Genomic DNA, 60,948 nt, shown 5'->3' on the forward strand with positions numbered 1-60,948 from the left:
AAGGCTTTTAAAAGGGAATTGTTTCAAAGCGTAAAGTTTCCTCCGAGTTTCTCGCGACGCGTGTCACGCTCGTTCACCCAAATCCGGACTTCAGGAACGGGAAACAAATCTGCGTTTGGACTCGAATCCCGTCTCCCCCAAATCTTTGGGGATGGAGAATAAAGCCTTATCGGGAACGCCGTTATTTCACCCAGCCTAGGAAGACGCTCGGGACGGCCGACAAAACCCCAACCAACGGATTCAAAAAAAACCCACGGCCGGCCCGAGGAGAACTCGCCCTCCCAAAACCCGAAAAGTGATGCAACGGAAGTGTAAAGGAAGAGAAATCACATGCCGGGTGGTGAAAGGCCTTCCTCTAAAACTCTCTGAGGAAGAAGGGTTTTCTCCAGAATCTGGATGAACATTTCCCCGACCGTCTAGATCCCGGAATATCTTGGGGGAAGGGGGAGGATCGTCTCCAATGGTCCGGGAAGTTCTTCCCGGAATGGCATCTGATTCATTCGTTCAATCGTATTTATTGAGCGATAACTGGGTGCAGAGCACTGTACTAAGCGCTTGGGAAGTCCAAGTCGGCGACGTATAGAGCCAGTCCCTACCCGACAACGGGCTCACGGTCTAGAAGGGGGAGACGGACGACGAAACAAAACATGGAGACACCTATCAGAATCGTCAGAACAAACAGAATTCAAGCTGGATGCACATCATTAACAAAAGAAATAGAATAGTAAATATGGACAAGGAAAATAAAAAGAGTAATAAATCTGTACAAATATATTCATTCACTCATTCAATCATATTTATTGAGCGCTTTCTGGGTGAAGAGCACTGTACTAAGCGCTTGGGAAGTACAAGTCGGCGACGTATAGAGCCGGTCCCTACCCGACAACGGGCTCACGGTCTAGAAGGGGGAGACGGACGACGAAACAAAACATGGAGACACGTATCAAAATCGTCAGAACAAACAGAATTCAAGCTAGATGCACATCATTAACAAAAAAAAATAGAATAGTAAATATGGACAAGGAAAATAAAAAGAGTAATAAATCTGTACAAATATATTCATTCATTCAATCATATTTATTGAGCGCTTTCTGGGTGCAGAGCACTGTACTAAGCGCTTGGGAAGTCCAAGTCGGCGACGTATAGAGCCGGTCCCTACCCGACAACGGGCTCACGGTCTAGAAGGGGGAGACAGACGACGAAACAAAACATGGAGACACCTATCAAAATCGTCAGAACAAACAGAATTCAAGCTGGATGCACATAAGGAATAAAAGAAACAGAATAGTAAATATGGACAAGGAAAATAAAAAGTAATAAATCTGTACAAATATATTCATTCACTCAATCATATTTATTGAGCGCTTTCTGGGTGAAGAGCACTGTACTAAGCGCTTGGGAAGTACAAGTCGGCGACGTATAGAGCCAGTCCCTACCCGACAACGGGCTCACGGTCTAGAAGGGGGAGACGGATGACGAAACAAAACATGCAGACACGTATCAAAATCGTCAGAACAAATAGAATTCAAGCTGGATGCACATAAGGAACAAAAGAAATAGAATAGTAAATATGGACAAGGAAAATAAAAAGAGTAATAAATCTGTACAAATATATTCATTCATTCAATCATATTTATTGAGCGCTTTCTGGGTGAAGAGCACTGTACTAAGCGCTTGGGAAGTCCAAGTCGGCGACATATAGAGCCGGTCCCTACCCGACAACGGGCTCACGGTCTAGAAGGGGGAGACGGACGACGAAACAAAACATGGAGACACGTATCAAAATCGTCAGAACAAACAGAATTCAAGCTAGATGTACATCATTAACAAAAGAAACAGAATAGTAAATATGGACAAGGAAAATAAAAAGAGTAATAAATCTGTACAAATATATTCATTCATTCAATCATATTTATTGAGCGCTTTCTGGGTGAAGAGCACTGTACTAAGCGCTTGGGAAGTACAAGTCGGCGACGTATAGAGACGGTCCCTACCCGACAACGGGCTCACGGTCTAGAAGGGGGAGACGGACGACGAAACAAAACATGGAGACACCTATCAAAATCGTCAGAACAAACAGAATTCAAGCTGGATGCACATCATTAGCAAAAGAAATAGAATAGTAAATATGGACAAGGAAAATAAAAAGAGTAATAAATCTGTACAAATATATTCATTCATTCACTCAATCATATAAAAAGAGTAATAAATCTGTACAAATATATTCATTCATTCACTCAATCATATAAAAAGAGTAATAAATCTGTACAAATATATTCATTCATTCATTCAATCATATAAAAAGAGTAATAAATCTGTACAAATAGATTCATTCATTCAATCACATTGAGCGCTTACTGGGTGCAGAGCACTGTAGCGCTTGGGAAGTACAAGGTGGCAACATCTAGAAACGGTCCCTACCCAACAGTGGGCTCACAGTCTAGAAGGGGGAGACGGACAACAAAACATACTAACAAAATAAAATATATAGAATAAATATGTACCCATAAAATAAATAGAGTAATAAGTATGTAAAACATATATACAGGTGCTGTGGGGAGGGGAAGGAGGTAAGGCGAGGGGATGGGGAGGGGGAGGAGGGGGAGAAGAAGGAAGGGGCTCAGTCTGGGAAGGCCTCCTGGAGGAGGTGAGTTCTCAGTAGGGCTTTGAAGGGAGGAAGAGAGCGAGCTTGGCGGATTTTATTATTATTATTATTACGGTATTTATTAAGTGCTTACTATGTGCAAGGCACTGTTCTAAGCACTGGGGAGGATACAGGGTGATCAGGTTGTCCCACGGCGGACTCCCAGTCTTCATCCCCATTTTACAGATGAGGGAACTGAGGCCCGGAGAAGTTAAGTGACTTGCCCAAAGTCACCCAGCTGACAAGTGGCGGAGCCGGGATTTGAACCCATGACCTCTGACTCCAAAGCCCATGTTCTTTCCACTGAGCCACGCTGCTTCTCTGAGCCACACTGCTTCTCTCTGTGCATGTGCGGAGGGAGGATGCGCGGAGGGAGGGCGTTCCGGGCCGGGGGAAGGACGCGGGCCGGGGGTCGACGGCGGGACGGGTGGGAACGAGGCCCGGAGAGGAGATTAGCGGCGGAGGAGCGGAGGGTGCGGGCTGGGCTGGAGAAGGACAGAAGGGAGGTGAGGGAGGAGGGGGCCAGGGGATGGACGGCCTTGAAGCCGAGAGTGAGGAATTTTTGCAAGATCCGTAGGTTGACGGGCAGCCATCGGAGATTTTTGAGGAGGGGAGTGACGTGCCCAGGGAGTTTCTGCACAAAGACGATCCGGGCAGAAGCGTGAAGTGGGGAGAGACAAGAGGATGGGAGATCGGGGAGGAGGCTGATGCGGTCATCCAGTCCCGATAGGATGAGCCCAATGTTGGGTAGGGACTGTCTCTATATGTTGCCAATTTGTACTTCCCAAGCGCTTAGTACAGTGCTCTGCACATAGTAAGCGCTCAATAAATACGATTGATGATGATGATGATGATGATGAGAGATTGAACCAGAATGGTGGCGGTTTGGATGGAGAGGAAGGGGCGGATCTTGGAGATGCTGCGGAGGTGAGACCGGCAGGTTTTGGTGATTCCCAGGCCGAACAGGAAAAGTAACTCGCGGTTGGGCAAACCTCGCCTCCGGCCTGTCGGCAAAAGGGCGGGCAGGAAACCGCACAGGGTTCCCCTCCCAGGCTGGCACGGGGGGAGACGGAAAAGTCGCCAGTTTCGGGAACGGCCTTCCGAGCGCTCAGTACGGCGATCAATCAATCAATCGTATTTATTGAGCACTTACTGTGTGCAGAGCACTGGACTAAGCGCTTGGGAAGTCCAAGTTGGCAACAAGTTGGCCCCGCGCCGCACAGATACGGCCGACGGGATGAACGGAGCGGACTGGAGGAGACCACAACGAGCTTACGGTCTAGACGGGGGAGATCGACACGGGGGAAATAAATACGAGGACCTAAGTGCTGCGGGCGGGGGGAACGAACGAAGGGAGAGACTCAGAGGTCGCGGGTTCCGATCCCGGCTCCGCCGTGAATCTCCAGTGTGACCTTGGGCCGGTCACTTCTCCGGGCCTCGGTTCCCACACCCGTAGCGTGGGGACTACGCTGTGACTGTGAGCCCACTGTTGGGTGGGGACTGTCTCTATGTGTTGCCAATCTGTACTTCCCAAGCGCTTAGTACAGTGCTCTGCACATAGTAAGCGCTCAATAAATATGATTGATTGATTGATTGACTACGACCGCAAGCCCCGTGGGGGACAGGGACCGTGGCCAACCAGTTCATCTCCTAGCGACCCCGGCGCTTAGAACCACGCTTGGAACGGAAAAAGCACTTTACCAAATACCACAACGCGCTGAGAACTGTGCTTGGCATTTAGTAAGCACTTCACAAATGCCATTTATTATTATTATTAGCGCCCTAAAAAATGAAATGAAATAAAAAAGGGTGGTGGGAAGGGGATTTCGGGCCTTCACTCACTGCTGCTTTGGGGTTCTTCTCACGGATTGGTTGTAAATGGGGGTGAGGGAAGGAAAGAAATGGCAGAAAGGAGAGGAGGAAAGACGGGAAGAAGGTTCGCTTGCACAATGGCTCCATTCAATCGCATTTACTGAGCGCATACGGTGTGCAGAGCACTGTACTAAGCGCTTGAAAGCGTACAAAAGAACAAATCCCCGGGTAGAGACCACCTGAATCTTTGACTCGCTCTGACACGTGACCCGTTCCCAACACACGTGCTTCGTCGGGCAATTAAAAAATGAGTCCTTGATTTCGCTATTGCCCTTGGAGACGTGCTGGCCCGGTCGCGAAGATCTGAACTAGGGCGCGGCGACCGGAATAACGGAGCCGACTACAATGCCACCAGAGGACACCGAAACCGCCCCTAATTAACCTAGATTCGGGCCCTCGTGAGGGACGCTAAAAAGGACACGGGTGACGTTCAAATCGAATCAACTGAGGTTAATGGAGACTTTCCCTAAATTAAATCCAATTAGGCCGCCGGCTGAAATGAAGGGCGAAACGCGATCTTAACGGGGAGGGGACGGGGCGACCGGAACCGAACGCGGCCGGGATTCGACGTGGAAAAATCTAGAGCGGTCCAAAGGCGGTGGTCGTCTTTAAAAGACAAAGAACGGCGGTCGCCGGGGGTGTTTAGCCTGTAGCCGGAGTCGCTGGGTTTAACGACCCAGCCTCGCGGAGTGGGCGCTTAATAAATACCACGGATCCGTTGGCCACCACGGAGACCCTGCAGCTCTCGACGCAGAGCTAAACACCCCGCTAGTATCCATTCTTGCAAAATGACCCCAAAAAAAGGGGCAGGGGGCAAACCGCCGCCTCCCTCCAAGGCCACCTTTGACTCCCGGGCTGGAGGACCCAATTTTCCTTTCGGAGCTGACTTTTCCCGTTTCCTGCCCCCTTGTTGGTCCTCTGTTTTAGAAGTAAGCCTCGGTATCGGGGAGAAAGCGACCAGCAAGGCCGGGCGGAGAGCGTTGGGAATAGAGTATGCTTGAACAATTAACTGAAATTAGAGAAGCACTAAATCCCCCCGCGCCCCCCGCAACAAGGAAATTTACTTTATTAATGGAGGGCATTATGGGCTTCCAAAGGAAAACTCTCTTCCAAGGCTGATGGGGTTTCTTCGTGGAATTTTTTCGACTCAAATGCTTGTTCTCTTATGGCCATGTCCGAACTGATTACTCCTGACAGCGAGTGGAAAGAGCACAGGCCTGGGACTCAGGATTCTTTCCCAGCATTTAGTACAGTGCTCTGCAGACAGTAAGTGCTTAATAAATACTATTATCACTACTACCACTACCCCTGGGTTAAATAATAATAATGATAATGGCATTTGTTAAGCGCTTACTAGGTGAAAAGCACTGTTTTAAGCGCTCGGGGGGGGATACAAGGTGATCAGGTTGTCCCACGCGGGGCTCACAGTCGTCATCCCCGTTTTACAGATGAGGGGACTGAGGCACAGAGAAGTTAAGAGAAGCAGCGTGGCTCAGTGGAAAGAGCCCGGGCTTTGGAGTCAGTGGTCAGAGGTTCAAATCCCGGCTCCGCCAGTTGTCAGCTGGGTGACTTTGGGCGAGTCACTTCACTTCTCTGGGCCTCAGTTCCCTCATCTGGAAAATGGGGATGAAGACTGTGAGCTCCTCGAGGGACAACCTGATCACCTTGTAACCCCCCCAGCGCTTAAACGGGGCTTTGCACATAGTAAGCGCTTAATAAATGCCATCATTATTATTATTATTATTTCCCAAGCGCTCATTACAGTGCTCTGCCCACTATAAGCGCTCAATAAATACGATTGATTGATTGATTGATCTGGAAAATGGGGATTAAAGACTGTGAGCTCCTCGTGGGACAACCTGATCACCTTGTAACCTCCCCAGTGCTTAGAACGGGGCTTTGCACATAGTAAGCGCTTAATAAATGCCATCATCATTATTATTATTAAGTCACACAGCTGACAGTTGGCCGAGCTGGGATTTGAACCCATGACCTCTGACTCCAAAGCCCGGGCTCTTTCCACTGAGCCACGCTGCTTCTCATTACAATAACAATAATTATTGTTGTTATTATGGATTGATCACCCCAGCGAAGGATTCTCTTAGCCCCTTACGTCTGATTGTTACATGACTATGAACGCCGATACACATGACAATGATTACAATAACAATAATTCTTGTTGTTATTATGGATTGATCACCCCAGCGAAGGATTCTCTTAACCGCCTATGTTTGATTGTTACATGACTATGAATGCCGATACACATGACAATAATTACAATAACAATAATTATTGTTGTTATGGATTGATCACCCCAGCGAAGGATTCCCTTAACCCCCTACGTCTGATTGTTACATGCCTATGAATGCTGATACACCTGACAATAATTACAATAACAGTAATTATTGTTGTTATTATGGATTGATCGCCCCAGCGAAGGATTCTCTTAACCCCCTACGTCTGATTGTTACATGACTATGAATGCCGATACACATGACAATAATTACAATAACAATAATTCTTGTTGTTATTATGGATTGATCACCCCAGCGAAGGATTCTCTTAACCGCCTACGTCTGATTGTTACATGACTATGAATGCCGATACCCATGACAAAAATTACAATAACAATAATTATTGTTGTTATTATGGATTGATCACCCCAGCAAAGGATTCTCTTAACCCCCTACGCTTGATTGTTACATGACTGTGAATGCCGATACACATGACAATAATTACAATAACAATAATTCTTGTTATTATGGATCGATCACCCCAGCGAAGGATTCTCTTAACCGCCTATGTTTGTTACATGACTATGAATGCCGATACACATGACAATTACAATAACAGTAATTATTGTTGTTATTATGGATTGATCGCCCCAGCGAAGGATTCTCTTAACCCCCTATGCTTGATTGTTACATGGCGATGAGTGCGGAATAAAAACTGAACCCCCCCCAAAAAAATAAAATATAATCAAGACTCATCTTATCAAACTGTGACTTGCGGGCAAACACAGCTTTTGAGGGTTTTTAGAAGACCACATCCTGTGCTCTAGATTTCTGCCCCGCTTCAGCACAATCATTTCCCTACTGGTTTCGCCTTCGCCTCGGTGGCGAAGAAACAGTCCCTCTTCACCTCAATTAATAATCATGCCAGGAATCGTGGTCTCTGTCATTCATTCATTCATTCAATCATATTTATTGAGCGCTTACTGCGTGCAGAGCACTGGACTAAGCGCTTGGGAAGGAAAAGTTGGCAACATCGAGAGACGGTCCCTACCCAACAGCGGGCTCACAGTCTAGAAGGGGGAGACAATCAATCAATCAATCGTATTTATTGAGCACTTACTGTGTGCACAGCACTGTACTAAGCACTTGGGAAGTACAAGTCAGCAACATATAGAGACGGTCCCTACCCAACAGGGGGCTCACAGTCTAGAAGGGTGAGACAATCAATCAATCAATCGTATTTATTGAGCGCTTATGTGTGCACAGCACTGTACTAAGCGCTTGGGAAGTCCAAGTCGGCAACATCTAGAGACAGTCCCTACCCAACAGCGGGCTCACAGTCTAGGAGGGGGAGACAGACAACAAAACATATTTTGTTATATATTAACAAAATAAAATAGACTAGATATGTACAGTAAAATAGAGTAATAAATACGTACAAACATATATCATTCATTCATTCAATCGCATTTATTGAGCGCTTACTGTGTGCAGAGCACTGTACTAAGCGCTTGGGAAGTCCAAGTGGGCAACATCTAGAGACGGTCCCTACCCAACAGCGGGCTCACAGTCTAGAAGGGGGAGACAGACAACAAAACATATTTTGTTATATATTAACAAAATAAAATAAATAGAACAGATATGTACAAGTAAAATATAGTAATAAATACGTACAAACATATATCATTCATTCATTCAATCGTATTTATTGAGAGCTGTGTGCAGAGCACTGTACTAAGCGCTTGGGAAGTCCAAGTCGGCAACATATAAAGACGGTCCCTACCCAACAGCGGGCTCACAGTCTAGAAGGGGGAGACAGACAACAAAACATATTTTGTTATCTATTAACAAAATAAAATAAATAGAATAGATATGTACAAGTAAAATAAGTAGAGTAATAAATACGTACAAACAGATATCATTCATTCAATCGTATTTATTGAGTGCTTACTGTGTGCAGAGCACTGTACTAAGCACTTGGGAAGTCCAAGTCGGCAACATATAAAGACGGTCCCTACCCAACAGTGGGCTCACAGTCTAGAAGGGGGAGCCAGACAACAAAACATATTTTGTTATATATTAACCAAATAAAATCAATATAAAGACGGTCCCTACCCAACAGCGGGCTCACGGTCTAGAAGGGGGAGCCAGACAACAAAACATATTTTGTTATATATTAACCAAATAAAATAAATAGAATAGATATGTACAAGTAAAATAGAGTAATAAATACACACAAACATATATACGGGTATATATAGAAACAGAGAACAAAACGAAACATATTAACAGAATAAAATATATAGAATAAAATAAATAAATAGAATAAATATGTACAAGTAAAATAGAGTAATAAATAGACAAACATATATACAGGTATATATAGAAACAGAGAACAAAACGAAACATATTAACAGAATTAAATATATAGAATAAAATAAATAAATAGAATAAATATGTACAAGTAAAATAAATAACGTCGAGCGCTTTCCACACGCCACAAGCCCCCGAACCAAGCGCCGGGGTGGCCCACCGCGGTCCCTCTTCGCCAGGGAGCTCTCGGCCTAAGAGGGAGGAAGGTTTAATTCCCTTTTTACGGATGGGGAAACCGAACCACAGGGAAGTGACTCGTCCAAGGTCACGGAGCAGGCCCGGGCGAGGATTGCATATATGTTTGTACGTATTTTTTACTCTATTTATTTATTTATTCTATTTGTACATATCTATTCTATTTATTTTATTTTGTTAGTATGTTTGGTTTTGTTCTCTGTCTCCCCCTTTTAGACTGTGAGCCCACTGTTGGGTAGGGACTGTCTCTATATGTTGCCAACTTGGACTTCCCAAGCGCTTAGTACAGTGCTCTGCACATAGTCAGCGCTCAATAAATACGATTGATGATGATGATGATGATGATTGGAAGCCGGGTCCTCTGGCTCTCAGGGCCGGGCCTTTCCTACGAGGCCTCGCTGCTCCTGTCGGAGAAGCGGCGTGGCTCGGTGGAAAAGAGCCCGGGCTTTGGAGTCCGGGGTGGTGGGTTCAAATCCCGGCTCCGCCACTTGTCAGCTGGGGGACTTAGGGCAAGTCACTTCACTTCTCTGGGCCTCAGTTCCCTCATCTATAAAATGGGGATGAAGGCTGGGAGCCCCCCGTGGGACCACCTGATCACCTTGCAACCTCCCCAGCGCTTAGAACTGCGCTGTGCAATATATGTTTGTACATATTTGTTACTCTATTTATTTCACTTGTCCATATCTATTCTATCTATTTTCTTTTGTTAGTATGTTTGGTTTTGTTCTCCGTCTCCCCCTTTTAGACTGTGAGCCCACTGTTGGGTAGGGACTGTCTCTATGTGTTGCCAATTTGTACTTCCCAAGCGCTTAGTACAGTGCTCTGCACATAGTGAGCGCTCAATAAATACGATTGATTGATTGATTGATTGATTGATTTTAGACTGTGAGCCCACTGTTGGGTAGGGACCGTCTCTAGATGTTGCCAACTTGGGCTTCCCAAGTGCTCTGCACACAGTAAGCGCTCAATAAATACGATTGATGATGATGATGATGATGATAGTAAGCGCTTCATAAATGCCATTATTATTAGTATTCATTCATTCAATCGTATTTATTGAGCGCTTGCTCTGTGCGGAGCACTGTACTAAGCGCTTGGTGGAGAGCTGCCAATGGCAGGTTGAGGGCTTTTGTTGACCCGGCTCTTCTGAAAATAAACAGCCAGGAAATCGAGATTTCGCAGCAAGAGGTGTCCGGGCTCCTCCCCGGAGGTGTGAAAAATCAGGCCGCTTTGCCCCAGAGGGTAATAATAACGATGGCATTTATTAAGCGCTTACTACGTAGGCCCTGGGGTGGTTACGAGCTTAGAACAGTGCTTCGCCCATAGTAAGCGCCTAACAGATACCTTCATTATTATTATTACAAGGTGATCAGGTGGCCCCACGTGGGGCTCGCAGTCTTCTTCCCCATTTTCCAGATGAGGGAACGGAGGCCCGGGGAAGCGAAGCGACTCGCCCAAAGCCACCCAGCTGACAGTGGGCGGGGCCGGGATTTGAACCCATGACCTCCGACTCCGAAGCCCGGGCTCTGTCCACTGAGCCACGCCGCTTCTCTGTAATATGCTATAATATTAATGACATTAATATTAAAGACTGTGAGCCCACTGTTGGGTAGGGACTGTCTCTAGATGTTGCCAATTTGTACTTCCCAAGCGCTTAGTACAGTGCTCTGCACATAGCAAGTACTCAATACAATTGATGAATTAATATTACATTACATAATGTAATTGATGTCATATTAATATTACAGTATGCAACATTACATATACATGCATACGTGTTTGTACGTATTTATTACTCTATTTTATTTGTACATATTTATTCTACTTTGTTAATATGTTTTGTTTTGCTGTCCGTCTCCCCCTTCTAGACTGTGAGCCCGCTGTTGGGTGGGGACCGTCTCTGTATGTTGCCAACTTGTACGTCCCAAGCGCTTAGTACAGTGCTCTGCACACAGTAAGCGCTCAATAGTGAGCCCACTGTCGGGTAGGGACCGTCTCTATATGTTGCCGACTTGTACGTCCCAAGCGCTTAGTACAGTGCTCTGCACACAGTAAGCGCTCAATAGTGAGCCCACTGTTGGGTAGGGCCCGTCTCTATATAATAATAATAATAATAATAATGGCATTTATTAAGCGCTATGTGCAAAGCACTGTTCTAAGCGCTGGGGGGGGATACAAGGTGATCAGTTTGTCCCGCATGGAGCTCACAGTCATAATCCCCATTTTACAGATGAGGTAACTGAGGCTCAGAGAAGTTAGCTGACTTGTCCAAGGTCACACAGCAGACATGTGGCGGAGCCGGGATTTGAACCCATGACCTCTGACTCCAAAGCCCGGGCTCTTTCCACTGAGCCACGCTGCTCTATATGTTGCCAACTTGTATGTCCCAAGCGCTTAGTACAGTGCTCTGCACACAGTAAGCGCTCAATAATGAGCCCACTGTCGGGTGGGGACCGTCTCTAGATGTTGCCGACTTGTACGTCCCAAGCGCTTAGTACAGTGCTGTGCACACAGTAAGCGCTCAATAAATACGATTGAATGAATAAATACGATGGAATGAATGAATGAATATTACATAATAACATGTATAAAGAAAGCACTGAAACACCTCCGGTCTGAACAAGACAAGCTGTACAACACGAAGATCAATCAATCAATCAATCGTATTTATTGGGCGCTTACTGTGTGCAGAGCACTGTACTAAGCGCTTGGGAAGTCCAAGTTGGCAACGTATAGAGACGGTCCCTACCCAACAGCGGGCTCACAGTCTCGATCAACGGGCCAATAAAGAAATGGGCGCCTTGAAACACCACTTAGACGAGTCGCTGGAAGAAAACGGTAATTTACGAAGACTTCTGCTAAATGCCGAACGAGATACCCAAAACGCAGACAGGGATTACTGAGCTTTGAAACCAGCTAGCTAATAATAATAATAATTATTATTATTATTATTATTATTATTATTGGCATTTGTTAAGCGCTTACTAAGTGCAAAGCACCGTTCTAAGCGCTGGGAAGGATACAGGGTGATCAGGTTGTCCCACGTGGGGCTCACGGTCTTCATCCCCATTTTCCAGATGAGGGAACTGAGGCCCAGAGAATAACAATAACAATGTTGGTATTTGTTAAGCGCTTACTATGTGCAAAGACCAGTCGCTGGAAGAGAACGGTAATTTACGAAGACTTCTGCTAAATGCCGAACGAGATACCCAAAACGCAGACAGGCTAAATCTGCAGATTACTGAGCTTCGAAACCAGCTAGCTAATAATAATAATAATAATAATAATAATAATAATAATTGGCATTTGTTAAGCGCTTACTATGGGCAAAGCACCGTTCTAAGCACTGGGGAGGATACAGGGTGATCAGGTTGTCCCACGTGGGGCTCACGGCCTTCATCCCCGTTTTCCAGATGAGGGAACTGAGGCCCAGAGAATAATAATAATAATGTTGGTATTTGTTAAGCGCTTACTATGTGCAAAGCACTGTTCTAAGCGCTGGGGTAGATCCAAGGTGATCAGGTTGTCCCACGAGGGGCTCACAGTCTCCATCCCCGTTTTACAGATGAGGGAACTGAGGCCCAGGGAAATGAAGTGACTTGCCCAAAGTCACACAGCTGACAAGTGGAGGAGCCGGGATTCGAACCCACGACCCCTGACTCCAAAGCCCGGGCTCTCCCCACTGAGCCACGCTGCTTCTCTGAAGTCGGCAACTTGAAAGACTTCAAGACTGTGGGCCCACGGTCGGGTGGGGACCGTCTCTCTATGTTGCCAACTTGGACTTCCCAAGCGCTTAGCACAGTGTTCTGCACACGGTAAGCGCTCAATAAATACGATTGATTGATTGATTGATCGAAAGAACACCTTCAGCACTATTTGGGAGCTCACACAGTTGCCGCAGGAAAGTCAGAGGGCCCTTCTCCGGCCATTTGAGGACCATCCCACGGGCAAACAGTCGGCAGGCCGGCGCGGGGGACCGTCCGTGACTATTCCGCGGTCCGACTGGGACAAAATTCCCTAAATGGGATTGACGACGAAACGGGGGCTCTCACGCCGGCGGGATCCGCTAAGATTCCCGTCTCTTCAAAGCGTTGCCGTTCGGTCAATTAATGGACGGACCGGCTCTATACGCTGCCGACTTGCACGTTTGGACAGATTTATTACTCTATTTTACTTGGACATATTTACCATTATATTTACTTTGTTAATAATAATAATAATAATGGCATTTGTTAAGCGCTTATTTTATTTTACTTGGACATATTTACCATTATATTTACTTTGTTAATAATAATAATAATAATGGCATTTGTTAAGCGCTTATTTTATTTTACTTGGACATATTTACCATTATATTTACTTTGTTAATAATAATAATAATAATGGCATTTGTTAAGCACTTATTTTATTTTACTTGGACATATTTACCATTATATTTACTTTGTTAATAATAATAATAATAATGGCATTTGTTAAGCACTTATTTTATTTTACTTGGACATATTTACCATTATATTTACTTTGATAATAATAATAATGGCATTTGTTAAGCGCTTATTTTATTTTATTTGGACATATTTACCATTATATTTACTTTGTTAATAATAATAATAATGGCATGTTAAGCACTTATTTTATTTTACTTGGACATATTTACCATTATATTTACTTTGTTAATAATAATAATAATAATAGTGGCATTTGTTAAGCGCTTATTTCATTTTACTTGGACATATTTACCATTATATTTACTTTGTTAATAATAATAATAATAATGGCATTTGTTAAGCGCTTATTTTATTTTACTTGGACATATTTACCATTATATTTACTTTGTTAATAATAATAATAATAATAATGGCATTTGTTAAGCGCTTATTTTATTTTACTTGGACATATTTACCATTATATTTACTTTGTTAATAATAATAATAATAATGGCATTTGTTAAGCGCTTATTTTATTTTACTTGGACATATTTACCATTATATTTACCTTGATAATAATAATAATAATGATGATGATGGCATTTGTTAAGCGCTTACTATGCACAAAGCACCGTTCTAAGCGCTGGGGGGATACAAGGTGATGGGGTTGTCCCACGTGGGGCTCACAGTCTCCATCCCCATTTTACAGATGAGGGAACTGAGGCTCAGAGAAGTTAAGTGACTTGCCCAAGGTCACACAGCAGGCATGTGTCGGGGCCGGGATTCGAACCCATGACCTCTGACTCCAAAGCCCGGGCTCTTTCCACTGAGCCACGCTGCTTCTCTAATGATGTTCTCTAATGTTAATGATGTGCATCTAGCTTTAATTCTGTTTATTCTGATGACCTGACACCTGTCCACGTGTTTCGTTTCGTTGTCCGTCTCCCCCTTCTAATAATAATGATGGCATTTATTAAGTGCTTACTATGTGCCAAGCACCGTTCTAAGCGCTGGGGAGGTCACAAGGTGATCAGGTGGTCCCACGGGGGGCTCACAGTCTTCATCCCCATTTTACAGATGAGGTAACTGAGGCACAGAGAATTTAAGTGACTCGCCCAAAGTCACCCAGCTGACAATTGGCGGAGCCAGGATTTGAACCCATGACCTCTGACTCCAAAGCCCGGGCTCTTTACCGCTGAGCCATGCTGCTTCTAGACCATGAGTCCGCTGTCGCGTAGGGGACCGTCTCTCTATGTTGCCAACTTGGACTTCCCAAGCGCTTAGTACAGTGCTCTGCACACAGTAAGCGCCCAATAAATACGATTGAATGAATGAATGAATGAATAAATGCGATTGAGTGAATGAATGAATGAACTGGCCATCCATCCTAACGGATGGATAGGGCCGGACCATTCCCCGCCTCTTCCTTTTCCCGCTAAATCTCCCGTTTTTCCTCTCGGGAAATCCCGGACTCTACCGTACGAGCTGCCTTTTTTTAACAGGTTCCAATTTCTCGACGCCCCGGGCGCTTACCGGGTGGAAGGCTACTGTTTGGAGGCCTTGGAAGGGTACAATCGAATGGTGTTCACCTAATTATTATTATTATTATGGCATTTGTTAAGCGCTTACTATGTGCAAAGCACTGTTCTAAGCGCTGGAGAGGTTACAAGGTGATCGGGTTGTCCCACGTGGGGCTCACAGTCTTAATCCCCATTTTACAGTTGAGGTAACTGAGGCCCAGAGAAGTGACAATAATAATAATAATAATGGTGGCATTTGTTAAGCGCTTACTATGTGCAAAGCACTGTTCTAAGCGCTGGGGAGGTTACAAGGTGATCAGGTTGTCCCATGTGGGGCTCACAGTCTTAATCCCCATTTGACAGTTGAGGTAACTGAGGCCCAGAGAAGTGAAGTGACTTAATAATAATAATGACGGCATTTGTTAAGCGCTTACTATGTGCAAAGCCCTGTTCTAAGCGCTGGGGAGGTTACAAGGTGATCGGGTTGTCCCACGTGGGGCTCACAGTCCTAATCCCCATTTGACAGTTGAGGTCACTGAGGCCCAGAGAAGCTGAGTGACTTGCCCAAGGTCACACAGCTCACAATGGGCGGAGCCGGGATTTGAACCCATGACCTCGGACTCCAAAGCCCGGGCTCTTTCCATGTAAGCACGGTAATCTTGAAAAGGATTTGAAATCCTCTTCCTCTTGAAATCCTGTATATATGTTTGGACAGATTTATTACTCTATTTATTTTACTCGTACATATTTACCATTATATTTATTTTGTTAATGATGTGCATCTAGCTTTCCTTCTATTTATTCCGATGACTTGACACCTGTCCACGTGTTTTGTTTTGTTGTCCGTCTCCCCCTTCTAGACCGCGAGCCCGCTGTCGGGCTCTATATGTTGCCGACTTGTACTTCCCAAGCGCTTAGTACAGTGCTCTGCACACAGTAAGCGCTCGATAAATGCGACTGAGTGAATGAATGAATGAACTGGACATCCATCCTAACGGATAGGGCCGGACCATTCCCCGCCTCTTCCTTTTCCCGCTAAATCTCCCATTTTTCCTCTTGGGAAATCCCGGACTCTACAGTGTTCTGCACACAGTAAGTGCTCAGATACGACTGAGCGCTTAGTACAGTGCTCTGCACACAGTGAGTGCTCAATAAATACGATTGAATGAATGAAGGCTAGAGGTTGATACGTTTCATTCATTCAGTCGTATCTGAGCGCTCACTGTGTGCAGAGCACTGTACTGAACGCTTCTATTTACAGTCAAAGACCCTGTCCCGTATCCACCTTTAAGAAGCCTCAGTGAGAATCGGGTCGTCGAGAAATTGGAACCTGTTAAAAATGCAGCTCGTCCCGCGGAGTCCGGGATTTCCCGGGAAAGCGCTCAATAAATACGATTGAACGGATGACCGTATAACAGAGTTGGTGGGCACAATCCTGGCCCTCAGTGAGCTTAAATTCAGAGACCCTGACATACAGCATCTTAAAAACACAATGCAGAGAGAGGACCCGTATACACGCACATATCCTTAATTCTCCGTATTTGAATTGACGCCTGTTTCCTTGTTTTGACATCTGTCCCCCGCCCTTCCTCGACCGCGAGCCCGTTGTGGGCAGGGATTGTCTCTAATGCTGTACTGTACTTTCCAAGCGCTTAGCACAGGGCTTGGCAGATGGTAAACGCTCAATAAATAGGATCGAATGGATGATTAACCAAACCACGACTGAGTGAAAAGGAAGCAGAGCGAGGCAACTAACAGCTTTACGGTCGTTTCCCCCGAGGCCTGGGGAAAAGCCGAGGGTGGGGTGGATACAAAGTTTTCCCAGATCCTGCCATGGGAAGTAGGAGGGGTGGGGGAGGAGGGGAAGGAGCTGGAGGAGGGGGAGAAGGTTTCCAAGCGCTTAGTACAGTGCTCTGCACACCTTAAGCGCTCAATAAATACGAGTGAATGAATGAATGGAGGAGATAAAGAAGGAGATGGAGAAGGAGGAGATGGAGAAAGAAATGGAGGCGATAAAGAAGGAGGTGGAGAAGATGGGGAAGGAGATGGAGAAGGAAATATGAAGGAGCTGGAGAAGGAAATGGAGGAGACACGGAGGTGGAGAAGATGGGGAAGGAGAAGGCGAAGGAACTGGAGAAGATGGAGAAAGAGGTGGAGGAAATGGAGAAGATGGGGAGGAAAATGGAGGAGATAAGGGGGTGGAGAAGATGGGGAAGGAGATGGAGAAGGAGGAGATGGCGAAGGAAATGGAGGAGCTGGAGAAGGAAATGGAAGAGACAAGGAGGTGGAGAAGATGGGGAAGGAGCAGATGGCGAAGGAACTGGAGGAGATGGAGAAAGTGGTGGAGGACATGGAGAAGGAAATGGAGAAGATGGGGAGGGAAATGGTGGAGATAAGGAGGTGGAGAAAGATGGGGAAGGAGATGGAGGAGGAGGAGATGGCGAAGGAAATGGAAGAGTTGGATTAGGACATGGAGAAGATGGAGAAGGAGGAGATGGAGAAGGAAATGGAGGAGACAAGGAGGTGGAGAAGATGGAGAAGGAGATGGCGAAGGAACTGGAGGAGATGGAGAAAGAGGTGGAGGACGTGGAGAGGGAAATGGAGAATGTCAAGAGGGAAATGGAGGAGGAGGAGATGGCAAAGGAAATGGAGGAACTAGAGAAAGGTGGAGGAGCTGGAAAAGGAAATGGAGAAGACAGAGAAAGAAATGGAGGAAACAAGGAAGTGGAGAAGACGGGGAAGGAGAGGATGGAGGCAAAGGAACTGGAGAAGCTGGAGAAAGAGGTGGAGGATATGGATAAGGAAATAGGAGAGGGAAATGGAGGAGGAGGAGATGGTGAGGAAGTGGAGGAGCTGGAGAAGGAAATGGAGAAGATGGAGAAGGAAATGGAGGAGACAAGGAGGTGGAGAAGATGGGGAAGGAGAAGATAGCGAAGGAGGAGGAGATGGAGAAAGAGGTGGAGGAAATGGAGAAGATGGAGAAGGAAATGAAGAAGATGGAGAGGAAAGTGAAGAAGATGGAGAGGAAAATGGAGGAGGAGGAGATGGTGAAAGAAATGCAGGAGCTGGAGAAGGAAATGGAGGAGATGGAGAGGATGGGGAAGGAGATGGAGAAGGAGTAGTTGGCGAAGGAAATGGAGGAGCTGGAGAAAGAGATGGAGCTGGAAAAGGAAATGGAGGAGATGGAGAAGGAAATGGAGGAGACAAGGGGATGGAGAAGGAGATGGCGAAGGAACTGGAGGAGATGGAGAAAGAGATGGAGGAAATGGAGAAGGAAATGGAGAAGATGGGGAGGGAAATGGAGGAGACTAGGAGGTGGAGGTGGAGAAGGAAATGGAGCCGGTGGAGGAAATGGAGGAGATGGCGAAGGAAATGGAGGAGATGGAGAGGAGGTGGAGGAGCTGGGGAAGGAGAAATGGGAAGAGGGTGGAAATTCCCGGCTTCCTTCCGCAAAGGTGAGCGTGGGGGAGCCTCTGGAGGAGGGAGAGGGTGGAAGGATGCTTGTCTCCGGGCGGCGCATCAGGCCGAGGCCCACACCCCGCCCCGTTTCCATGACAACGGCCAGCCATTCCCCTCCGCCCAAACCCGCGGCCCCGGTACCTGGAGCCCCCGCAGCTGCCGCAGGGCCGGGGCGGGCCCGCTCCCCGCCCGCCGGAGGAAGCAGCGGGAATGCCGGGAATGCCGGGAACGGCCGGGAATACCGGGAACGGCCGGGAGCAGCGTGAGGCGCGGCCGCCGCCTCAGCCGCCACCGCGGCGGAGGGAGCGCCGCCCGCCGGAGCAGCCCCGAGGCCGCTCGGCTCTGGCCACGCCCCCGCCCGCGAGCGCGTCCCCTGATTGGCTCCTCCGCCCGGGACGCGCTCCCTGATTGGCGCCTCCGTCCGGGACTCGCCTTCTGATTGGCTCCTGCGCCTCCACGGGGCCGCTGGGCCCAGGCCACGCCCCCCGGCCGCGGGCTCGCCTCTTGATTGGCTCCTCCGTCCTGGACACGCCTCCTCATTGGCTCCTGCGCCCCCACGGGGCGCTGGGCTCTGGCCACGCCCCCGGCCGCGATTGCGCCCCCTGATTGGCTCCTCCTCCGTGGGCACGCCCATCGCACGTGCCCCTCCCGACGCCGCGCATGCGCCTGAGGAGCAGCGCCCTCCCCCCGCCCGCACTAGGCCTCCCTCCCTGCCCACTCATTCATTCATTCGGCCCGTCAGTCATTCATTCATTCAGTCGTATTTATTGAGCGCTTACTACGTGCAGAGCACTGTACTAAGCGCTTGGGAGAGTCCAGTACTGCAATAAATAATAATTCATAATAATGTTGGAATTTGTTAAGCGCTTACTCTGGGCCAAGCACTGTTCTAAGCCTGGGGGAGATAATAATGATAATAATAATAATAATAATAATAATAATAATAATGATCAATTATATTTATTGAGCGCTTACTGTGTGCAGAGCACTGTACTAAGCGCTTGGGAAGTGCAAGTTGGCAACATAGAGAGACGGTCCCTACCCAACAGTGGGCTCACAGTCTTGGCATTTGTTAAGCGCTTACTATGTGCAAAGCCCTGTTCTAAGCGCTGGGGAGGTTACAAGGTGATCGGGTTGTCCCACGTGGGGCTCACAGTCCTAATCCCCATTTTACAGTTGAGGTAACTGAGGCCCAGAGAAGTGAAGTGACTTAATAATAATAATAATAATGATGGCATTTGTTAAGCGCTTACTATGTGCCAAGCACTGTTCTAAGCGCTGGGGAGGTTACAAGGTGATCGGGTTGTCCCACGGGGGGCTCACAGTCTTAATCCCCATTTTACAGTTGAGGTCACTGAGGCCCAGAGAAGTGACTTAATAATAATAATAATAATGATGGCATTTGTTAAGCGCTTACTATGTGCAAAGCCCTGTTCTAAGCGCTGGGGAGGTTACAAGGTGATCGGATTGTCCCACGTGGGGCTCACAGTCTTAATCCCCATTTTACAGTTGAGGTAACTGAGGCCCAGAGAAGTGAAGTGACATAATAATAATAATAATAAGCGCTTACTATGTGCAAAGCCCTGTTCTAAGCACTGGGGAGGTTACAAGGTGATCGGGTTGTCCCACGTGGGGCTCACAGTCTTCATCCCCATTTTACAGTTGAGGTAACTGAGGCCCAGAGAAGTGAAGTGACTTAATAATAATAATGACGGCATTTGTTAAGCGCTTACTATGTGCAAAGCCCTGTTCTAAGCGCTGGGGAGGTTACAAGGTGATCAGGTTGTCCCGCATGGGGCTCACAGTCTTCATCCCCATTTTACAGTTGAGGTCACTGAGGCCCAGAGAAGTGACTTAATAATAATAATGATGGCATTTGTTAAGCGCTTACTATGTGCAAAGCACTGTTCTAAGCACTGGGGAGGTTACAAGGTGATCGGGTTGTCCCACGTGGGGCTCACAGTCTTCATCCCCATTTTACAGTTGAGGTAACTGAGGCCCAGAGAAGTGAAGTGACTTAATAATAATAATGGTGGCATTTGTTAAGCGCTTACTATGTGCAAAGCCCTGTTCTAAGCGCTGGGGAGGTTACAAGGTGATCGGATTGTCCCACGTGGGACTCACAGTCTTAAGCCCCATTTTACAGTTGAGGTAACTGAAGCCCAGAGAAGTGACTTAATAATAATAATAATAATAATGATGGCATTTGTTAAGCGCTTACTACGTGCAAAGCCCTGTTCTAAGCGCTGGGGAGGTTACAAGGTGATCGGATTGTCCCACGGGGGACTCACAGTCTTAAGCCCCATTTTACAGTTGAGGTAACTGAGGCCCAGAGAAGTGAAGTGACTTAATAATAATAATGACGGCATTTGTTAAGCGCTTACTATGTGCAAAGCCCTGTTCTAAGCGCTGGGGAGGTTACAAGGTGATCAGGTTGTCCCACGTGCAGCTCACAGTCCTAATCCCCATTTGACAGTTGAGGTCACCGAGGCCCAGAGAAGCTGAGTGACTTGCCCAAGGTCACACAGCTGACAATGGGCGGAGCCGGGATTTGAACCCATGACCTCGGACTCCAAAGCCCGGGCTCTTTCCATTGAGCCACGCTGCTTCTCTAGCCACGCAGCCGACAGCTGGCGGAGCCGGGACTTGAACCCATGATCTGCTTGTAACCACCCCGGTGCTTAGTACAGTGTCTGGCACCTAATAAGCTCTTAAAGAAGCTTATTAGGTGCCAGAAGCGTCTTAGAGAAGCTTCTTAGAGAAGCAGCGTGCCCGGGCTTTGGAGTCAGAGGTCATGGGTTCAAATCCCGGCTCCACCACTTGTCAGCTGTGTGACTTTGGGCAAGTCACTTCACTTCTCTGTGCCTCAGTTCCCTCATCTGTAAAGTGGGGATGAAGACTGTGAGCCCCACGTGGGACAACCTCATCACCTTGTATCCCCTCAGCGCTTAGAACAGTGCTTTGCACATAGTAAGCGCTTAATAAATGCCATCACTATTATTATTATTAAATACCACAGTATTATTATTATTATTATCATTATTATCATTCAGGTGGTCACCCGGCTAAGCCTCGCTGGTTTTCCCCGTCTCCGCTTTTCCCCCTCTTTCCCTCACGTATCGGGGTAAAGAGTCAGAACGTTTCCCAGATTCAGGAAAATAAGTTTATTCCGCGCACAACCCACACATCCGGAGGTGGTCGCTCTCTCCCGGGACGGCTTCAGGTGGGAATCTTTCAGGACGGGGAATCCGGCCTTCCCCTCTTGGCTCTTCCTGGCGGGAAAGGGTCCCCGGTGGACTTGGATTTCCCCGGGAACGACCCCGCGGAATTCCCGCCTTCCGTTCTCGCCGGGAAGGGCGGCGTCAATATCCCTTTCTCCCTCTGAACCTGGATCTGGCGTCCAACTGCAAACAGAAGGGCGGCCCAGTCAACGGCGGCCAATCCGTCGGCACTGTACTGAGCGCTTGGGAGAGGGCCATGCGCGCGTCTTTACGTATTTATTTACGGATATACATAAATACGTACATGTATATATGTTTGTACGTATTTATTACTCTATTTATTTACCTATTTACATAAATACGTATATATGTAAATACGCACATTATATGTTTGTACGTATTTATTACTCTATTTATTTACGTATTTACATAAATACGTAAATACGTACATGTATATATGCTTGTACGTATTTATTACTCTATTTATTTACGTATTTACATAAATACGTATATACGTAAATACATACATTATATGTGTTTGTACGTATTTGTTACTCTATTTATTTACGTATTTACATAAATGCGTACATACGTAAATACGTACCTGTATATATGTTTGTACGTATTTATTACTCTATTTATTTACGTAGTTACATAAATACGTATATACGTAAATACGTACATGTATATATGTTTGTACGTATTGATTACTCTATGTATTTAAATACGTATATGTGTAAATACGTACATGTATACACGTTTGTACGTATTTATTACTCTATGTATTTACATAAATGCGTATAGACGTAAATACGTACATGTACATATGTTTGCACCTATTTATTACTCTATTTACGTATTTACATAAATACGCATATACGTAAATGTGTACATTATATATGTTTGTACGTATTTATTACTCTATTTATTCACGTATTTACATAAATACGTATATACGTAAATACGTACATGTATATATGTTTGTGCGTATTTATTACTCTATTTATTTACGTATTTACATAAATGCGTATATACGTAAATACGTACATGTATATATGTTTGTACGTATTTAGTACTCTACGTATTTACATAAATACGTATATGCGTAAATACGTACATGTATATATGTTTGTACGTATTTATTACTCTATTTATGTATTTACATAAATGCATATAGACGTAAATACGTACATGTATATGTTTGCACCTATTTATTACTCTATTTATTTACGTATTTACATAAATACGCATATATGTAAATGCGTACATTATATATGTTTGTATGTATTTATTACTCTATTTACTTACGTATTTACATAAATACGTATATACGTAAATATGTACATGTATATATGCTTGTACGTATTTATTACTCTATTTATTTACGTATTTACATAAATACGTATATACGTAAATACGTACATGTATATATGTTTGTACGTATTGATTACTCTACGTATTTAAATACGTATATGTGTAAATACGTACATGTATACACGTTTGTACGTATTTATTACTCTATGTATTTACATAAATGCGTATAGACGTAAATACGTACATGTATATATGTTTGCACCTATTTATTACTCTATTTATTTACGTATTTACATAAATACGCATATGCGTAAATGTGTACATTATATATGTTTGTACGTATTTATTACTCTATTTATTCACGTATTTACATAAATACGTATATACGTAAATACGTACATGTATATATGTTTGTACGTATTGATTACTCTACGTATTTAAATACGTATATGCGTAAATACGTACATGTATATACGTTTGTACGTATTTATTACTCTATGTATTTACATAAATGCGTATAGACGTAAATACGTACGTGTATATATGTTTGCACCTATTTATTACTCTATTTATTTACGTATTTACATAAATACGCATATGCGTGAATGTGTACATTATATATGTTTGTACGTATTTATTACTCTATTTATTCACGTATTTACATAAATACGTATATACGTAAATACGTACATGTATATATGTTTGTACGTATTGATTACTCTACGTATTTAAATACGTATATGCGTAAATACGTACATGTATATACGTTTGTACGTATTTATTACTCTATTTATGTATTTACATAAATGCGTATAGATGTAAATACGTACGTGTATATATGTTTGCACCTATTTATTACTCTATTTATTTACGTATTTACACAAATACGCATATGCGTAAATGTGTACATTATATATGTTTGTACGTATTTATTACTCTATTTATTCACGTATTTACATAAATACGTATATACGTAAATACGTACATGTATATATGTTTGTACGTATTGATTACTCTACGTATTTAAATACGTATATGCGTAAATACGTACATGTATATACGTTTGTACGTATTTATTACTCTATTTATGTATTTACATAAATGCGTATAGATGTAAATACGTACATGTATATATGTTTGCACCTATTTATTACTCTATTTACGTATTTACATAAATACGCATATACGTAAATGTGTACATTATATATGTTTGTACGTATTTATTACTCTATTCACGTATTTACATAAATACGTATATACGTAAATGTATATAGGTTTGTACGTATTTATTACTCTATTTATTTACATAGTCACATAAATACGTATATACATAAATAGGTACATGTATATATGCTTGTACGTATTTATTACTCTATTTATTTTACTTGTCCATATCTATTCTATTTATTTTATTTTGTGAATATATTTTGTTTTTTGTTCTCCGTCTCCCCCTTCTAGACTGTGAGCCCGCCGTTGGGTAGGGACCGTCTCTATGTGTTGCCAACTTGTGCTTCCCAAGCGCTTAGTACAGTGCTCTGCACACAGTAAGCGCTCAATAAATACGATTGAATGAATGAATGTTGGGTAAGGACCGTCAAACCCGATTTGCTCGTATCCGCCCCAGCGCTTAGTACAGCGCCTGGCACATAGCAAGTGCTTAACAAATACCACAATTCTTCTTCATCTTCGAGCGCCAAGAGCACCGTTTTTGGGGTTTTTTTGTTTTTTTCAATGGCGTTTATTAAGCGCTTACTACGTGCAGAGCACTGTTCTAAGCGCTGTTCCGTTATTGAATTGAATTTACAATAAAGAGGGACAATCCCTGCCCTTCCCGAGCTCACAGAATCAGGTCGGGAATAATCCTGAACTGAGGGGGAGGGAAAACGGGAATCTTGACTTCCCCCACTTTACAGAGGAGGACGGCGAGGCGCGGAAGAGAGAAGTGACTTGCCCGGGTTCACCCGGGAGGGGCCGGAATTAGAACTCAGGTCCCCTGACCTCCATAATAAGAATAATAATGCTAATAATGGCATTTATTAAGCGCTTACTATGTGCAAGGCACTGTTCTAAGCGCTGGGGAGGTTACAAAGTGATCAGGTTGTCCAACGGGGAGCTCACAGTCTTAATCCCCAAATAATAATAATAATAATGGCATTTATTAAGCACTTACTATGCGCAAGGCACTGTTCTAAGCGCTGGGGAGGTTACAAAGTGATCAGGTTGCCCCACGGGGGGCTCACAGTCTTTAATCCCCATTTTCCAGATGAGGGAACTGAGGCCCAGAGAAGAAGAATAATAATAATGGCATTTATGAAGCGCTTACTATGTGCAAAGCACTGTTCTAAGCGCTGGGGAGGTTACAAGGTAATAATAATAATAATAATGATGGCATTTATTAAGCACTTACTACATGCAAAGCACCGTTCTAAGCGCTGGGGAGGTTACAAGGTGATCAGGTTGTCCCACGGGGGGCCCACAGTTCTTAATCCCCATTTTCCAGATGAGGTAACTGAGGCCCAGAGAATAATAATAATAATAACAATGGCATTTATTAAGCGCTTACTATGTGCAAAGCACCATTCTAAGCGCTGGGGAGGTTACAAGGTAATAATAATAATAATAATGGCATTTATTTAGCACTTACTATGTGCAAAGCACTGTTCTAAGCGCTGCGGAGGTTACAAGGTGATCAAATTGTCCCACGGGGGGCTCACAGTCTTTAATCCCCATTTTCCAGATGAGGTAACTGAGGCCCAGAGAATAATAATAACAATAATGGCATTTATGAAGCGCTTACTATGTGCAAAGCACTGTTCTAAGCGCTGGGGAGGTTACAAGGTAATAATAATAATAATAACAATGGCATTTATTAAGCACTTACTACATGCAAAGCACCGTTCTAAGCGCTGGGGAGGTTGCAAGGTGATCAGGTTGTCCCACGGGGGGCTCACAGTCTTTAATCCCCATTTTCCAGATGAGGGAACTGAGGCCCAGAGAATAATAATAATAATAATAATGGCATTTATGAAACGCTTACTATGTGCAAAGCACTGTTCTAAGCGCTGGGGAGGTTACAAGGTGATCAGGTTGTCCCACGTGGGGCTCACAGTCTTTAATCCCCATTTTCCAGATGAGGGAACTGAGGCCCAGAGAATAATAATAATAATAATGGCATTTATGAAGCGCTTACTATGTGCAAAGCACCATTCTAAGCGCTGGGGAGGTTAGCAGGTGATCAGGTTGTCCCTCATGGGGCTCACAGTCTTAATCCCCATTTTCCAGATGAGGTAACTAAGGCCCAGAGAATAATAATAATAATTATAAAAATAATGGCATTTATGAAGCACTTACTATGTGCCAAGCACCGTTCTAAGCGCTGGGGAGGTTACAAGGCAACAATAATAATAATATTAATGGCATTTATTAAGCGCTTCCTATGTGCCAAGCACCGTCCTAAGCGCTGGGGAGGATACAAGGTGATCAGGTTGTCCCACGGGGGGCTCACAGTCTTTAATCCCCATTTTACAGATGAGGGAACTGAGGCCCAGAGAATAATAATAATAATAACAATGGCATTTATTAAGCGCTTACTATGTGCAAAGCACCATTCTAAGCGCTGGGGAGGTTACAAGGTAATAATAATAATAATAATGGCATTTATTAAGTGCTTACTATGTGCAAAGCACCATTCTAAGCGCTGGGGTGGTTACAAGGTAATAATAATAATAATAATAATGGCATTTATTTAGCGCTTACTATGTGCAAAGCACCGTTCTAAGTGCTGCGGAGGTTACAAGGTGATCAAATTGTCCCACGGGGGGCTCACAGTCTTTAATCCCCATTTTCCAGATGAGGTAACTGAGGCCCAGAGAATAATAATAATAATGATAATGGCATTTATGAAGCGCTTACTATGTGCAAAGCACTGTTCTAAGCGCTGGGGAGGTTACAAGGTAATAATAATAATAATAATGATGGCATTTATTAAGCACTTACTACATGCAAAGCACCGTTCTAAGCGCTGGGGAGGTTACAAGGTGATCAGGTTGTCCCACGGGGGGTTCACAGTCTTTAATCCCCATTTTCCAGATGAGGTATCTGAGGCCCAGAGAATAACAATAATAATAATAATGGCATTTACGAAGCGCTTACTATGTGCCAAGCACCGTTCTAAGCGCTGGGGAGGTTACAAGGTGATCAGGTTGTCCCACGGGGGGCTCACAGTCTTTAATCCCCATTTTCCAGATGAGGTCACTGAGGCCCAGAGAACAATAATAATAATAATAATGGCATTTATGAAGCGCTTACTATGTGTGAAGCACCGTTCTAAGCGCTGGGGAGGTTACAAGGTGGTCAGGTTGTCCCTCACGGGGCTCCCAGTCTTTAATCCCCATTTTCCAGATGAGGTAACTGAAGCCCAGAGAATAATAATAATAATAATGATGGCATTTATTAAGCGCTTACAATGTGCCAAGCACCGTTCTAAGCGCTGGGGAGGTTACAAGGTGATCAGGTTATCCCACAGGGGGCTCACGGTATTTAATCCCCATTTTCCAGATGAGGTAACTGAGGCCCAGAGAATAATAATAATGGCATTTATGAAGCGCTTACTATGTGTGAAGCACCGTTCTAAGCGCTGGGGAGGTTACCAGGTGATCAGGTTGTCTCTCATGGGGCTCACAGTCTTAATCCCCATTTTCCAGATGAGGTAACTGAGGCCCAGAGAATAATAATAATAATAATAATGGCATTTATGAAGCGCTTACTATGTGCCAAGCACCGCTCTACGCGCTGGGGAGGTTACAAGGTGATCAGGTTGTCCCACGGGGGGCTCACGGTCTTTAATCCCCATTTTCCAGATGAGGTAACTGAGGCCCAGAGAATAAAAATAATAATAATAATGGCATTTATTAAGCACTTACTATGGATGGAACGGCCGATTCCCCACCCCGGGAAGTCTCCGGCTACTCACCATGGATCGCTTGCACTCGAAAAATGAAACTTTCAGGGCTTGGCAATTCCCTTCCTTCAGACACTCCCGGGGGCTTTTCCCGTCCTGTAACGCGGAAGAGGACACAGCGTTAAGCGCCCGGGGATCATCATCATCATCATCATCATCAATCGTATTTATTGAGCGCTTACTGTGTGCAGACTGGGAGCCCACTATGTTGCCACTTTGTACTTCCCAAGCGCTTAGTCCAGTGCTCTGCACATAGTAAGCGCTCAATAAATACGATTGATGATGTTGGGTGGGGACTGTCTCTCTACGTTGCCAACTTGGACTTCCCAAGCGCTTAGTCCAGTGCTCCGCACACAGGAAGCGCTCAATAAATACGATTGATGATGATGATGATGCAGAGCACTGTACTAAGCGCTTGGGAAGTCCAAATTGGCAACATCTAGAGACAGTCCGTACCCAACAGTGGGAGTCTAAAAGGGGGAGACGGAGAACAAAACCAAACATACTAACAAAATAAAATAAATAGAATAGATATGTACAAGTAAAATAAATAGAGTAATAAATATGTAAACACATATATAAAGGTGCTATCAATCGTATTTATTGAGCGCTTACTGTGTGCAGAGCACTGTACTAAGCGCTTGGGAAGTCCAAGTTGGCAACATATGGAGACAGTCCCTACCCAACAGTGGGCTCACAGTCTAAAAGGGGGAGACGGAGAACAAAACCAAACATAGTAACAAAATAAAATAAATAGAATAGATATGGACAAGTAAAATTAATCAATCAATCAATAAATAGAGACGCGACCGCTCAGTTGGATTGCTGTTTTATCGTCCTCTCCCAAGCGCGCGGTGAGCGCTCAGTAAATATGAATGGGAAAGAACGAACCGGAGGCCGGTAATAATGCGCTTAGTACAGTGCTCTGCACACAGTAAGCGCTCAATAAATACGATTGATGATGATGATGATGCAGAGCACTGTACTAAGCGCTTGGGAAGTCCAAATTGGCAACATCTAGAGACAGTCCGTACCCAACAGTGGGAGTCTAAAAGGGGGAGACGGAGAACAAAACCCAACATACTAACTAAATAAAATAAATAAAATAGATATGTACAAGTAAAATAAATAGAGTAATAAATATGTAAACACATATATAAAGGTGCTATCAATCGTATTTATTGAGCGCTTACTGTGTGCTAGAGCACTGTACTAAGCGCTTGGGAAGTACAAGTTGGCAACATATGGAAACAGTCCCTACCCAACAGTGGGCTCACAGTCTAAAAGGGGGAGACAGAGAACAAAACCCAACATACTAACAAAATAAAATAAATAGAATAGATATGGACAAGTAAAATAGAGTAATAAATATGTAAACACATATATAAAGGTGCTATCAATCGTATTTATTGAGCGCTTACTGTGTGCAGAGCACTGTACTAAGCGCTTGGGAAGTACAAATTGGCAACATATGGAAACAGTCCCTACCCAACAGTGGGCTCACAGTCTAAAAGGGGGAGACAGAGAACAAAACCAAACATACTCACAAAATAAAATAAATTTAATTAGATATGGACAAGTAAAATAGAGTAATAAATATGTAAACACATATATAAAGGTGCTATCAATCGTATTTATTGAGCGCTTACTGTGTGCTAGAGCACTGTACTAAGCGCTTGGGAAGTACAAGTTGGCAACATATGGAAACAGTCCCTACCCAACAGTGGGCTCACAGTCTAAAAGGGGGAGACAGAGAACAAAACCCAACATACTAACAAAATAAAATAAATAGAATAGATATGGACAAGTAAAATAGAGTAATAAATATGTAAACACATATATAAAGGTGCTATCAATCGTATTTATTGAGCGCTTACTGTGTGCAGAGCACTGTACTAAGCGCTTGGGAAGTACAAATTGGCAACATATGGAAACAGTCCCTACCCAACAGTGGGCTCACAGTCTAAAAGGGGGAGACAGAGAACAAAACCAAACATACTCACAAAATAAAATAAATTTAATTAGATATGGACAAGTAAAATAGAGTAATAAATATGTAAACACATATATAAAGGTGCTATCAATCGTATTTATTGAGCGCTTACTGTGTGCTAGAGCACTGTACTAAGCGCTTGGGAAGTACAAGTTGGCAACATATGGAAACAGTCCCTACCCAACAGTGGGCTCACAGTCTAAAAGGGGGAGACAGAGAACAAAACCCAACATACTAACAAAATAAAATAAATAGAATAGATATGGACAAGTAAAATAGAGTAATAAATATGTAAACACATATATAAAGGTGCTATCAATCGTATTTATTGAGCGCTTACTGTGTGCAGAGCACTGTACTAAGCGCTTGGGAAGTCCAAGTTGGCAACATATGGAGACAGTCTCTACCCAACAGTGGGCTCACAGTCTAAAAGGGGGAGACAGAGAACAAAACCATACAAACAAAATAAAATAAATAGAATAGATATGGACAAGTAAAATTAATAAATCAATCAATAAATAGAGACGCGACCGCTCAGTTGGGTTGCTGTTTTATCGTCCTCTCCCAAGCGCGCGGTGAGCGCTCGGTAATTATGAGTGTGAAAGAACGAACCGGAGGTCGGTAATAATGCGCTTAGTACAGTGCTCTGCACACAGTAAGCGCTCAATAAATACGATTGATTAATAATAATAATGATGATGATGGCATTTGTTAAGCGCTTACTACGTGCAGAGCACCGTTCGAAGCGCCGGGGGGGATACAAGGTGATCAGGTGGTCCCACGGGGGGCTCCCAGTCTTCACCCCCATTTTCCAGATGAGGGAACTGAGGCCCAGAGAAGTGACTGCCCAAAGTCGCAGAGCTGACAACTTACCTCCTTCCCTTCCCCACAGCACCTGTATATATGTATGTATGCTTGTACGTATTTATTACTCTATTTATTGATTTATTTTACTTGTACAGATCAATCCTATTTATTTTATCATCATCAATCGTATTTATTGAGCGCTTCCTATGTGCAGAGCACTGTACTAAGCGCTTTTATTTTCTTAATATGTTTTGTTTTGTTGTCTGTCTCCCCCTTCTAGACTGTGAGCCCACTGTTGGGTAGGGACCGTCTCTAAACTTGCGTTTAGTACGGTGCTCTGCACACAGTAAGCGCTCAATAAATACGATTGAATGAATGAATGAATGAATGAAATGAATGGAGCCGGGATTTGAACTCATGACCTCCGACTCCCAAGCCCGGGCTCTTTCCACTGAGCCACGCTACTTCCCGGTTAAGCTCCCGGGAAGAAACGACACGACGGCTCAGTCGGATTGCCGTTTTATCGTCCTCTCCCGAGCGCTCACTACAGTGCTCTGCGCGCGGTGAGCGCTCAGTAAATAGGAACGTGACAGGACGATCCGGAGGCCAGTAGTAATAATAATGATAATGACGGCATTTGTTAAGCAAGCACTGTTCTAAGCACTGGGGAGGATACGATAATAATAATAATGGCATTTATTAAGCGCTTACTATGTGCAGAGCACTGTTCTAAGCGCTGGGGAGGATACGATAATAATAATAATGGCATTTATTAAGCGCTTACTATCTGCAAAGCACTGTTCTAAGCGCCGTGGAGGTTACAAGGTGATCAGGTTGTCCCACGGGGGGCTCACAGTCTTAATCCCCATTTTCCAGATGAGGGAACTGAGGCACAGAGAAGTGACTCGCCCAAAGTCACACAGCTGACAGTTGGCGGAGCCGAGATTTGAACCCACGACCTCTGACTCCAAAGCCCGGGCTCTTTCCGCCGAGCCACGCTGCTTCTCACAAGGTGAGCGGGTTGTCCCACGGGGGGCTCCCAGTCTTCACCCCCATTTTCCAGATGAAGTAACTGAGGCACAGAGAAGTGGCTCGCCCAAAGTCACACAGCTGACAGTTGGCGGAGCCGGGATTTGAACCCATGACCTCTGACTCCAAAGCCCGGGTTGTTTCCGCCGAGCCACGCTGCTTCTCACAAGGTGAGCGGGTTGTCCCACGGGGGGCTCCCAGTCTTCACCCCCATTTTCCCGATGAGGGAACTGAGGCACAGAGAAGTGACTCGCCCAAAGTCACACAGCTGATAGTTGGCGGAGCCGAGATTTGAACCCGTGACCTCTGACTCCAAAGCCTGGGCTCTTTCCGCCGAGCCACGCCGCTTCTCACAAGGTGAGCGGGTTGTCCCACAGGGGGCTCACAGTCTTAATCCCCATTTTCCAGATGAGGTAACTGAGGCACAGAGAAGTGACTTGCCCAAAGTCACGCAGCTGACAATTGGCGGAGCCGAGATTTGAACCCGTGACCTCTGACTCCAAAGCCCGGGCTCTTTCCGCCGAGCCACGCCGCTTCTCACAAGGTGAGCGGGTTGTCCCACGGGGGGCTCCCAGTCTTCATCCCCATTTTCCCGATGAGGGAACTGAGGCCCAGAGAAGTGACTCGCCCAAAGTCACACAGCTGACAGTTGGCGGAGCCGAGATTTGAACCCGTGACCTCTGACTCCAAAGCCCGGGCTCTTTCCGCCGAGCCACGCCGCTTCTCACAAGGTGAGCGGGTTGTCCCACAGGGGGCTCCCAGTCTTCATCCCCATTTTCCCGATGAGGGAACTGAGGCCCAGAGAAGTGACTCGCCCAAAGTCACACAGCTGACAGTTGGCGGAGCCGAGATTTGAACCCGTGACCTCTGACTCCAAAGCCCGGGCTCTTTCCGCCGAGCCACGCTGCTTCTCACAAGGTGAGCGGGTTGTCCCACGGGGGGCTCACAGTCTTAATCCCCATTTTCCAGATGAGGTAACTGAGGCACAGAGAAGTGACTCGCCCAAAGTCACGCAGCTGACAATTGGCGGAGCCGGGATTTGAACCCGTGACCTCTGACTCCAAAGCCCGGGCTCTTTCCGCCGAGCCACGCCGCTTCTCACAAGGTGAGCGGGTTGTCCCACGGGGGGCTCCCAGTCTTCATCCCCATTTTCCCGATGAGGGAACTGAGGCACAGAGAAGTGACTCGCCCAAAGTCACACAGCTGACAGTTGGCGGAGCCAAGATTTGAACCCGTGACCTCTGACTCCAAAGCCCGGGCTCTTTCCGCCGAGCCACGCCGCTTCTCACAAGGTGAGCGGGTTGTCCCACGGGGGGCTCACAGTCTTAATCCCCATTTTCCAGATGAAGTAACTGAGGCACAGAGAAGTGACTTGCCCAAAGTCACGCAGCTGACAATTGGCGGAGCCGGGATTTGAACCCGTGACCTCTGACTCCAAAGCCCAGGCTCTTTCCACCGAGCCACGCTGCTTTTCACGAGGTAAGCAGGTTGTCCCACGGGGGGCTCCCAGTCTTCACCCCCATTTTCCCGACGAGGGAACTGAGGCCCAGAGAAGTGACGTGCCCAAAGTCACAGATCGGTGGAAGCGGGATTTGAACCCATGACCTCCGACTCCCAAGCCCGGGCTCTTTCCACTGAGCCACGCTGCTTCCGCTTCTCAGAGCTGAGAGGGAAGCGGGATCAAACCGAAACTCCCGGTGACCCCGGAAAACCCCTCCGAAGGGGAAGAGGAGGCTCCGGTTCTCCCCTTCCGGAAGCGCGGTCCAAAGCCCCTGCTCTTTCAATCAATCAATCAATCGTATTTATTGAGCGCTCACTGTGTGCAGAGCACTGTACTAAGCGCTTGGGAAGTCCAAGTTGGCAACATATAGAGACGGCCCCTACCCAACGCTGAGCCACGCTGATGTAGAGCCCGGGCTTTGGCGTCAGAGGTCATGGGTTCAAATCCCGGCTCCGCCGCTTGTCAGCTGGGTGACTTTGGGCCAGTCGCTTCACTTCTCTGGGCCTCAGTTCCCTCATCTGGAAAATGGGAGTGAAACGTGAGCACCCCAGTGGGACAACCTGATCACCCTGTCACCTCCCCAGCGCTTAGAACAGTGCGTTGGCACATAGTAAGTGCTTAATAAATGCCATCATCATTATCGCTACGTATTGGACAGAGCCCGGGTTTGGGAGTCGGAGGTCATCAATCAATCGTATTTATTGAGCGCTTACTGTGTGCAGAGCACTGGACTAAGCGCTTGGGAAGTCCACGTTGGCAACATATAGAGACAGTCCCTACCCAACAGTGGGTTCACAGTCTAAAAGGTGATGGGTTCAAATCCCCGGCTCCGCCGCTTGTCAGCCGGGTGACTTGGGGCGAGTCACTTCGCTTCTCTGGGCCTCAGTTTCCTCATCTGTGAAAAAGGGGGGTGAAGACTCTGAGCCCCGTGTGGGACGGGAACTGTGTCAATCAATCAATCAATTGTATTTACTGAGCGCTTCCTGTGTGCCGAGCACTGTACTAAGCGCTTGGGAAGTCCAAATTGGCAACATATAGAGACAGTCCCTACCCAACAGTGGGCTCACAGTCTAGAAGGGGGAGACAGAGAACAAAACCACACATATTAACCAACCTGATTAATCGGCATCTACTACAGTGCTTGGCACCTAGTAAGGGCTTAACAAGTACCATAATTATTAATACTATTATTATTATCCACCCCAGCGCTTAGTACACTGCCTGGCACAGAGTAAGCCATTAACAAATACCATAGTTTTTATTATTATCTCCCCCAGAGTTTAGACTGTAAGCGCAGTGTGGGCAGGGGTTGTCTCTTTATTATGGCTGTATTGTACTTTGCAAGTACAGCGCTCTGCACACAGTAAGCGCTCAATAAATCCTGAATGAATGAATGGATAGTGCAGCGCTTAGCACACAGCAAATGTTTATCAGCTTTCATAAGCTGGTGGGCCAACCTGATCACCTTGCATCCATCCCAGCGCTTAGTACAGTGATCTGCACACAATAAGCGCTCAATAAATACGATTGATGATGATGATGCTTTGCACATAGTATGCGCTTAATAAATGTCATCATTATTATTAGTAGTAGCAGTAGCAGTAGAAGCAGTGTGGCTCAGTGGAAAGAGCCCGGGCTTTGGAGTCAGAGGTCACGGGTTCAAATCTCGGCTTTGCCGATTGTCAGCTGGGTGACTTTGGGCCAGTCACTTCACTTCTCTGGGCCTCAGTTACCTCATCTGTTAAATGGGGATGAAGACTGTAAGCCCCCGGTGGGACAACCTGATCACCTTGTATCCTCCCCAGCGCTTAGAAGAGTGTTTTGCACAGAATGGGTGCTTAATAAATGCCATCGTTATTATTATCATCATCAATCGTATTTATTGAGCGCTTACTATGTGCAGAGCACTGTACTAAGCGCGTGGGAAGTACAAATTGGCAACATATTATTAGTAGCAGTAGTGGTAGTAAGCGCTCCATAAATATGATTGAATGAATGAATGAATGCAGGCTGGAGAAGGGGCGTGGCCAAGAAAATACGTCACGGGGAGGGGCGGGGACAACAGACGGCGTCACCGAAAGGGGCGGGGCCAGCGAGAGGCGCCGTGGGGGGCGTGGTCAAGCGAGCGCATCACGTGGATGGGCGGCGAAGGGGCGTGGCCAAAAGGTCGGCTGCGTGGAGGGGGCGTGGCCTGGAGCGCGTGTCACGTTGGGGGCGAGACCACGTGATCGGCCACGTGGAGGGCGGGGAAGCAGGGCGTGGCCTGGACAGCTTGACGTTAAGGGCGGGGCCACGTGATCCGTCACGTGGAGGGCAAGAAAGGGGAGTGGCCTGGAGCCCGCGTCCCCTGTAGGGGGCCACGTGCTCGGTCACGTGGAGGGGGCGGGAAAGGGGACGTAGCCACGCGAGGTGTCACTCGGAGGGGCGGGTCCACGTTATCGGTCACGTGGAGAGACGGTTAGGACAGTGCTCTGCACACAGTAAGCACTCGATAAATACGATTGAATGAATGAATGAAAGGCGGGAAAGGGGCGTGGCCTGGTGAATGCGTCACGGGAAGGGGAAAGGGACGTGCCCTGGAGTGTGAAGTGGGCGGGAGGGGGCGTGGCCAAATGAGCGGTGACGTACAAGGGGGCGTGGCCTGGCGGGTGCGTCGCCAGAACGGGGAGAGGGGCGAGGCCTGGAGTGTGCGTCACCGGGAGGGGCGGGGTATCGGGCGTGGCCAAGGGAGCATGTCGTTTGCAGGGGAGAGGCCACGTGATCGGTCAGGTAGAGGGGCGGAGAAAGGGGCGTGGCCTGCTGATGTCGCCGGAAGGGACGAGGGGCGTGGCCTGGAGAGCGCGCCGTATAAAGTGGATGGGAAGGGGGCGTGGTCAAGTGTTCCGTCACGTGTGGAGGGGCGTGGCCTGGGGAGCGCGGGCCACGTGGAGGGGTGGGGAAGGGGGCGTGGCCTAGTGAGGGCGCCATCCAGGGGCGTGGCCAAAGGAGAGAGTCGTCCGGAGAGGGCGTGGCCAAGGGCGCATCACCCGGAGGGGCGTGGCCAATAGAACGCGTCATCCAGAGGGGCGTGGCCAAAGGAGCGCGTCTTCGGGGGCGTGGTCAAAAGAGCGCTAGGTCCGGAGGGGGCGTGGCCAACAGAGAACGTCGCCCGGGGGCGTGGACAAGAGAGTGCGTCATCAAGAGGGGCGTGACAAAAGGAAAACGTCGTCAGGAGGGCGTGGCCACAAGAGCGAGTAACCTGATTGGGCGTGGCCAAAAGAGAGTGTCGCCTGGAGGGGGCGTGGCCAAAAGAACTCGAGGTCTGGAGGGGCGTGGCCAAAAGAGCGTTTCGCCCCGAATGGGCGTGGTCGAAAGAGCGCGTCACCCAGAGTGGGCGTGGCCCAAAGACAGCGTCATCCCCGAGGGGGCGTGGCCAACATAATGCGCCGTCCAGAGGGGGCGTGGTGAAGAGTGCGCATCACCCGGACGGGGCGTGGCCAAAAGAAGCGTCACTCGGAGGGGCGTGGCCAACAGAACGCGTCATCCTTAGAGGGCGTGGCCAAGCGACGGTATCGTCCGGAGGGGGCGAGGCCAAAGGAACGCGCCATCCAGAGGGGGCGTGGTCAAAAGAGCGCGTCATTCCTGAGGGGGCGTGGCCAAAAGAAGGTGTGGCTCACATGGGGGCGTGGTCAAAAAGGCGCGTCGTCAGGTGGGGCGTGGCCAAAATAATGCGTCATCCGGGGGCATAACCAAAGGGAGCGTCGTTTGGAGGGGGCGGGGCCATACGAACTCGTCATCCGTGGGGGGCGGGAACAGGCGCGTACGTCTCCTAGAGGGGGCGTGGCCAACAGACATCACGTCATCCAGAGGGGGCGTGGCCTGAGGCGCGCGTCCCCGCGGGGGGGGCGTGATCAGCCGAACGCGTCACCCGGGCGACGCGGCCGAGCGGACGCCCCCGCCCACCTTGGGCGTAGCCAATCCAACGCGTCCCTGGAGGGGCGTGGCCGGGGGGGGCGCGTGCCCCCGGAGGGGGCGGGGCCTGGGCTCGCGCGGACGGTACCTTCATGACGCAGTCGGACTGCAGCAGGCAGAGGCCCAGGTCCTCCCGGACCCCCGCGCAGGCGCCCTCCTCCGGCTTGTCCTCGTAATAGCGCGGCATCGCGGCCGCTCGGGCCTCCGTCGGCACCGGAAGTCCCCCGGCCGCGGCGCGCGGCTGCTTCCGGTCGGGGGGGAAGGGGGGGGGAGGGGGAATCTAGGAGGAGCCGGAAGCCGGAGGAACGCGGAGAAGCCGGAACTCGGAGGGAGACAGACTTCGGAGGGAGCCGGTAGGGTGGGGGGGGACCGGAAGTGAGGACCGGACTCGGAGGGGGAAACCGGAAGTGGGAGGGAACCGGAACTCGTCGCGCGGCGGAGGCGTGAGGGAGGCGGCCGCCGGGGCCTTCCGCGGAGCTGAGGCCGGGGGGCGAGGGAGGTGAGGGGATGGGAGGCAAGCGCGCGCGTGCGCAGTGGGGGGGGGGTGGGGACGGGAGCGATGGGCGCGGCTGGATGCGGTGGCCGTTTTGCGCATGCGCGCCGCCTGCCTCGCGCTTGCGAGCTGCCCGCCCCAGCGCACCGCCTCTTCTGCGCATGCGCGCCGACGCCTCTGAGCGTGCGTGCCGCTCGCCCCACCGCACCGGAGCCTCTGCGCATGCGCGCTGCCCGCCCCAGCGCGCCGACGTCTCTGCGCGTGCGCGCCGCTCGCCCCCGCGCATGCGCGCCGGCCGACCCGCCTTGCCGCGCATGCGCTCCTACCCTTATTAATAATAATAATAATAATAATGGTAGCGTTTATTAAGTGCCTACTATGTTCTAAGCGCCGGGGGGGTTACACGGCGATCAGGTTGTCCCACGGGGGTCTCACGGGCTTCATCCCCATTTTCCGGATGAGGTCACTGAGGCCCAGAGAATAATAATAATGACGATGGCACTTATTAAGCGCTTACTATGTGCCAAGCACTGTTCTAAGCGCCGGGGAGGTTACAAGGTGATGAGGTTGTCCCACGGGGGGCTCCCAGTCTTCATCCCCATTTTACAGATGAGGGAACTGAGGCCCAGAGAGTAATAATAATGTTGGTATTTATTAAGCGCTTACTATCAATCAATCAATCAATCGTATTTATTGAGCGCTTACTGTGTGCAGAGCACTGTACTAAGCGCTTGGGAAGTACAAATTGGCATCACATAGAGACAGTCCCTACCCAACAGTGGGCTCACAGTCTAAAAGGGGGAGACAGAGAACAGAACCAAATATACCAACAAAATAAAATAAGTAGGATAGAAATGTACAAGAAAAATAAATAAATAAATAGAGTAATAAATATGTACAACCATATATACATATATACAGGTGCTGTGGGGAAGGGAAGGAGGTAAGACGGGGGGATGGAGAGGGGGACGAGGGGGAGAGGAGGGAAGGGGCTCAGTGTTGGAAGGCCTCCTGGAGGAGGTGAGCTCTCAGCAGGGCCTTGAAGGGAGGAAGAGAGCTAGGTTGGCAGATGGGCAGAGGGAGGGCATTCCGGGCCCGGGGGATGACGTGGGCCGGGGGTCGATGGCGGGACAGGCGAGAGCGAGGTACAGTGAGGAGATTAGTGGTGGAGGAGCGGAGGGTGCGGACTGGGCTGTAGAAGGAGAGAATGGAGGTGAGGTAGGAGGGGGAGAGGGCATGGACAACCTGGAAGCCCAGGGTGAGGAGTTTCTGCCTGATGCGCAGATTGATCGGTAGCCACTGGAGATTTTTGAGGAGGGGAGTGATATGCCCTGAGCGTTTCTGGACAAAGATAATCCGGGCAGCAGCATGAAGTATGGATTGAAGTGGAGAGAGACACGAGGATGGGAGATCAGAGAGAAGGCTGATGCAGTAGTCCAGACGGGATAGGATGAGAGCTTGAATGAGCAGGGTAGAGGTTGGGATGGAGCGGAAAGGGCGGATCTTGGCAATCTTGGCTTACTGTGTGCAGAGCACTGTACTAAGCGCTTGGGAAGTCCAAGTTGGCAACATATAGAGACGGTCCCTACCCAACAGTGGGCTCACAGTCTAAAAGGTAGTCAAAAGGTTTCTGCTGCATACGGACGGGGCATGGGCCTGGTAGTCACAAGGTTTGCTGCCATTTGTCTGCTGCATGGGGTTAGGGCACGGGCCTGGGAGTCATCATCATCAATCGTATTTACTGAGCGCTTACCGTGTGCAGACCACTGTACTAAGCGCTTGGGAAGTCCAAGTTGGCAACATATAGAGACAGTCCCTACCCAACAGTGGGCTCACAGTCTAAAAGGTAGTCACAAAGTTTCTGCTGCATAGGCACGGGGCATGGGCCTGGGAGTCACAAGGTTTGCTGCCATTTGTCTGCTGCATGGGGTTAGGGCACGGGCCTGGGAGTCATCATCATCAATCGTATTTATTGAGCGATTACTGTGTGCAGAGCACCGTACTAAGCGCTTGGGAAGTACAAGTTGGCAACATATACAGTCCCTACCCAATGGTGGGCTCACAGTCTAAAAGGTAGTCACAAGGTTTCTGCTGCACAGAGATGGGGCATGGGCCTGGGAGTCACAAGGTTGGCTACCATTTGTCTGCTGCATGGGGTTAGGGCACGGGCCTGGGAGTCACAAGGTTTGCTGCCATTTGTCTGCTGCATGGGGTTAGGGCACGGGCCTGGTGGTCATCATCATCAATCGTATTTATTGAGCACTTACTGTGTGCAGAACACTGTACTAAGCGCTTGGGAAGTACAAGTTGGCAACATATACAGTCCCTACCCAACAGTGGGCTCACAGTCTAAAAGGTAGTCACAAGGTTTCTGCTGCACAGAGATGGGGCATGGGCCTGGGAGTCACAAGGTTGGCTACCATTTGTCTGCTGCATGGGGTTAGGGCACGGGCCTGGGAGTCACAAGGTTTGCTGCCATTTGTCTGCTGCATGGGGTTAGGGCACGGGCCTGGGAGTCATCATCATCAATCGTATTTATTGAGCGCTTACCGTGTGCAGAGCACCATACTAAGCGCTTGGGAAGTACAAGTTGGCAACATATAGAGACAGTCCCTACCCAACGGTGTGCTCACAGTCTGGGCATGGGCCTGGGAGTCACAAGGCTTGCTGCCATTTGTCTGCTGCATGGGGTTAGGGCACAGGCCTGGGAGTCATCATCATCAATCATATTTATTGAGCGCTTACTGTGTGCAGAGCACTGTACTAAGCGCTTGGGAAGTACAAGTTGGCAACATATAGAGACAGTCCCTACCCAACAGTGGGCTCACAGTCTAAAAGGTAGTCACAAGGTTTCTGCTGCATAGGGATGGGGCATGGGCCTGGGAGTCACAAGGTTTGCTGCCATTTGTCTGCTGCATGGGGTTAGGGCACAGGCCTGGGAGTCATCATCATCAATCGTATTTATTGAGCGCTTACTGTGTGCAGAGCACTGTACTAAGCGCTTGGGAAGTACAAGTTGGCAACATATAGGGACAGTCCCTACCCAACAGTGGGCTCACAGTCTAGGCATGGGCCTGGGAGTCACAAGGTTTGCTGCCATTTGTCTGCTGCATGGGGTTAGGGCACGGGCCTGGGACTCATCATCATCAATCGTATTTATTGAGCGCTTACTGTGTGCAGAGCACTGTACTAAGCGCTTGGGAAGTACAAGTTGGCAACATATAAAGACAGTCCCTACCCAATGGTGGGCTCACAGTCTGGGCATGGGCCTGGGAGTCACATGGTTTGCTGCCATTTGTCTGCTGCATGGGGTTAGGGCACAGGCCTGGGAGTCATCATCATCAATCGTATTTATTGAGCACTTACTGTGTGCAGAGCACTGTACTAAGCGCTTGGGAAGTCCAAGTTGGCGACATATAGAGACGGTCCCTACCCAACAGTGGGCTCACACTCTAAAAGGTAGTCACAAGGTTTCTGCTGCATAGGGACGGGGCATGGGCCTGGGAGTCACAAGGTTTACTGCCATTTGTCTGCTGCATAGGGATGGGGTTAGGGCACGGGCCTGGGAGTCATCATCATCAATTGTATGTATTGAGCGCTTACTGTTTGCAGAGCACTGTACTAAGTGCTTGGGAAGTCCAAGTTGGCAACATACAGAGACAGTCCCTACCCAACAGTGGGCTCACAGTCTAAAAGGTAGTCAAAAGGTTTCTGCTGCATAGGGATGGGGCATGGGCCTGGTAGTCACAAGGTTTGCTGCCATTTGTCTGCTGCATGGGGTTATGGCACGGGCCTGGGAGTCATCATCATCAATCGTATTTATTGAGCACTTACTGTGTGCAGAGCACTGTACTAAGCGCTTGGGAAGTCCAAGTTGGCAACATATAGAGACGGTCCCTACCCAACAGTGGGCTCACAGTCTAAAAGGTAGTCACAAGGTTTCTGCTGCATAGGGATGGGGCATGGGCCTGGGAGTCACAAGGTTTGCTGCCATTTGTCTGCTGCATGGGGTTAGGGCACGGGCCTGGTGGTCATCATCATCAATCGTATTTATTGAGCACTTACTGTGTGCAGAACACTGTACTAAGCGCTTGGGAAGTACAAGTTGGCAACATATACAGTCCCTACCCAACAGTGGGCTCACAGTCTAAAAGGTAGTCACAAGGTTTCTGCTGCACAGAGATGGGGCATGGGCCTGGGAGTCACAAGGTTGGCTACCATTTGTCTGCTGCATGGGGTTAGGGCACGGGCCTGGGAGTCACAAGGTTTGCTGCCATTTGTCTGCTGCATGGGGTTAGGGCACGGGCCTGGGAGTCATCATCATCAATCGTATTTATTGAGCGCTTACCGTGTGCAGAGCACCATACTAAGCGCTTGGGAAGTACAAGTTGGCAACATATAGAGACAGTCCCTACCCAACGGTGTGCTCACAGTCTGGGCATGGGCCTGGGAGTCACAAGGCTTGCTGCCATTTGTCTGCTGCATGGGGTTAGGGCACAGGCCTGGGAGTCATCATCATCAATCATATTTATTGAGCGCTTACTGTGTGCAGAGCACTGTACTAAGCGCTTGGGAAGTACAAGTTGGCAACATATAGAGACAGTCCCTACCCAACAGTGGGCTCACAGTCTAAAAGGTAGTCACAAGGTTTCTGCTGCATAGGGATGGGGCACGGGCCTGGGAGTCACAAGGTTTGCTGCCATTTGTCTGCTGCATGGGGTTAGGGCACAGGCCTGGGAGTCATCATCATCAATCGTATTTATTGAGCGCTTACTGTGTGCAGAGCACTGTACTAAGCGCTTGGGAAGTACAAGTTGGCAACATATAGGGACAGTCCCTACCCAACAGTGGGCTCACAGTCTAGGCATGGGCCTGGGAGTCACAAGGTTTGCTGCCATTTGTCTGCTGCATGGGGTTAGGGCACGGGCCTGGGAGTCATCATCATCAATCGTATTTATTGAGCGCTTACTGTGTGCAGAGCACTGTACTAAGCGCTTGGGAAGTACAAGTTGGCAACATATAAAGACAGTCCCTACCCAATGGTGGGCTCACAGTCTGGGCATGGGCCTGGGAGTCACATGGTTTGCTGCCATTTGTCTGCTGCATGGGGTTAGGGCATGGGCCTGGGAGTCATCATCATCAATCGTATTTATTGAGTGCTTACTGTGTGCAGAGCACTGCACTAAGCGCTTGGGAAGTCCAAGTTGGCAACATATAGAGACGGTCCCTACCCAACAGTGGGCTCACAGTCTAAAAGGTAGTCACAAGGTTTCTGCTGCATAGGGATGGGGTACAGGCCTGGTAGTCACAAGGTTTGCTGCCATTTGTCTGCTGCATGGGGTTAGGGCACGGGCCTGGGAGTTATCATCATCAATCGTATTTACTGAGCGCTTACCGTGTGCAGAGCACTGTACTAAGCGCTTGGGAAGTCCAAGTTGGCAACATATAGAGACGGTCCCTACCCAACAGTGGGCTCACAGTCTAAAAGGTAGTTACAAGGTTTCTGCTGCATAGGGATGGGGCATGGGCCTGGGAGTCACAAGGTTTGCTGCCATTTGTCTGCTGCATAGGGTTAGGGCACGGGCCTGGGAGTCATTATGATCAATCGTATTTATTGAGCGTTTACTGTTTGCAGAGCACTGTACTAAGCGCTTGGGAAGTACAAGTTGGCAACATATAGAGACAGTCCCTACCCAGCAGTGGGCTCACAGTCTGGGCATGGGCCTGGTAGTCACAAGGTTTGCTGCCATTTGTCTGCTGCATGGGGTTAGGGCACGGGCCTGGGAGTCATCATCATCAATCGTATTTATTGAGCACTTACTGTGTGCAGAGCACTGTACTAAGCGCTTGGGAAGTCCAAGTTGGCGACATATAGAGACGGTCCCTACCCAACAGTGGGCTCACACTCTAAAAGGTAGTCACAAGGTTTCTGCTGCATAGGGACGGGGCATGGGCCTGGGAGTCACAAGGTTTACTGCCATTTGTCTGCTGCATAGGGATGGGGTTAGGGCACGGGCCTGGGAGTCATCATCATCAATTGTATGTATTGAGCGCTTACTGTTTGCAGAGCACTGTACTAAGCGCTTGGGAAGTACAAGTTGGCAACATATAGAGACAGTCCCTACCCAACAGTGGGCTCACAGTCTAAAAGGTAGTCAAAAGGTTTCTGCTGCATAGGGATGGGGCATGGGCCTGGTAGTCACAAGGTTTGCTGCCATTTGTCTGCTGCATGGGGTTATGGCACGGGCCTGGGAGTCATCATCATCAATCGTATTTATTGAGCACTTACTGTGTGCAGAGCACTGTACTAAGCGCTTGGGAAGTCCAAGTTGGCAACATATAGAGACGGTCCCTACCCAACAGTGGGCTCACAGTCTAAAAGGTAGTCACAAGGTTTCTGCTGCATAGGGATGGGGCATGGGCCTGGGAGTCACAAGGTTTGCTGCCATTTGTCTGCTGCATGGGGTTAGGGCACGGGCCTGGTGGTCATCATCATCAATCGTATTTATTGAGCACTTACTGTGTGCAGAACACTGTACTAAGCGCTTGGGAAGTCCAAGTTGGCAACATATAGAGACAGTCCCTACCCAACAGTGGGCTCACGGTCTAAAAGGTAGTCACAAGGTTTCTGCTGCATAGGGATGGGGCATGGGCCTGGGAGTCACAAGGTTTGCTGCCATTTGTCTGCTGCATAGGGATGGGGTACGGGCCTGGTAGTCACAAGGTTTGCTGCCATTTGTCTGCTGCATGGGGTTAGGGCACGGGCCTGGGAGTCATCATCATCAATCGTATTTATTGAGTACTTACTGTGTGCAGAGCACTGTACTAAGCACTTGGGAAGTACAAGTTGGCAACATATAGAGACGGTCCCTACCCAACGGTGGGCTCACAGTCTGGGCATGGGCCTGGGAGTCACAAGGTTTGCTGCCATTTGTCTGCTGCATAGGGTTAGGGCACGGGCCTGGGAGTCATTATGATCAATCGTATTTATTGAGCGTTTACTGTTTGCAGAGCACTGTACTAAGCACTTGGGAAGTACAAGTTGGCAACATATAGAGACAGTCCCTACCCAGCAGTGGGCTCACAGTCTGGGCATGGGCCTGGGAGTCACAAGGTTTGCTGCCATTTGTCTGCTGCATGGGGTTAGGGCACGGGCCTGGGAGTCATCATCATCAATCGTATTTATTGAGCGCATACTGTGTGCAGAGCACTGTACTAAGCGCTTGGGAAGTCCAAGTTGGCGACATATAGAGACGGTCCCTACCCAACAGTGGGCTCACAGTCTAAAAGGTAGTTACAAGGTTTCTGCTGCATAGGGACGGGGCATGGACCTGGGAGTCACAAGGTTTGCTGCCATTTGTCTGCTGCATAGGGTTAGGGCACGGGCCTGGGAGTCATCATAATCAATCGTATTTACTGAGCGCTTACCGTGTGCAGAGCACTGTACTAAGCGCTTGGGAAGTCCAAGTTGGCAACATATAGAGACAGTCCCTACCCAACAGTGGGCTCACAGTCTTAAAGGTAGTCACAAGGTTTCTGCTGCATAGGGATGGGGCATGGGCCTGGTAGTCACAAGGTTTGCTGCCATTTGTCTGCTGCATGGGGTTAGGGCACGGGCCTGGGAATCATCATCACCAATTGTATTTATTGAGCGCTTACTGTGTGCAGAGCACTGTACTAAGCGCTTGGGAAGTACAAGTTGGCAATATATAGAGACAGTCCCTACCCAACAGTGGGCTCACAGTCTGGGCATGGGCCTGGTAGTCACAAGGTTTGCTGCCATTTGTCTGCTGCATGGGGTTAGGGCACGGGCCTGGGAGTCATCATCATCAATCGTATTTATTGAGCTCTTACTCATCATCATCATCAATCATATTTATTGAGCGCTTACTATGTGCAGAGCACTGTACTAAGCACTTGGGAAGTACAAATTGGCAACATATAGAGACAGTCCCTACCCAACAGTGGGCTCACAGTCTAAAAGGGGGAGACAGAGAACAAAACCAAACATACTAACAAAATAAATAGAATAGATATGTACAAATAAAATAAATAAATAAATAAAAAGAGTAAAAAAATATGTACAAACATGTATACATATATACAGGTGCTGTGGGGAAGGGAAGGAGGTAAGATGGGGAGGATGGAGAGGGGGGCGAGGGGGAGAGGAAGGAAGGGGCTCAGTCTGGGAAGGCCTCCTGGAGGAGGTGAGCTCTCAGCAGGGCCTTGAAGGGAGGAAGAGAGCTAGCTTGGCAGATGGGCAGAGGGAGGGCATTCCGGGCCCGGGGGATGACATGGGCCGGGGGTCGATGGCCGGACAGGCGAGAGCGAGGTACAGTGAGGAGGTCAGCGGTGGAGGAGCGGAGGGTGCAGGCTGGGCAGTAGAAGGAGAGAAGGGAGGTGAGGTAGGAGGTGAGGTAGGAGGGGGCGAGGTGAGTCGAGGATGACACCAAGGTTGCGGGCTTGTGAGACGGGAAGGATGGTAGTGCCGTCAACAGAGATGGGAAAGTCAGGGAGAGGACAACTTACAGCTTACTATGTGCAAAGCACTGTTCTAAGCGCTGGGGAGGTAACAAGGTGATGAGGTTGTCCCACGGGGGGCTCACAGTCTTCATCCCCATTTTACAGATGAGGGAACTGAGGAACAGAGAATAATAATAATAATGATGGCATTTATTAAGCGCTTACTATGTGCAAAGCACTGTTCTAAGCACCGGGGAGGTAACAAGGTGATCAGGTTGTCCCACGTGGGGCTCACAGTCTTCATCCCCATTTGACAGATGAGGGAACTGAGGCCCAGAGAATAATAATAATGATGATGATGGCATTTATTAAGCGCTTACTATGTGCAAAGCACTTTTCTAAGCGCCCGGGAGGTAACAGGGTGATCAGGTTGTCCCACGGGGGGCTCACAGTCTTCATCCCCAGTTTACAGATGAGGTAACTGAGGCACAGAGAAGTCAAGCAATTGGCCCATAGTCACCCAGCTGACAAGTGGCGGAGCCAGGATTTGAACCCATGACCTCAGACTCCAAAGCCCGGGCTCTTTTCCACTGAGCCACGCCGACTGGGAGCCCCAGGTGGGACAACCTGATGACCCCGTGTCTCCCCCAGCGCTTAAAACAGCGCTTTGACACATCGTGAGCGCTCCCCTTCGCTGTTATCGTCATTATTCCTGGATGTATGTTTGTACATATTTATTACTCTATTTATTTTACTTTTGCATCTCCATTCTATTTATTTTATTTTGTTAATATGTTTGGTTTCCCCCTTTAAGACCGTGAGCCCACTGTTGGGTAGGGACTGTCTCTATATGTTGCCAACCTGGACTTCCCAAGTGCTTAGTACAGTGCTCTGCACACAGTAAGCGCTCAATAAATACGATTGATTGATTGGTTTTGTTCTCCGTCTCCCCCTTCTAGACTGTGAGCCCGCTGTCGGGTAGGGACCGTCTCTCCATGGGCTTCCCAAGCGCTTAGCCCAGTGCTTCGCACACCGTAAGCGCTCAATAAATACGATCGGTTGATTGATTATTAGGAGCCGTGCCGTCTACAGTGCCTGACGCATCGTCGTAGGCGCTTCCCTTGGCTGTGATTCTCGTGATTAGGAGCCGGGCCGATCATCATCATCAATCGTATTTATTGAGCGCTTACTATGTATAGAGCACTGTACTAAGCGCTTGGGAAGTACAAATTGGCAACATAGAGAGACAGTCCCTACCCAACAGTGGGCTCACAGTCTAAAAGGGGGAGACAGAGAACAAAACCAAACATAACAGAGAAGCAGCGTGGCTCAGTGGGAAAGAGCCCGGGCTTTGGAGTCAGAGGTCGGGGGTTCAAATCCCGGCTCCGCTGAGTGTCAGCTGTGTGACTTTGGGCAAGCCACTTCACTTCTCTGGGCCTCAGTTCCCTCATCTGCAAAATGGGGACGGAGACTGTGAGCCCCCCGTGGGACCACCTGATCGCTCTGTAACCTCCCCAGCGCTTAGAACGGCGCTTTGCACATAGTAAGCGCTTAATGAATGCCATCATTATTATTATTATACTAACAAAATAATAATAATAATAATGTTGGCATTTGTTAAGCGCTTACTATGTGCAAAGCACTGTTCTAAGCGCTGGGGGGGATACAAATAAAATAAATAGATGTGTACAAGTAAAATGAGTAATAAATATGTACAAACATCTATACAGGTGCTATGGGGAAGGGATGGAGGTAAGAAGGGGGGGATGGAGAGGGGGAGAGGAAGGAAGGGGCTCAGTCTGGGAAGGCCTCCTGGAGGAGGTGAGCTCTCAGCAGGGCCTTGAAGGGAGGAAGAGAGCGAGATTGGCGGATGGGCAGAGGGATTGGGGGCATTCCGGGCCCCGGGGATGACGAGGGACGGGCGAGAACGGGGTACGGTGAGGAGGTCAGCGGCGGAGGGTGCGGACCGGGCCGGAGAAGGGCCGGTGATCTTTGATTTCTTTTGGGGGTCCTCCCCCGGTCAGGAGGATGTTACCGACGACGGCGGCGGCGGCGGCGGCGGCCCCCCGAGGGCCGGGAGACGGGGCCTTCGCCGCCAGGGACGCGGCCCGGCACACGGCGGGAGCCAAGCGCTCCAAGTACCTGAGGCGGCTCCTCCGCTTCCGCCAGATGGACTTCGAGTTCGCCGCCTGGCAGATGCTCTACCTCTTCACCTCCCCGCAGAGGGTCTACAGGAACTTCCACTACCGGAAGCAGACCAAGGACCAGTGGGCCAGAGACGATCCCGCCTTCCTGGTGCTGCTCAGCGTCTGGCTCTGCGGTGAGTCGGGCGGGCCGGCCCGCTCCCCGCGGGCGGCGACGTCCCCCCCGGCCCGGGAGGCGGAGAAATAAAATGACGGGATGAAGGGAGGGAGCCCTCAGCGCTTAGTTATCATCATCATCGTCGATCGTATTTATTGAGCGCTTACTATGTGCAGAGCACTGGACTGAGCGCTTGGGAAGGACAAATTGGCAACACATAGAGAGACAGTCCCTACCCAACAGTGGGCTCACGGTCTAAAAAGTCTAGCTCGGTGCCCCGCGCTCGATAAATACGATCGGATGAGTGAAAAAGGAAAGGAAAAGGCGATGGACGGGGGAAGAAGGAATCATAATCATTATCATTATCGATAATAATCAGTCAAGCGGAGAAGCAAGAAGTAGGAGCGAAGAAGTAATCATAATCATTATCATTGATAATAATCAGTCAAGCGGAGAAGCAGCGTGGCTCAGTGGAAAGAGCCCGGGCTTTGGAGTCGGAGGTCGCGGGTTCAAATCCGGGCTCCGCCACTTGGCAGCTGGGTGACTCTGGGCCAGTCGCTTCACTTCTCTGGGCCTCAGTTCCCTCGTCTGGAAAATGGGGGTGAAGACTGGGAGCCCCCCGTGGGACCACCTGATCACCCTGTCCCGGCCCAGCGCTTAGAACAGTGCTTTGCACTTAGTAAGCGCTTAACAAATGCCACTATTATAGAGAAGCAGCGTGGCTCAGTGGAAAGAGCCCGGGCTTTGGAGTCGGAGGACACGGGTTCAAATCCAGGCTCCGCCACTTGGCAGCTGGGTGACCCTGGGCCAGTCGCTTCACTTCTCTGGGCCTCAGTTCCCTCGTCTGGAAAATGGGGATGAAGACTGGGAGCCCCCCGTGGGATAACCTGACCACCCTGTCGTCGTCCCCCCCAGCGCTTAGAACAGTGCTTTGCACTTAGTAAGCGCTTAACAAATGCCACTATTATAGAGAAGCGGCATAGTTCAGTGGAAAGAGCCCGGGCTTTGGAGTCAGAGGTCACGGGTTCAAATCCGGGCTCCGCCACTTGGCAGCTGGGTGACCCTGGGCCAGTCGCTTCACTTCTCTGGGCCTCAGTTCCCTCGTCTGGAAAATGGGGGTGAAGACTGGGAGCCCCCCGTGGGACCACCTGATCACCCTGTCCCGCCCCAGCGCTTAGAACAGTGCTTTGCACTTAGTAAGCGCTTAACAAATGCCACTATTATAGAGAAGCAGCGTGGCTCAGTGGAAAGAGCCCGGGCTTTGGAGTCAGAGGTCGCGGGTTCAAATCCGGGCTCCGCCACTTGGCAGCTGGGTGACCCTGGGCCAGTCGCTTCACTTCTCTGGGCCTCAGTTCCCTCGTCTGGAAAATGGGGGTTAAGACTGTGAGCCCCCCGTGGGACCACCTGATCACCCTGTCCCGCCCCAGCGTTTAGAACAGTGCTTTGCACTTAGTAAGCGCTTAACAAATGCCAATTATTATAGAGAAGCAGCGTGGCTCAGTGGAAAGAGCCCGGGCTTTGGAGTCAGAGGTCCCGGGTTCAAATCCCGGCTCCGCCAATTGTCAGCTGGGTGACTCTGGGCCAGTCGCTTCACTTCTCTGGGCCTCAGTTCCCTCATCTGGAAAATGGGGGTTAAGACTGTGAGCCCCCCGTGGGACAACCTGATCACCCTGTACCCCCCCAGCGCTTAGTTCAGTGCTCTGCACACAGCAAGCGCTCAATAAATACGATTGAATGAATGAAAAAGAAAAGGAAAAGGTGAACGAGGGGGAAAAGGAGGAAAAAGGGAATAGAGGGAAAGGAGCAAGAAGGATGAGCAAAGAACTAATAATAATCATTATTATTATGGATAATAATCCGTCAGGCAGAGAAGCAGCGTGGCCCAGTGGAAAGAGCCCGGCCTTTGGAGTCAGAGGTCACGGGTTCAAATCCTGGCTCCGCCACTTGTCAGCTGGGTGACTTCGGGCCAGTCACTTCACTTCTCTGGGCCTCAGTTCCCTCATCTGGAAAATGGGGACGAAGACTGTGAGCCCGTTGTTGGGTAGGGACCGTCTCTATATGTTGCCAACTTGTTGCCAACGGTAACCTCCCCGGCACTTAGAACAGCACTTGGCACATAGTAGGCGCTTAATATCAATCAATCAATCGTATTTATTGAGCGCTTACTGTGTGCAGAGCACTGGACTAAGCGCTTGGGAAGTACAAGTCGGCAACCTCTAGAGACAGTCCCTACCCAACAGTGGGCTCACAGTCTAAAATCAATCAATCAATCGATCGTATTTATTGAGCGCTTACTGTGTGCAGAGCACTGTACTAAGCGCTTGGGAAGTACAAGTTGGCAACATATAGAGACAGTCCCTACCCACCAGTGGGCTCACAGTCTAAAAGGGGGAGACAGAGAACAAAACCAAACATACTAACAAAATAAAATAAATAGAATAGATAGGTACAAGTAAAATAAATAAATAGAGTAATAAATATGTACGACCATATATACATATATATATATTTTATCGCGATTAATCGTAGTTATCGAGCGCTTTCTGCGCGCAAAGCACCATACTAAGCGCTTGGGAGGGCACGGCGGAGCATCCGACGCGTTCCCGGCCCGCGCAACGGGCGGATTTAGGCGCTTGTTCATTCGGTCGTAGTTATTGAGCGCTTGCTGTGTGCAGAGCACTGTACTAAGCGCTTGTTACGCGTCTTAACCCGGGGTTCATGGCGAGTTTGGACACAAACCTCACCCCAGCCGGGGCTCGCGGTCTAAACCGGAGGACTGAATCCCCCCACCCTTTTCCAGATGAGGGAAACAGAGGCCCGGAGAACAATAATAATAATAATAATAATAATGGCATTTATTAAGCGCTTACTATGTGCAAAGCACTGTTCTAAGCGCCGGGGAGGTTACAAGGTGATCGGTTGTCCCACGGGGGGGGGCTCACAGTCTTCATCCCCATTTGACAGATGAGGGAACTGAGGCCCAGAGAAGTGACTTGCCCAGAGTCACCCAGCTGACAAGGGGCAGAGCAGGATTTGAACCCATGACCTCCGACTCCAAAGACCGTGCTCTTTTCCACTGAGCCACGCTCCTCGTCGGTAATCAGACCGATGGCACCCGTTAAGCGCTTACTAGGTGCCAAGCACCGCTCTGAGCGCCGGGGGAGATGCAGGGCAATCGGGGGGCTCACCGTCTTCATCCCCATTTTCCGGACAGGGTCACCGAGGCCCAGAGGGGCAACGTGACTGGCTTCAAGTCCCCCAGCTGGCAAGCGGAGGGGGTCGGGATTAGAACCCACAACCTCCGAGTCCCGAGCCGCCGAGCCACGCCGCTTCTAAGCGTCCTCCCCGAGGTCTCCTTCCCGTGGCCTTCCCCCCCCGGAGCCGGGAAGCGGGCCGGAATCCGGGCTTGGGAAATCTGTCTTTCAGTGTCCACCGTGGGATTTGGCTTTGTCCTGGACATGGGATGCTGGGAGACGATGAAGCTGCTCCTCTGGGTCGTGTTCATCGACTGCATCGGCGTCGGCCTGCTGATCTCAACCCTCATGTGGTGAGTGGGCCGGGCGCGGGAGTCCGAGGCCGCGGGTTCGAGTCCCGCCTCCGCCGGCGGGCGGGCGGCCAGGTGACTTGGGGCGAGTCGCTTCCCTTCTCCGGGCCTCATCTGGAAAACGGGGATGGAGACCGGGAGCCCCAGGAGGGACCACCCTGATCATCTTGTAGCCTCCCCAGTGCTTAGAACATAGCAAGCGCTTCATCAATCAATCAATCAATCAATCGTATGTACTGAGCGCTTACCGCGTGCACCGCACTGTACTAAGCGCTTGGGAAGTCAAGGTGGCAACGTACAGAGACAGTCCCCAACAGCGGGCTCACAGTCTAGAACGATAATACCAAAATAAATGCCATTATTCTTCTTCTGCGGGCCTCAGTGACCTCACCTGTAAAAGGGGGACAAACCGATCACCTTGTAACCTCCACGGCGCTTAGAGCAATCAATCAATCAGTTGTATTTATTGAGCGCTTCCTGGGTGCAGAGCACTGTACTAAGCGCTTGGGAAGCACGAGCTGGCGACGTAACAGTGCTTTGCACATAGTAAGCGCTTAATAAATGCCATTATTATTATTATTATTATTGTATAGAGATGGTCCCTACCCAGCAGCGGGCTCACAGTCTAGACGGGGCAGACGGACAACAAAACCAAACATGTTAGCAAAATAAAATCAATAGAATAAATAGGCACAAGTAAAATGAATATCAATCAGTCGAATAAATATGTACAGGTAAAATAAATAAATAAATAAATCGCCCAAAGCCACCCAGCTGACAGTCGGCGGAGCCGGGATTTGAACCCGCGACCTCTGACTCCAAAGCCCGGGCTCTGCTTTGCACGTAGTAAGCGCTCAATAAATGCCATCATTATCATCGAATCGCCGTCCCCGCGCGGGGCCCACGCCGTCTCCGCCCCCGTTTTCCGGAGGGGGGAACCGAGGCCCGGGGAGGCCAAGCGACTCGCCCGCGGTCACCGACCGCCGGCCGGGCAGCCCGTCCCCTCCCGGGCGCTCAGTACAGCACCCCGCCGGGAAACGTGAGCCCGCTGCTGGGTAGAGGACATCTCTAGATGTTGCCGACTTGGACTTCCCAAGCGCTTAGTCCAGTGCTCTGCACCCAGTAGGCGCTCAATAAATACGACTGGATGAATGAATGAATGCTTTTACGTATTTATTACTCTATTTTACTTGTACATATTCTATTTATTTTATTCTGTGAATACGTTTGGTTTCGTTCTCCGTCTCCCCCTTCTAGGCTGTGAGCCCGCTGTTGGGTAGGGACCGTCTCTAGATGGACTTCCCAAGCGCTTAGTCCAGTGCTCTGCACCCAGTAGGCGCTCAATAAATACGACTGGATGAATGAATGAATGAATGCTTTTACGTATTTATTACTCTATTTTACTTGTACATATTCTATTTATTTTATTCTGTGAATATGTTTGGTTTCGTTCTCTGTCTCCCCCCTTTTAGACTGTGAGCCCACTGTTGGGTAGGGACTGTCTCTAGATGTTGCCAACTTGGATTCCCAAGCGCTTAGTCCAGTGCTCTGCACACAGTAAGCGCTCAATAAATACGATTGAATGAATGAATGAATGTTTTTACGTACTTATTACTCTATTTTACTTGTACATATTCTATTTATTTTATTTTGTTAATATGTTTGGTTTTGTTCTCCGTCTCCCCCTTCTAGGCTGTGAGCCCGCTGTTGGGTAGGGACCGTCTCTAGATGGACTTCCCAAGCGCTTAGTCCAGTGCTCTGCACCCAGTAGGCGCTCAATAAATACGATTGGATGAATGCTTTTACGTATTTATTACTCTATTTTACTTGTACATATTCTATTTATTTTATTCCGTGAATACGTTTGGTTTCGTTCTCCGTCTCCCCCTTCTAGGCTGTGAGCCCGCTGTTGGGTAGGGACCGTCTCTAGATGGACTTCCCATCGCTTAGTCCAGTGCTCTGCACCCAGTAGGCACTCAATAAATACGATTGGATGAATGCTTTTACGTATTTATTACTCTATTTTACTTGTACATATTCTACTTATTTTGTGAATATGGTTTCGTTCTCCCTCTCCCCCTTCCAGTGCTCTGCACCCAGTAAGCGCTCAATAAATGATTGGATGAATGAATGAATGAAATCAGGGCAGCCTGTCCCGGGCGCTCAGTCCAGCGCCCCGCCGGGAAATCCAACCGAGCCGGGCGGTCCGTCCCCTCCCCGGGCGCTCAGTACAGCCGGTCGGTCCGTCACGGCAGAGGGCCGCCTCCCGGCCCCTCCGACGCCCGTTTTCTTTCCTCCCCCCCGAGGTGGGTGGCCAATAAGTACCTGGTGAAGCAGCCGAGCAGGGCCAACGAGGTGGAGTGGGGCTACGCCTTCGACGTCCACCTGAACGCCTTCTACCCCCTGCTCGTCATCCTGCACTTCATCCAGCTCTTCTTCATCAACCGTAAGTGTCGCCGCCGCCGGAGAACCGTCGGGCCGCGGCGGCGGCGGCGTCTAATACAGCCCCCCCCCCCGCCGCCCCGCAGATGTCATCGTGACGGACTCGCTCCTCGGCTGCTTGGTGGGGAACTCCCTGTGGCTGGTCGCCGTCGGCTACTACGTCTACGTCACCTTCCTGGGGTACAGCGGTGAGTGGCCGCGGCGGAAACCGGACCCTGTTTCCCCAGGAAACGGGCCGGAATTGGGTTACTATGTAGTGAGCGCCGGGGCGGACGCGCCGGATGGGGTCACCGAGGCCCGCAGAAGCGACTTCGTTCCTTCAATCAGTCGTAATAATCATAACGATGGCATTTATTAAGCGCCTACTACGTGCAAAGCGCCCCACGGGGGGCTCGCGGTCTTCACCCCACCCCTTTTACAGATGAGGTCACTGAGGCCCGGAGAAGTGAAGCCAATCAGTCGATCAGTCGTATTTATTGAGCGCTTACTGGGTGCAGAGCGCTGTACTAAGCGCAAGTTGGCAACATCTATGTATGTAACATATATATGTATATATGGTTGTACATATTTATTACTCTATTATTTATTTATTTTACTTGTACATTTCTATCCTATTTATTTAATTTTGTTGGTATGTTTGGTTTTGTTCTCTGTCTCCCCCTTTTAGACTGTGAGCCCACTGCTGGGTAGGGACCGTCTCTATATGTTGCCAATTTGTACTTCCCAAGCGCTTAGTACAGTGCTCTGCACATAGTAAGCACTCAATAAATACGATTGATTGATTGATTGATTGATCGATCTAGAGACGGTCCCCACCTGACAGCGGGCTCACAGTCGAGAAGGGGGAGACGGACAACAATACAAAACATATTAATAAAATAGAATCAATCAGTTGTATTTATTGAGCGCTTACTGGGTGCAGAGCACTGTACTAAGCGCTTGGGAAGCACAAGTAGGCGACGTATAGGGACGGTTCCCACTCGACAGCGGGCTCACGGTCGAGAAGGGGGAGATGGAACACAAAACAAAACATATTAACAAAATAAAATAGAATCAATCAGTTGTATTTATTGAGCGCTTACGGGGTGCAGAGCACTGTACTAAGCGCTTGGGAAGCACAAGCTGGCGACATATAGGGACGGTCCCCACCCGACAGCGGGCTCACAGTCGAGAAGGGGGAGACGGACAACAAAACATATTAACAAAATAAAATAGAATCAATCAGTTGTATTTATTGAGCGCTTACTGGGTGCAGAGCACTGTACTAAGCGCTTGGGAAGCACAAGCTGGCGACATATAGGGACGGTCCCCACCCGACAGCGGGCTCACAGTCGAGACGGGGGAGACGGACCACAAAACAAAACATATTAACAAAAGAAAATAGAATCAATCAATCAATCAGTGGTATTCATTGAGCGCTTACTGGGTGCAGAGCACTGTACTAAGTGCTTGGGAAGCACAAGCTGGCGACATATAGGGACGGTCCCTACCCGACAGCGGGCTCACAGTCGAGAAGGGGGAGACGGACAACAAAACAAAACTAAATAAAATCAATAGAATAAATATGTACAAGTAAAATAAATATCAATCAATCGAATAAATATGTACAAGGAAAAAAAATAAATACATCGCCCAAAGCCACCCAGCTGACAATGGGCGGAGCTGGGATTTGAACCCGTGACCTCTGACTCCAAAGCCCGGGCTCTTTCCACCGAGCCATGCCGCTTCTCCGTATTTACTGAGCGCTTGCTGGGCGCAGAGCACTGTACTGAGCGCTTGGAAAGTACAAGCGAAGTGACTTGCCCGAGGCCACGCAGCGGACGAGAGGTGGGACCGGGATGATTACGAGAAGCGGCGCGGCTCAGTGGGAAGAGCCCGGGCTTTGGAGTCCCAGGTCACGGGTTCGAATCCCGGCTCCGCCAATTGTCAGCTGGGTGACTTTGGGCATGTCGCTTCACTTCTCTGGGCCTCAGTTCCCTCATCTGGAAAATGGGGATGAAGACCGGGAGCCCCCCGTGGGACCACCTCATCACCCTGTCACCTCCCCAGCGCTTAGAACGGTGCTTGGCACATAGTAAGCGCTTCATAAATGCCATCATTATTATTATTATTCCCTGGGCCTCAGTGACCTCATCTGGAAAATGGGGATGAAGACCGGGAGCCCCCCATTGGACCACCTCATCACCCTGTCACCTCCCCAGCGCTTAGAACAGTGCTTTGCACATAGTAAGCGCTTTATAAACGCCATCATTATTATTATTATTATTATTATTATTATTACTACGAATAACAAAGTATCAGTATCAAGTCGGGATGCTTTATTAGTATTTAGTCAATATTAAACTAGTATTCAGGTAAAAGAAATAATAAAGTGATGATTAGGGAAGCAGCGGGGCCCAGCGGAAAGAGCCCGGGCTTGGGAGTCAGAGGTCGTGGGTTCTAATCCCGGCTCCGCCACTTAAGGATGGCATTTATTAAGCGCCTACTATGTGCCAAGCACTGTTCTAGGCGCTGGGGAGGTCACAAGGCGATCAGGTTGTCCCTCAGCGGGCTCAGTCTTCATCCCCATTTTCCAGATGAGGGAACTGAGGCGCAGAGAAGTGAAGTGACTTGCCCAAAGTCACACAGCTGACAAGTGGCGGAGCCGGAATGTGAACCCATGACCTAATAATAATAATAATAATAATGGCATTTATTAAGCGCTTACGATGCGCAAAGCACCGTTCTAAGCGCTGGGGAGGTTACAGGGTGATGAGGTTGTCCCCCGGGGGGCTCACAGTCTTCATCCCCATTTTCCAGATGAGGTCACTGAGGCCCAGAGAAGTTAAGTGACTCGCCCAAAGTCACCCAGCTGACAAGCGGCGGAGGCGGGATTGGAACCCGTGACCTCTGACTCCAAAGCCCGGGCTCTTTCCACTGAGCCGCGCTGCTTCTCTTCACTTGTCAGCTGTGTGACTCTGGGCGAGTCACTGCACTTCTCTGGGCCTCAGTTCCCTCATCTGTCAAATGGGGATGAAGTCTGTGAGCCCCCCCCCCCCCCCCCCGTGGGACAATCTGATCACCTTGTATCCCCCCCCCAGCGCTTAGAACAGTGTATAACTATATTATATGATTATAATTATAGTAATAATTCGTAGTAATAATAATAACAGTGGTGTTTGTGAGGCACTACCTTGTATCCACCCCCAGCGCTTAGACCAGTGTTTGGCACATAGTAAGAGCTTAACAAATACCAACATAATAATGTTGGTAGTAGTAATAATAGTAGTAGTAATCATTAATAATATCTATTATATTATATTATAATACATAATTATATTGTATAAGTATAATCATAGTAATAATTAGTAGTAATAATAACAGTGGTGTTTGTGAGGCACTACCTTGTATCCGCCCCCAGCGCTTAGACCAGTGTTTGGCACATAGTAAGCGCTTAACAAATACCAACCTAATAATGTTGGTAGTAGTAATAATAGTAGTAGTGATCATTAATAATATTAATTATATTATAATATGTAATTATATTGTATAATTATAATCGTAGTAATAATTAGTAGTAATAATAATAATAACAGTGGTGTTTGTGAGGCACTACCTTGTATCCGCCCCCAGCGCTTAGACCAGTGTTTGGCACATAGTAAGCGCTTAACAAACACCAACCTAATAATGTTGGTAGTAGTAATAATAGTAGTAGTGATCATTAATAATTATATTATAATATATAATTATATTGTATATTATAATCATAGTAATAATTAGTAGTAATAATAATAATAATCATCACCATCATCATCAGTCGTATTTAATAATAACAGTGGTGTTTGTGAGGCACTACCTTGTATCCGCCCCCAGCGCTTAGACCAGTGTTTGGCACATAGTAAGCGCTTAACAAATACCAACCTAATAATGTTGGTAGTAGTAATAATAGTAGTAGTGATCATTAATAATATTAATTATATCATAATTATAATATATAATTGTATTGTATAAGTATAGTAACAATTAGTAGTAATAATGATAACAGTGGTGTTTGTGAGGCACTACCTTGTATCCACCCCCAGCGCTTAGACCAGTGTTTGGCACATAGTAAGCACTTAACTTGGTAGTTGGTAGTAATAATAATAGTAGTAGTAATCATTAATAATATTAATTATATTATATTAGAATTATAATATATAATTATATTGCATAATCATAGTAATAATTAGTAGTGATAATAATAACAGAGGTGTTTGTGAGGCACTACCTTGTATCCGCCCCCAGCGCTTAGACCAGTGTTTGGCACATAGCACTTAACAAACACCAACATAATAATGTTGGTAGTAGTAATAATAGTAGTAGTAGTAATCATTAATAATATCAATTATATTATAATATATAATTATATTGTATAATTATAATCATAGTAATAATTCGTAGTAATAATAATAATCATCATCACCATCGTCATCAATCGTATTTAATAATAACAGTGGTGTTTGTGAGGCACTACCTCGTATCCGCCCCCAGCGCTTAGACCAGTGTTTGGCACATAGCACTTAACAAACACCAACATAATAATGTTGGTAGTAGTAATAATAGTAGTGATCATTAATAATATCAATTATATTATAATATATAATTATATTGTATAATTATAATCATAGTAATAATTAGTAGTAATAATAATAATCATCATCACCACCATCATCAGTCGTATTTAATAATAACAGCGGTGTTTGTGAGGCACTACCTTGTATCCGCCCCCAGCGCTTAGACCAGTGTTTGGCACATAGTAAGCGCTCAACAAATACCCACACTATTATTATTAGTAATAATTATATTATTAGTAGTAATAATATTAAATATTGATTTGATATATCTAATATAGTAAATATATTAATATAATATATTTATATTTATTATATTTATATTTATTAAATATATTAATATAATATATTTGATATTAATTTAATATATTTAATTAAATATTAAATATTATTAGTGATAGTAATAATAATAACAGTGGTGTTTAATGAGGCGCTTACAGGGAAGAAGGAATGAAGATGGCGACAGGGCCCGGTTTCCTCGCCTCCACCCCAGGCCCGTACTAAGCGCCCCGTCCCCACCCAAATCCCTCCGTCCTCACTCCCGAGTGCTCGGGACGGTTCCGCGCCCCCGGTAGGCGCTCAGTACATAGGAGTGAGTTGACCGAGCGACCTGTGGCTCTGCCCCCCCTCCCCCCGCAGCTCTGCCCTGCTTGAAAAACACGGTGGTGCTCCTGTACCCGTACGCGGCCCTGGCGCTGCTCTACGGCCTGTCGCTCCTGCTGCGCTGGAATTTCACCCGCGCGCTGTGCTCCTTCTACAAGTATCGCGTCCAATAAAGTCCCCCTCCGGCCCGTCGCCACGGTACTGTGCGAAACGATGGGGTCCGGGGAGGTTGGGTTGGGTTCCCTCCCTCCCCTCCGGCCGTGAAAAGACTGTATATAAACCACGTCCCGTCGCAGACGTCGCCTCGGTGAAGAGTATTCCCGGCGGGACGTTCCCCGGATCCCCGGAACACCTGTACATTTCCCTATTAAACGTTTTTTTTAAAACATCCCTCCGTGCGAGCGTTCGGTTTGTCATTCGGGCGTATTTAGTGTCGGCTGTGTGACCTTGAGCGAGTCACTTCCATTCATTCATTCATTCACTCAGTCGTATTTATTGAGCTGTGTGCAGAGCACTGGACTAAGCGCAGGTTGGCAACATCTAGAGACGGTCCCTACCCGGCGGCGGGCTCACAGTCTAGAAGGGGGAGACGGAGAACAAAACAAAACATATTAACAAAATAAAATAAATAGAAAATGTACAAGTAAAATAGAGTAATACGTAAAAACATTCATTCATTCAATCGTATTTATTGAGCGCTTACTGTGTGCAGAGCACTGGACTGAGCGCTTGGGAAGTCCAAGTTGGCAACATCTAGAGACGGTCCCTACCCAGCAGCGGGCTCACAGTCTAGAAGGGGGAGACGGACAACAAAACATATTAACAAAATAAAATAAATAGTATATGTACAAGTAAAATAGAGTAATAAATACGGAAAAACATTCATTCAGTCGTATTTATTGAGCGCTTACTGTGTGCAGAGCACTGGACTGAGCGCTTGGGAAGTACAAGTTGGCAACATATAGAGATGGTCCCTACCCAACAGCGGGCTCACAGTCTAGAAGGGGGAGACT

General features: G+C 48.1%; 2 protein-coding genes across 2 annotated transcripts; one reads left to right on the forward strand and one right to left on the reverse strand.

The window, feature by feature from the left end:
- Positions 1–21,868: 21,868 nt before the first annotated feature.
- Positions 21,869–37,985, reverse strand: LOC119937683 (cytochrome c oxidase assembly factor 5). The gene is made up of 3 exons (XM_038757266.1): positions 37,589–37,985; positions 28,232–28,315; positions 21,869–22,128 (listed from the first exon to the last, which is right to left on the reverse strand). Exons 1-3 carry the CDS (start codon positions 37,685–37,687, stop codon positions 22,087–22,089), a joined length of 225 nt encoding a protein of 74 aa, XP_038613194.1. The 5' UTR covers positions 37,688–37,985; the 3' UTR covers positions 21,869–22,086.
- On the forward strand, positions 37,791–60,325 carry UNC50 (unc-50 inner nuclear membrane RNA binding protein). The gene is made up of 6 exons (XM_038757265.1): positions 37,791–37,853; positions 48,481–48,776; positions 52,184–52,304; positions 54,608–54,747; positions 54,830–54,931; positions 59,972–60,325. The coding sequence occupies exons 2-6, from the start codon at positions 48,485–48,487 to the stop codon at positions 60,106–60,108; spliced, it is 792 nt and encodes a 263-aa protein (XP_038613193.1). The 5' UTR covers positions 37,791–37,853; positions 48,481–48,484; the 3' UTR covers positions 60,109–60,325.
- Positions 60,326–60,948: the final 623 nt, after the last annotated feature.

Source organism: Tachyglossus aculeatus, chromosome 15, assembly GCF_015852505.1.
Source record: "Tachyglossus aculeatus isolate mTacAcu1 chromosome 15, mTacAcu1.pri, whole genome shotgun sequence".
NCBI classification, from domain to species: Eukaryota; Metazoa; Chordata; class Mammalia; order Monotremata; family Tachyglossidae; genus Tachyglossus; species Tachyglossus aculeatus.

Bases quoted from the DNA above. Each gene is read 5' to 3' on its own strand.
- LOC119937683 (XM_038757266.1), bottom strand. From the start codon at position 37,687: ATGCCGCGCTATTACGAGGACAAGCCGGAGGAGGGCGCCTGCGCGGGG. The intron at 28,316-37,588 runs GTACCGTCCGCG...TCCGCGTTACAG, and splicing joins AGTCCGACTGCGTCATGAAG to GACGGGAAAAGCCCCCGGGA. The intron at 22,129-28,231 runs GTGAGTAGCCGG...TTCTGTTTGCAG, and splicing joins TCGAGTGCAAGCGATCCATG to TTGGACGCCAGATCCAGGTT.
- UNC50 (XM_038757265.1), top strand. From the start codon at position 48,485: ATGTTACCGACGACGGCGGCGGCGGCGGCGGCGGCCCCCCGAGGGCCG. The intron at 48,777-52,183 runs GTGAGTCGGGCG...TCTGTCTTTCAG, and splicing joins GCTCAGCGTCTGGCTCTGCG to TGTCCACCGTGGGATTTGGC. The intron at 54,932-59,971 runs GTGAGTGGCCGC...CTCCCCCCGCAG, and splicing joins CACCTTCCTGGGGTACAGCG to CTCTGCCCTGCTTGAAAAAC.